The sequence below is a fragment of the Pongo pygmaeus genome, chromosome 8, assembly GCF_028885625.2.
Source record: "Pongo pygmaeus isolate AG05252 chromosome 8, NHGRI_mPonPyg2-v2.0_pri, whole genome shotgun sequence".
Classification (NCBI taxonomy): domain Eukaryota; kingdom Metazoa; phylum Chordata; class Mammalia; order Primates; family Hominidae; genus Pongo; species Pongo pygmaeus.
The window spans coordinates 2,169,086-2,241,174 of record NC_072381.2 but is presented as its reverse complement, the minus strand read 5'-3'; the positions used below and the strand labels follow the sequence as shown (position 1 = coordinate 2,241,174).

The following is a 72,089-nucleotide window of genomic DNA, read 5'->3' as shown; positions in this document are numbered from 1 at the left end:
ATTGAATTGCCCTGGACTCAAGTTTAGAATATCTCTTCTCTTTCTGTATTGATCACATTAGTATGTACAGACTCTTCTGAAATATTGCATTCATTACCAAAAAGACTTATCATACTTCATTTATTTCAACTTTGTCTTATTCATTTGTTGCAAATTCTACAGTAAAATAATTTCATGAGTCTGAGATTGGCCTGGACCCTATTAGAATTACTCTTAGAATTACACAGAACTTTGTTACAATATATACCCATTTTTTGATAAACTGAATATATTTTGATACAATAAGAGATATATTGGCATTATCACATAAGAGAGACAAGAAGTTAAGGAAAGCTAATTGTGGCTAATGTTTGCACATTGAATATAAATGTATCCTATACATTTGAGTTATATAAATAAAAATAAGTTTGAATAAAAGGGAAATTTGTAAGTTAAAATTTTATATGTAACACGGAAGACATAAGTTATAAACCATAATTGTCTATTATACATTCAATGAGAATAGATGTAATGATAAATAGTGTTTTATATGTAATCAACATTAATGTAAGCCAACTTAATTTGTAGGCTAGACAAATTAAAAGCCTTTAGAAGCCATTGGAAAACGTATGCTTGCTTAAATAAAATCATTCTGTGGTATTTATAAGGCAACAATGTCAATGCCAGCATGTCTTGTTCCAATGTTGAAACAAGAAAAAGGCTGGACAAATGTTACAAACTGATGATTTTCCTAAGGTTTTTTTTTTTTTTTTTTTTTCAATGTGCATGGAAATAACAGAGTGAGCAGATAGCGGTCTGGAGGAAATTGCTCAACTTCATCAGACAGGGAAGCAGTAACAGGAGAGTCCATAATGGAGGGGCACCAAGGGTGTCCACCCAACCCCAGAGGCAAGTGCATCCCGGACTGGGGCTCCTGCACAGCGTGCAGCTGCTTAAAGAAGATGCTGGAGGCAGGACCAGTGAATGGGCTACTTCAGGCACTGATGGACATCTCTGCCTTCTCTCCTCTGCCTGACAGTCAGCACTGTCCTCACTTTCTGAGACATTTCGGCGGTGAACAAAACACCATGGGCAAGCATTCCTTCTTGTATCCTGTTTCCCAAGTGCGCCTACAATAATGAGACAACTGGCGAAACATCTGTAAAATGGCAATGCACGGAAACAGACGTTGAACATATGCACACATACGGCCAGGAGGCTCCTTAGGAATGCAGCAATCACAGACTAAAGATCCATGCTTTAGAAGCCACCGTTTGTTTAAAATAGGATTCCTTTGTTTTATACTTACTGTCCAATGAAAAACATGATATTGTCTTTCTTGTCAGTGTTCTTTTAAACAGTTAGGTCATGTTCTTCCTCCTAATTGAAACATCTTTTTATTATGCTTGTTGGTGACTTATGGAGAATACTTCACAGAAGCTGGTTTTAGAAAAGCAGCTCTAATTTATAATGGGTGCAGAATATAACTGCAGGTAAAGTGTCTTCTCTAACGACTGTTACCCTTGTTCCGAGCCAACATTTTACCATCTTATTATCTGTGAGCTCAGAAAGAACTTGTTTAATATTTCATGTAAGCAACCGGCTCCTGGGAGAAAGGGAAAGTCTCGTGTGTGTGTTTACATATGTGTATGTGTGTGCATATAACATTTTAAGTTAATAAACTCGAGGATTAGAAAGTCTTTTAATGCGTGGTGACACCATGTCCTCAGAAAGAAAAACCCTGAAGAAATTTTGATGAACAAATCCACTTCATGATGACTTCTTATCATACTTTGATTCCTTCAATAAAATTTTGACGATATATATGTAGACAAAATAAGATTATTAAAAATTTCAGGAAAAAGCAATGAATATAATTAAATGGTATAAAATTCCTATGCTTTTAGTTTAGTAATTATTATATCAGATACACATTTAAAATTGTCTGCTTTTTCAAATGTTTTATAAATCTATTGAGATGATGATGTATGTTTCTACTTAACTTACTGCTAATATTATTTATAAGATTCTAGTGTGAAGCCATCTTCATTTTTCATATTCAGGTATCATTTTAATATACTGCAAGATAGACTAATAATTTAATTAAGCATTTGTCTTCATTTCATAGAGAGATGTCTACTTTTCTTCAGCAAATATCATACCTTTTGCTGGGTTAGCATCAGAGTTATGCAGTATCTCTAACAAAAACTATGTATGTATATATAACTACATATACCATATACACATATCATACACACACAGACACACACACATGCCTATATATCCCATTTTTTATGCTCGAGAAAAAAACTTAAATATCTTGCTTACATAATCAGTTTCATGAAAGTGCTGAGAGCATTTGGAATTTATGCTTGGGAAGGGGTTGTTGAAGTCAGCGATTTTCAATAATTTTTATACTTGTTATTGGAGTATATATTTTTAAGTCTAATTTGAACATTAAATTGCCACTCTCTCATCTGCATTAATTTATATTTGTGTAATCTCTGTAAACATCAGGAATTCCCTTTCAAAAACCCAACAGTCTGTGTTTATCTTCTCTAACTTTTTGTTCCATGTATATATTTATATGTGTGTATTATGTTGGCATGTGTTTTTTATTTTAAAACTTTGATAAATATGTTATTATTATCCTAACACCAGGCTTGCAGAGTCCTTCCTTTCTTCATTGACTGATTTTTCTGTTTTTTTTACTACTTTAATTACTGTATTTTAATAGGATGTTTTCATATTTAGTATTTCAAATCCCTTTTATTATTCTTTTTCAACATTTTCTGGACTAATTTTGTACATATTCTTTCTCTCTAATATTAGAGTTTGCTTACTAAGTTCCATTACAAATAACGTAGCTGAATTTTTATATTCTAGATTTTCTAGAGGGGTTATTTAAAATACCTTTATAACGTTAAGTATTTTCAATCAGGAAGATGATCTGTCTTTTCATTTATGCAGCTCTTGCTTGGCATCTTTATTTTCTCCCCCAGATTTTAAGTTTTATGGAACTAGGGAATGAAGACCATGTCCTTACTGCCTGGGCACACCATCGGTGTTGGTTGAACAAACAGAAAGAAGTGTCATGTAGAGAAGGTAGCAGTGACCACATATAACTGAGGAGGAAGCACACACTCCACTCCTTTGAGTAATTTTGCCAAGATCTCAGGCTGGTCATTGGCTGAGTTGAGATAACACACTTGTCTCTGGATCCCCAATTAGTGCTCACTACCTCTGTAAATGCACAGCAAGCGCGAGCTTGTGAGAAATAATAGGATAGAAGACTTCGCATCATCAACTAAGACCTTCCCAACATCGAATGTTTTCCATCACGTTTTACAAAGCCCGACTCGTCCTTCAATTGATTTGATACACTGCCACTGCAAGGGCTGATAAATAACAATCTAGTAAACCTCCGCCCAAAATGCATGTAATACTTTTGAGCAAAGGCACAGCCCCTGGGGTTATAGAACGTTACCAGCTCAACCCTGACCCAGACTGAGGACACTCATTCCCTCCTCATGGCTTTCAGGAGAAAGTTCTAGAGGCAGAGGGCAGCCCGAGAGTGAGGCAGGTGGGTGGGCTAGTTCCGATTTTTTGACTTTGCTGCACAAAAGAATTTGAGAGCGAGTCCAAGATAAGAAGAGGCACAGAAATGTATTGTAAAGTGAAAGCCCACTCTGAGAGGCAGAACGGGCTGCTCAGAGAGAGAGGCAGCCCCTGGTGCCTCGAGGGGAATTCCTTTCATGGGAACTGCACATCCATCTTCATAAAATACTGGTGAGGTCCAGGAGGCAAAGGTGGACGTGTGGTTGGCACATGTGCTCAGTGTCTGCCAGCTCCAACATGCACATGTGTCATTAGTGTAGAAAATCTCCACTTAGAGGTGTGTTTTTTACTATTAATATGAGGAAAAAGTAGTGACTTATTCCTCCATAAGCTTTTTCCACTGTAAACTAAACCTTAAGCCCAGCTGCACATGCAGGACCCCAGAGAGGGCCCGACCACACCCAAGGCAGGAGTTTGTAGCTAACAGCTTCTTGGGCTTTTGGTACTGATTGTTGGGAGATTGGGGAGGGGATTCCATCAGAAATAAGGGATCTTTGTTCTCTTTCACGGGTTGTCCCAGGTGACAGGAACTTGTAACCACCTGGTGGTCTGCTGGTATCCTGGAGGACTGCTCATCTTGCAAAACAGCCGGGTGCTCATTCACGAGGGTGCAAGGGACGCATGGTCCACTAGGACAGGAGCCTCAGGACTTCCACAGGGAACAAGTCAGTATGCCCTCCCTGCTTCAGGAGCGGAGGGTGTGGTTGGATCCCCGTTGTAACCTCCTGCTGTCTCTGCCTTTAATCTATACTGGGCTGCAGCCACAGTGATAGGAAAGACGTAACACAAGGCTGTTTACCCCGAGCTATCGTGCAACCGGTAGAGAAGACGGCGCCTTTCTGCAACAAGGCACCACATGCGCACGTCATCACAGCAGGGCCCCCAGATCACGTAGCGTGTTTGCATTCCTAAATGCCTACGCTAATTGGAAACTCAACACACTGATACCTTAGGTATTACCACTCAAGTTTTATCTGCAGGAAGTGCGGTAATACTGACTCATAAGTTACTCATCATCATACTAAAATTGACAAAAAGTAAGACAATGTGTTAGCAGTGTTTCTTTGCAGAATATCTAGCTTCACAAAAAAAGATAAGCTGAATCATTTGACATAGCAATTAGTAGCTTATGGCATACACTCTATATATAATGTACATGTATAATTTTAAATGTACTTTTAAATGTTTTATCACAGAAATATTTGAACATCATTAAAAAAATCATAAATGAAAATTTCTGTCTTCCACCCCCTCTGAAGCATTCTTATCCCCATTTCTGTGCCCCCAAAGATAACTACTAAAATCATTTAATTATTTCTGATATTAAATCACCATGTCCCTAAGTAATAGCTTTATGCTGCTTAATATGAGAAATTATAACTAATATCCCCATGTACTGAGGACTCAGCTACTCCCCATTTTCCCCAGTTCCTCTCCAATATATAGAAATGTTACTCTTTTTAGTATTTTCCTCATTCATTATTAAGACCACATGTTATTTCTTCTTCCATTATCTATAGGTACTATCTACTGATTTTTATTTTGTGATATTAATGCTTTTTATTACTAGGCGAGCTTATAAAACTATCACCAGTTAATATCACAGAGTGTTGCTCAACTTCATATATGTATAAAAGCCCTATTATAGAAATTTAACAGGAAATAACAGTGTCTTAACAGATGGGAATTAACAGAATACTTTTAATCAGGGTGGGTTTTCAGATTTTGCCATATCCAAATCACCAACAAAAATGTCTGATATTTTTTGAAGCTTCCTTGCAAAACAATCGTGGTTCAGTCATTATTATTATGGTGAAACATCTTTAGCCAGCACTCTCTATCAGAACAATAAATGGGATTTAAATGGAGAGCTGTTCCCAAAGATTCCTATTTTCTGTCTCTATTTCCGTGTTTCTGAACAGTTACACTGAACAGTTCTTTGTATATTAAAAACTAGGCTATCAAAATATAATGCCAATTTAAGATACAACAATTATTTACATTACTGTTACTGGGAGGAAAAAAATGATGTAGTAAATTAATCTTTGTGCAGCAAAGTACTCCTTAAAATAGGTTTTCAGTGTGGATGGTAATGAACTATTGCTATCTCTATGGAACAGACATCTTGAAATAACTATGTCCAAAGTTGTTTAAAATCCGTTCCTGAAAATTTCAGTTTCAGCAAGGCAAGGAAGACTGATTTCTCACTTATAACACCAAACAGCACAAGCCTGTGATTTAGTTTTTTTCCCCAATCCTTTGCTCAATGTAGGGAGCTCCTGAATCAGCTGTGACTTTTACATGCTTTGCTGTGACCTTCCACTGATAATCATAATAATGTTTGGCTGTCAAATACCCATCAGCTTCATAAAGTCAGCAGCCTTCAGATTCATCTCATAGCATTAATTTTACAAGTTAAAAAGACAAGCAAGACAGACGTGATGGCTTTCAGCATTATTTGCTCCCCTAAAAATATTTCCTATGAACAATAAACAAACAAATCTCCAATTTGGTGAAGCTATAAACTTTCAGGCTTCATAAAAATTAATTTAAATGGATGTGGCAGTGAGTTTGGGCTTGTAAAGATTAGGGAGATGTCTGTTGCTGTAATTGCCTGTGCGGTGCCTCTGTCACTCAGGAGTGCCCAGGCTGCAGTAACAGCGCTCATCAGAATCTAATTCTCAGATCAAATTCCCGTCTTCAATATATCCTTTAATAAGGCTTCCACTCTCCATCTTTTAGCCTTAATTATTGCTCCCTGTCTCCCTTGACAACCAAATTAGAAGGTACAGCTACAACTCCATAATGGCAATTGTCATAATAACACTTCAAAAATCACAAGCTACTCCGCGGCAAATCCAGGCTCACCTTGTCAAGGTTGGGTGTCTTCTGATAACTAGATTTTCTATGGATAGCTTCAGCACTGGAAGATAAGAAATACAATTATATAATCTTTTATTGATTTTTTTTTCTTTTGCTCCCCCTTAGTATTACGGGCAGTTTTTAGAGTGTTAAAGCTGGAAGTGGAAAATTTACAAAGATTCACTGAAGCGGAATGTTTTAACTCTTTATTGAATAGTTATTTTTGTTGAAAACTAAAGCCATGATAGTGAGCACAGCGAAAGACTTTTGGTTTTGACTCTGGGCTGCCTGGGTGCATGTACTGACTTTAGCTGTTGTGTGAGTTTGTGAAGGTCGCATGATCTGATGCATGAGCCATCGTGTCTTTATTTGTGAATGTGGGTAAAGCAAACTATCATAGCAAAAACAGACCGACTCTACTTTTAATGTGTTATTTTCGACCATGGTTATAAACTTTTCCTTATGCTGTTCCTGAAATGACTTTGTCTTCAAGAGATATATCTACAGACTCCTTGTCTTTCCTAGTGGCATGAACTTCCCACTTTAGTTTTTATTTTCTTCGTAAGCAAAGGATAGACCTCTGGTGGTTAAAACTTGGAACTTTTTTTAACCACCTGACTTGTCTTTTTATTGCTCTATGGCTCTTCCCTGACCAGCACCATCTTCCATGGGCTCCCATATTTGAGGAGGTGGTTAGTGGTGATGGCTTTTGCTGGTGGGCGGTGATGGCTTTTGCTGATAGGTGTTACTGGCTGATGGCTGTTGCTGGTGGTAGTGGTTGATGGCTGTAGCTGGTCATGGGTGGTGATGGCTGTTGCTGTTGGGTGGTGATGGTTGTTGCTGCTGGTAGTGGTGATGGCTGTTGCTGCTGGTAGTGGTGATGGCTGTTGCTGGTGGTGGGTGGTGATGGCTGTTGCTGGTGGTGGGTGGTGATGGCTGTTGCTTGTGGTGGGTGGTGATGGTTCTTTACAGTTAGTGGGGATGTTTACAGTTGTTGGCAAGGCTCTTATGAGCCATTTCACAGAGTAGCCTTGACTAAAACCACATCCTCTCTCTTACTACTCAGCTCTGTTTTTATTTTTTCTCCATCATTTTCTCCTTAATGTCTTCTCCCTCACTTGTCCTGTCCATAGACTCTCAGTTTTGTAAAAAGGACATCTGGGCTTCTGTAAATTCAGAATCATGTGACTGCCATCTTGCATAATTTATAGAAAGCCTTCCAGCCTCAATGAGTGATGTCTGAGGAAAAACATCTGAAGCATTTCTCAGATTTTTAAAATTTTGTATGACGTTTGGTGATCTATGTAATATCACATATTCACATCATTGCAGTCATGGCTGGGCTTGACTGAATTTTTCATTTATTGTGCAGATATTGATCATCAGAAAGGCAGAGTTAGAAAGAGAGCTTCTGAGACTGTAAAGGGTGTTCTGGAGTCACTTTTTCAGAGAGCTAATGAAGGGGTGAGCATAATCCAATGGAAATGGAATTATTTATCCAGGAAAGATGCATGAGGAGGGGAATGGAATTTACTTCGGCACTAAGATAACAGATACAAACCAAATGGCTCTGTCAAATATTATCAGGGTGGGCCACAGTAGGGATCGTATGAGCAAAAGTCTTTTAAATAGCTCACCTGACACAGCAGTCAATTTGGAATAAAAAATAGCAATGTAATTGTGGATTGTGGCTGGAAAAGTCAAGGACAGTGGAAGCAAATATGTAAGTCAGTGTTTTTGTAGATAAGGAGAGCCTACAAGAAGGCAAGAACTCTAAACCTGGAAGCCTTTAATTACTCAGATACCAGTATTGATTGGGATAGCAACTGCTGGAAATGAGGGCCAGAGATCAGCTTGTAAAAGAAGGGCAGGGCTGTTTTCTTAAGCAGTTTATTGAACTATCTACATGGTCTCAGGCGATCCTAGCTTTAATCCTACCAAATAGGAGGAGCCTCGGGGGAGCGAAGATGCGATGAGACCTTGACTGATGAGTGGCTTCTCCTAGACAGAGATGATTTATGGTGAGAAAACACAAACAACAGCAGGGTGAAGAAATGTCAAAGAAGATTAAAAGTTAAAGGAGAGCTCGCAAGTCACTGATTGGGAAACAATTCGAAAGTGATGGGGGCGTTTAAAAATAGCCCTGTGATGACTTGAGACCTTACAAACATAGCTCCATGATAAGTGAAGAAAACGCACTGAGTGAATACTGAGAATATAGACCATATACTGGAGACGCTTATACAGCAGCCATTTTATCTCCCTGGCCACTTATGAATTATATTCTATTTTCCACATGATTTAGAGATGAATTTGCCAATGTCCAGGAGGAATAGGAAATTTCCTTTAAGTCATAGTTAATAGCCAAGACAGGCCAGCCTTATGTTGATTAATAAAATACAAACTGCCACCATGTTAAAAAAGCTGATTTCGTAGGAAGACCTGTAAGGCCATTTTAGATATTGATATATATTTGTTATTGGATAGTTTAAGCGGCCATGGTTCAAACAAAGATTCGTTTTTATCTAGGTAATTCAAACTCTAGGATTTGCATTTTCCACAAGGTCTGTGTGTTTGAGAATCAGATTGTCATAGTACATGATAGAAAACGTGAAATCAGAACCCAGAGGTACTGATGTGAACCTAAGCCTCTCTAGATTGTGGCTGAATGGGTTTGGGAAGCTGCTTAACCACCTGTGCTTCAGTTTCCTCACCTGTAATATGGACAATAACAAGGGTTCTCTATGGCACTTTGATGAGGAATTACTAAGTTAATATTTATAAAGGGCTTAGGAGACTGCTTGGAATATGTGAAGTAGGATGTAATAAATCTTTAATTATAACAATGACTAGCCACGTGATTGCTATTTTCAAGGCTTCAAAAATGGCTTAGTGTCCAGGATGAATGTTTAATTTGCACTTACCCATTTGAAAGCAGACACAGAATTTCTTTTTTTCAGGTAATTGAAAGGATGAATAATGGACCAGAATTAGGAGTCCAGAGATCTGGGGACCAGTCCAAATTTGGCAATACATTTCTTGCATCAACACTGGCAAATTTTCTTTCATTTTGAGCCCAAGTTACATCAAAGGTTTTTTTGATGCTCAAATAAGATAACCTATATACTCATTTATTTATTCAACAATATTTATTGCAAGGCACATGTACCAAGTATGTTCTTAAGAGCTACTGTGAATATCTATACATCTATCTACCTACTCACCTATGTATCTACTAAATTAACTATATATACGAAAAAGAAAAAATATTTTGTATCTGTGCATTAAGTATTCAAAAGGTATGAAATCTCTATGAAATTTAAACCGTGAACTAAAATAATTATGAAATTGTCAATATAAACTTATAGGTGTAACAAATAACTCCTCAGCATCTGCGAATACACCCACTGATAAAATACAAGCATGTATCACTTACACCCAAATTTAATAGTTTATTTTGATTCAAACAAGGGAGGATTTTCTATAACTAGAGTGCTTGTGTAATATTCTGGAATGAGGTACATCTCTGGTTTTCCAAACATCTTTATCGACCCTGGATGTTAGAGGAGGCCCAGGCTGCTGAGGGTCTATTAGAAGGTTGTTCTGATCATTACATAGCCCTTCCAGGCCATGTGCCCAGAGATTTACAGTCCCCTGATCCGGGATGGGGGTCGAGGTCTCCATTTGAAGGAAATCTGGACGTGACTCTGCTAGGATGTGAATGGGGCTAAAGCTCTGGTGACCTTTTCTGACAACAGCTGCATCCAAGGGTCTGGGAGACCAGGCACACACACATGGTCAAATGTCTTTGTGAACTCTGCAAACGTAGGATGTTTCTGTTCTTACTAAAGACCTTCCTTTGGCCATGACTTTCCCACCATCACACTTCCTTTTGTAATGGGCATGGCTGTTTGGGAGAATTCGTTATGGGAAACTGACTTGGTAATACATTTATTTTGAGTGAGACGTCTGTCTGTGACTTATCTGGGGTCACTTCTGAGTTCAGTTTGGTGAAGCCATTTCCTGCTGTCTATAGGGATAGTTTCTGCCTATAGGGATAGTTCTGGCCTGTTCCTCTCTAGGTTGATTCACAGCACCAGGACCCTGGCAGCACCCACGTATTACCGGTGGCAGAGACCTGAGTTACCAGCTCAAATCCCAATGGGTTCGTAGCAACTTCAGCCCTTGCCTCCTCAGAAAAAAGAATTTGACTAATTTGACTGAGGGGCATAAAGCAGGAAAAGAGACGGAGGCAAGTTCTAGGGCAGGAATAGAAGTCTACTTAAAGAGGGCTTATAACAGGAAAGAACGAAAGGTGCCCTTGGAAGAGACCCGAGTGGGCACATGAAGGTTAAAGAGAGAAGGTCAAGTGTCCGGTTTAACCGTGAGCCTAAGATTTTGATAGACTCACCCCTTTCCCGTGATTCTTCCCTCAGGGTGCACTGTCCGCATGCGCAGAGCCCTCCTTGCCCTGGGAAATGCGCATGCGCAGTGTGCTTAGGGACTGACACACAGGTCCCCTGAGGCTTTCTTCCCGTTTCCGGTGCTGTGTACCCTCAAGATCCTACATCGCCATTTTCGTCTCTTAGTACGCATCCACAGAAAGTTTCTTCTCCCTGGGGCCCGCATTCAATGAACATTTTGATGTTAACAGGTGTGGACCATTAGGAAAGGGCGCCTCCCCGGCACTGCTGGATTATCACCCTCAGAGAGGCAATGCAATTATTGCTGAACCATCACCCGATGTTTCTCGTGGGTGGGGGAGAGCCGTCTCCTGCCCCACTCAGCCAGTCCAGCCACCTGTCACACACGTGCGGAGCTCAGTGGCTTTCTGTGCTGGGGCACAGGCAAGACAACACGTAGAGGATGCAGAGGAAACGGGGTTAGAAATGTGCAGAGCCAGGACAGGTCTGTGGAAAACACACTCAAACCTCATGGGTCTACACTGGACATTTGGTGGAGGGGTTTTTTCTTGTTTCTTTTTTTATTTTTTTTCAAAGTTGATAGTAGTCCTGGATTATTTGCAGGACATGACCAATATCACGTCTATATTATATGGAAAACAATTTATTTGTACCTATTACTAACAAACTTTAATAAGTGTGTTAGAAAAGTGGGCATGAACTTTCTACTACCCGTGTAGAAAGTGACGTTACAAATCAAAAAGAGATGAAACAGTATGAGCCAAAAATATAGGAAAGATGTGTTAGTGAGATATTTCAGACAATTGATACAAATACTATAATATTTTATGGATTTTATAATTTTGTGATATTCAGTATGATTTCATTTCTAACACTAAATACCTACCTTCCTAATTTATATTCACAATTTTGTTCTTTTTTCCTAAAGAAAATCTTCTCTAATTTATAATGTTCAGTCACTATAAAAACTAAATCCACCCCTGAAGAAAATCCAGATTATTTTAAAGCACGTTATGCATGACTATTTGAAAAACATGCTACAGAAGAGGGGTCAGCAAACTATGGCCTGCAGAACAAAGCTAGCCCACTGCCTACATTTATAAAAAAAGTTTGATTGGAATACAGCTGTGCCCATTCATTTTCATATGGTCTATGACCGCTACAGAGTTGAACCAGTGTGTACCTTACAGTCTCAAAGCCTAAGCTATTTACTCTTTTGCCCTTCACAGAAAAAAAAAAACAAACAAACCAATGACACTGCTACTTGGTCTGGGTCAATATCTACATATGGTCCTTCAGATCTGTAAGGTTGCAGTTTGAGAGTCTGCTGTTAATGTTTTAAAATAACACATGTTTTATGTTAACTGTGCCTCATTATATGATAATAAATATCTAGAAAAACAGGAAAAAATACAGAAGCTCATAATTAGAGCAAATAAGTCACTCTTCCTACTAAAATAAAATGTTGCTGTTTTTTCTCCATACACTGATTTCCTGAGATTCCTGCAATCTTTAATGTAGTTAATTTGTCTCATGGCTAGTTATTGTATAAAAATTAGTTCTTCTGATTTCTAATTCATACAGACTTACTTTCTCATTTGATAAAAATATTTTTATAGATTGAAATTCACTTTGTATTTTTAAAATTAAAAGCATTGAGTTAATCATAAATATTTATCTAACAAATGTATTTCTTAGATGTATCTATCATGATAAAATCTCAGAGACCTCACCCAAGGATCTGCTTCTCTTTACACAAGACTGTTTTCCTTTCTGTGATATCAACACATAATAAAGCGTATACATGTTGAATTTTAAATACTTAATTTTAATAGTTTAAATGTTCCCAACTTTTACATTTTCCACCCAAATTCCTTAAGAGTTTGTTTAGGTAAAGTATTTCTAAATGAAAGAGTATACCTTTAAACAGAGGAGGCACTTTGCAAACATATGACACATTTGGCGTGGTCTGAGAACATACATACCGTTGCCCTAAAAGTAATTTTTCTTTGTTTTTGCCCTTGAAAATGGAGGAAAAAAATACATCCAAAATGTGTTTCTAATTGCTGTGTGGCTTAACTTTTGTTTTCCGCATCAAATTTTTTTTGCATAAAGGGTCTTTCCTCTCTGACAGAGACAGCTTTTATACTTGATTGATGTTATAGTGAAGTTGTCATTAGAACTGAAAAATTAGCCCTGCCGTGAAAGGTAAAGAAGCACAGATGAGAGGGCAAAATATTTTTCTGCATCACTTTGAGGTCTGGTGAAATGAAAAGCAGTATTTTCACAGAAGCCATCCTCTCCCAGTCATAGAACAAAGGATACCTTTGCTGATGGACAAGCCAAGCTTCACTTTGGATTTCACTCCTAGGACTGTGTGAGGACGATGGCTTCGCAAAGCTCTGATCACAACCAACTCTGTGTGGCATGAAGCTCTTAGCATGATAACATCTCTAATATCATCAGGGAATTCACAGAAGGGGAGTGTAGCCTCAAAAGGAAAACAGTTCTGTGTAAACAGAAGCAGATCCTTGGGCGAAATTTCTGTTCTGAGCTGCAATCACAAGTTTTTCTCCTGAAGTTGGGGCCACAAACCTCCAACTCTTATCTCAGTGAATCCACAACAAAATAATTTCCTTACTTCAGGCATGAGATAAAAATACATCACATTCTAGGATAGTGTGGAAACTCAATGAAGATCAAAGATATGTCCTTTCTCCAACAATACTTTAAATTCTCACAATATCTTTGGGATTTTATTTTCTTTTGAGATCTGATTCCAAGAATACTATTTGGCATTTACATTAAGAATGCACATTTAATAAATAATGTGATAATGAATATAAGGGTGGGTCTGTATACACATACGATTAAAAAGGATTATGCTAGGTCTCAACGAAGGAGGAAAAAGGACGGTACAAGGTTAAGAATTCACTAAGAAACAGGGTGTTTGGAGATTTCTGAAAAGTTTTACTTGAAGTGGTATTAAGAATATTTCATGTAAAAGTAAGTTATGTCTATCAGCCCTTTCGTTACAGGATCTCGTGCAAGAAAGAATTCAGGGAGAGTCCGTAAAGTGAAAACAAGTTTATTAAGAAGGTAAAGGAATAAAAGAATGGCTACTCCATGGAGCAGCCCCAAGGGCTGCTGGTTGCCCATTTTTATGGTTATTTCTTGATGATATGCTAAACAAGGAGTGGATTATTCCTGCCTCCTCTCTTTAGACCGTGTAGGGTAACTTCCTGATGTTACCATAGCATTTGTAAATTATCATGGGGCTAATGAGAGTGTAACAGTGAAGACAACCAGACATCACTCTTGTTGCCATCTTGGTTTGGGTGGGTTAGAGCTGGCTTCTTTACTGCAACCGGTTTTATCAGCAAAGGTCTTTGTGATCTGTATCCTGTGCTGACCTCCTGTCTTATCCTGTGACTTAGAATGCCTTAACCATCTGGGAATGCAGCCCAGTAGGTCTCAGCCTTATTTTACACAGTCCCTATTCAAGATGGAGTTGCTCTGGTTCACATGCCTCTGACAGTTTTATGGCAGAAAACCGTATCTATGAATCAACCTAGGAAGTCTCACTCAAAATGCTATTGCTAAAAGAAAGAATATAACCAGACCATTATGTGAAGCAGAAGGATTTCCAGCTCTGTGTGGTCGTGCAAGTAAGTAAAGTGTGTTCCTTGCACCTCGTGTGGAAGTCTGATTGTTGGCCAGCTCTGAGCTACTACTGTTCTCTTCCTTCACACCCAGTTTGAAGTATATTTTCCTTGACTCTTCAAAGTAGATGTCATGTCACTTTTTAAATATTCATTTCCCCAGATGAATTCCCATGATGTAGTCATCATCTCATCCTACCACATCTTCCCTTTCCTATAACTGAGATAAAAGAAAACAAAATGAAAAATTCATAGGAAAACCAAAGTGTCCTGTGTTTATCCTTTGAAAATATTGATGATGATTAGGTGGAAATAAATTAGAGCACAGCATATATGAAGTGTCAGTAAGTCAATTACAGGTGTTGGGGGAAGATCTTAAAAAACGGCATGTTGAAATGTAAATGGAGTTGGTTTTTTTTTTTTGATAAATGGCACATAAATGTTTGACAATGATCATATAAATAATGAGAAAACATTGAGAGAATAGCTTCAGATAGTGTTACAAAATTATAAAAACCATGATCCATAAAGAAATTTACGAGAAATAAACTGCCACATTAATGGTGGTTGAAATATTAACTTTTTTTTCCCATACGTTTGTAGATGTGATTTTTTCTACATTTTATTGACCCCAAATGCTCTATTTTTCTTATCTTAAACAGCAGCCAGCCGGGCACGGTGGCTCATGCCCGTAATCCCAGCACTTTGGGAGGCCAAGGTAGGTGGATCACCTGAGGTCAGGAGTTCAAGACCAGCCTGACCAACATGGTGAAACCTCATCTCTACTAAAAATATTTAAAAATTAGCTAAGCATGGTGGCACACGACTGAAATCCCAGCTACTTGGGACGCTGAGGCAGGAGAATCACTTGATCCCAGGAGGCAGAGGTTGCAGTGAGCCGAGATCGTGCCATTGCATTCCAGCCTGAGCAAAAAGAGCGAAACTATGTCTCAAAAAAAAAAAAAAAAAAAGCAAAGAAAGAAAAAAAAATCAAGTAGTCTTGGACCCTGAAGCAAGTAAAATATTGATTAGCCATTGCCAAAGTTTCAGTGTTACTAACTTGTTGTATATTTGCACTGAAAGCCCTATTGTGCTCCAAGGAGCACTGTATTTTATACCGTTTGATAGAATGCAGAACATATTTGTTTGCTTCTGCAATATATAATAGGGAAAGTTGACCAGAGACAAAATCTAATGTTATTTTTTTCAGTATACATTAGCTATTGTTGATTACTTTACTCATCATTAGTTAAGTGCCAAATCTGCCTGCATTTATGCTACAAGAAGAGATATAAATCTTTTATAACACGGATGACACTGAAAATTAGGCTAATGGCAACAAAAGCTGACATTTATTGAGTGCTTGTTGTGTGTCAGACACAATTCCAAGTGCTTTTTCCTGTTCGAATCCATTTAAAAGTACATACCAACAACTTCATGAGGTACAGACTGCAAAGCAAAAATAAAATTGTTAGTCCCCCGATGGACAGAACGGCCCCGCCCTCTTGGCCTAAGGAATTGCAAAGAGACCTGAAAACGAGTTTAGGCCATGACAGGAAGGGAGAGGCAGACATGCCTCATTACACCCTGCTCCCTCTGAAATTCAGGCACAACTGACCAGCATTCACGTTAAAACAGAGATCTGGAGATTGACAAAGCAGGCTCTTTGTAGCAGTAAGACACCAAATCCCAACCTGACTCTGGTATAGCATCACATGACACATCGCAGACCCTAAAGCAAATCCAAGTATTTTACCTCAAAATATATTTATTTGGCAATTTTGGAAAGGCCTGCAAAGCCATCTCTTGTGGGGGAAATTTGCAGTCTGTAAAAAGCGCAAGTAAAAGTGTAAGTGTAAAAAGGATGCCGGTCCCTCACTAGGTCGTTTCCAGAGACACCTTCTAAGGTCCAATAAGAGACATTTTTTTTTTAAATTTTATTATTATTATACTTTAAGTTTTAGAGTACATGTGCAAAACGTGCAGGTTAGTTACATATGTATACATGTGCCATGTTGGTGTGCTGCACCCATTAACTCCTCATTTAGCATTAGGTATATCTCCTAATGCTGTCCCTCCCCTCTCCCCCCACCCCACAACAGTCCCCGGTGTGTGATGTTCCCCTTCCTGTGTCCATGTGTTCTCATTGTTCAATTGCCACCTATGAGTGAGAACATGCGGTGTTTGTTTACCGTCTATTCTCTCTGAAGCCTGTTACCTGGAGGCTTCATCTACATGACAAGAGCCTGGGCTTCCACCACCCCCACCCCCTTATCTTAACTCAAGCATTTCTTTATGCTGACTTTAACTCTCTAAGCAGGGCTTAACTCTTTCAACCAATTGCCCATCAGAAAATCTTTGAATCTGCCTAGAACCTGGAAGATCCCTGCTTTGAGATGTCCTGCCTTTCCAGGCTGAGCCAATGTGTGTCTTATGTGTATTGATCTATGTCTTTGCCTGTAACGCCTGTCCGCTAAAATGTGTAAAACCAATCTATAACCCAACCACCCGGGGCACACATTCTTCGGACCTCCTGAAGCTGTGTCCCAGGCCATGTTTCTCTAATCTGACTCAGAATAAACCTCTTCAAATATTTTACAGAGTTTGGCTTTTTTTGTGAACAGGGCTATTTTTATTCCAGTTTATAAGTAAGGAATTCAAAGCAGGAATTATATATCAGATGTTGCCTTACAAAAATGTCAGTACCATGTGAATCTTCATCTTTCTAGACCAGCCTGGGCAACATGGTGAAATCCCATCTCTATTAAAAAATACACAAATCAGCTGCTTGGTGGTGTGCACCTGCAGTTCCAGCTACTTGGGACGCTAAGGTGGGAGAATGACCTGAGCCTGGGAGGTCCCAAGCCTGGGGAGGTCGAGGCTGCATTGAGCCGAGATTGCACCACTGCACTCCACCTTGGGTCATAGCCAGACCCTGTCTCAAAAATAAAGAGATAGACACATTGACAGACAGATAGATAGATAGATAGATAGATAGATGATAGATAGATAGATAGATAGATAGATAAACAGAATAAAACCCAATGCATTATAACAAATAAACACAGCACCACACAAGTCAGGAAACTCAACATGCTAGCACTCCACTCTAGAACCTCTTCGAGGGCTCACTCCCCGTCTCTTCTCTCCTGACTTTTATGAAAATTACTGACTTACTTTTCCTTGTAATATTACACTCTCACATTTGTTCCTTAACACTGGAGTTTCATTTTTTCCTATTTACTTTTCTTTTATAAAGGCAGAATTCTAGGTGTTCTTTATTTTTGTGAGAATCACCTATTTTGTTGTGTGATGATATTTTATTTGTTGTGATTGCTGTACTGCACTGAATGAATGTACCACAATATATTTATCTGTAACCACTGTTGAGGTAATTTTTCCAGTTTATGGCTTCAATAAAAAATACTGTCTTAAGCATTTTTATACAGGTATCTTCAGGCATATGTGAACATATTTCTGTTGGGAAATGGATTTGAAAATAGTATTTATGAGTCTTAGAACATGAATTTATTCACATTTAGTAAATTATGCAAATTTGTTTTCAGGAGTACTTGAAAATGTTTCACATTGCATATTTTCTGCATTCAAAGCCATTGCCAGTTACATATTTTGTAAAAAAAATTTTTTTTAAGTTGGAGTTTCACTCTTGTTGCCCAGGCTGGAGTGCAATGGCATGATCTCAGCTCACTGAAACTTCTGCCTCCCGGATTCAAGCGATTCTTCTGCCTCAGCCTCCTGATAGCTGGGATTGCAGGCTCCTGCCACCACTCCCAGCTAATTTTTTGTATTTGTAGTAGAGATGGGGTTTCATCATGTTGGTCAGCCTGGTCTCAAACTCCTGACCCCAGGTGATCCACCTGCCTCAGCCTCCCAAAGTGCTGGGATTACAGGCATGAGCCAGCGCGCCTGGCCTGTAAATATATTTTACCCACTATGATGTGCCTTTTTATTCTATCCATTTGTCCTTTGGTAAGTAAAAGTTCTTAATTATAGCATTGTTAAATTTATCAGGATTTTCACTTACAGTTAATGCTTTTAAGTCCTATTCAAGGTGACTTTTTTTATCAAAAATGAAAATATTTTAGAATCGAAAAGATATATTTATCCTATCTTTCTTACTTACATCTATAATACTTCCTATATTTATATGATGTGAAGTAGGAAGCTATGTTTTAGGGATTTAAGTATGTGTGTGTGTGTGTGTGTGTGTGTGTGTGTGTGTGTGTATATATACAAAATACATAAATAATGCAAATATATATATTTTTTACTATGACTATACAATTAACCAAGTTCTGCTTATTGAAAAGGCCATACTTTTTTCATTGACTTCAGTGACAGTTTTGTTTTAAATCTATGGTTTTTATGAATGGGTATGATTTTGGGTTTTCCATTCAATTTTATTGTAGTATTTCTCTATCATTGTAGAAACACCATATTATCTTTTCTTTTTTTGTCTTAAACCGGGGGGGATACTTCCTCCATTTTGTTTATTTTGTTTTATTTTTCTTTACTGGTATCTTTTATAACTGAACTTATTCATACTCTTTGGAAGCCATTCCTTCAGCTATAAAATATTCACTTCCTTGAAGAAAGGAAAATATTTTTTATTATTTTTCAGAAAATGACAAAAAGAGCCCTTTATTCATCTGTTCATGATGACCCAAAAACATGGAACGCTTCACAAATTTGCACGTCATCCTTGCGTTGGGGCCATGCTAATCTTCTCTATATCGAAACGCCATATTATCTTAATTGCTATAACTATAAAAATCTTGGTATCCAGTAAAACAAATTATTCCACAATTTGCTCCTTCTTTAAAATTTGTCTATTTCTGACCTTTTCATCCTAGTGGAGATTTTAGCGTTTTCTTATCAAATTGTACAGGGTAATCTACTGAGATTTGCATTAGAGTTGCAAGTAATCTATTTGGGGAGGATAATATTTTTACATTTTCATTGCTTTGATTTTCATATGAGGGCAATACTGGTCTCATATGACAAGATCAGTAGTATTCTGTATTTTAATTTTGGAAAGAGTTTTCTAAATTTGGAATTACTTAATATTTTGTAAACTATGTTTAATTACAGTTTGGGGGAATTTCTTCATTGGAATGTTTTTAAATAAAGTTTAAATTGCACTGTGATTTTTAGGCCTTTCGGATTTTCTATTTCTCAGTCACCTTTGCTGATTTTCTATTTTTTCTGGGTACTTGAACATTTCATTTAAATTCAAAATAATTAGCTTAGAGACAATCAAGATTATCTTCTTCTTTTATTGTTTATTCTGTCTGCCTTTATTTCGTAGTAAGTTTTGAAATAAGAACTTAGAAGTTCTCCAAAATTATTATTTTTTAAGTTTTCTTTGTTTTTTTTTTTTTTTTTTTTTTTTTGCTTTTTGGGGTACCTCAATTTTCCATATGAATTTTAGGATCATTTTGTTACTTAATGCAAAAACAAAGGTAGGTTTCGATAGTAATTGTATTGAATCTGTAGATCATCTTGGAGCATATTGTCATCTAAACAATATAGAAATTCCAATCAATGAGCATAGACTAGATTCCATTCAATTGGGTCTTTAATTTATGTCAGTGATGCTTTGTAGCCTTCACTGTACACATATTCACTTCTTTCGTTAAATTTATTTTAAAATGTTTCATTTTGGATGCTATTTTAAATAAAGTTACAATGGATTTTTTATACTGATCTTGTAGGCTGCAATCCTGCTGGTTGTATTTATTAACTTTAAAGATTGTTTTTTTGTGGATTCATTACGATGTTTTATAAATTAGATTGTCCTTGCAAATAGACATGGATTTACTTCTTTACTTTCAATCTAGATGCTTTACTTGACTACTTGCCCTTGCTAGAAATCAAGTAGAATTTGAGTATACATTGTAAGACAGGGCATTTCTGTCTTATCGTTGACCCCCAAGGGAAAGCTTTCAGTCTCTCATGACTAAGAATAGCATTAGATATGGGTATTTTGAGATACCCTTTATCAGTTTGAGGGGCTCTATTCTATTCTTAGTTGTTGAGTATTTTCATCATAAATGGGTGTTGGATTTTAACAGATATTTTTTCTGTGTCTATTGAGATGATATGTAATTTTGGGCTTTTGTTTTCTTGATAAAATACATTACTTCAATTGATTTTCTAGCAGGAAACCAACCTTGCAGTTTTGGGGAAAGTCTCACTTGGTCATTTTCTTAGACTGTTTGCTGATACTATAACAGAATACCATAGACTGGGTTATTTATAGAGAATAGAGATTTATTTGGCTTCTGGAGGCTGTGAAGTCCAACAGCATGGCACCAGCATCTGCCCAGACATCTGGTGAGGGCCTTCTTGTTGCCTAGTTACGTGGTGGAAGGTGGAAAGGCAGAAGCAAGACATGGGACAAAAAGAACAATAGGGGGCTGCTTTTATTACAAACCCACTCTCACAATCACTAACCCATGGCTGTGATAATGGCATTAAGTCATTCATGAGGACTTGGCTCTCATGACCTAATCACCTCTTAAAGACCATAGATATCAACACTGCTGCATTGGGGATTAAGTCTTCAACACAAAGCTTTTAAGGAAACTTAAAAGTTGAAACCATAGCTGTCATGCTATATAGTCTTTTCAATATGCTGCCGAATTCTATTTACCAGTGTTTTATTGAGATTATTTTAGTCTCTCTTCATAAGGCTCCTTTCCCTTAAATTTATTTTTATTATTTTCCATAAAAATATATGTTATCTTTTCTACCCCATCAATGCAGTCTTATAATTATTACTTTATCTCATTGTTTTCAAATCAAATAAGAGAGATAATGTCATTAACAAAAAATACATTTATATTGTCTTTTTTACTTAACTATGCAATTCCTTTCATCAGTGCCCTTTGTTTCTTGATGTAGATTTGAGTTACTGTCTAGGGTCATTTTATTTCTGCCTGAAGAGCTACCTTCACTATTACTTGCAAGACTAATAAAATGACTAATTATTTACATTTTGTTTTGTTTTTGTTTTTGCTTTTATCTTGCAATGTATTTTCTCCATTTGTGAAAACAATTGTGCTGCACAGATAATTATTGGTTAATGGCCTCTTTCTTTCTTTCTTTCTTTCTTTCTTTCTTTCCTTCTGTGCTTTTAATACATCATCCTACTGACTTCTGGACACCATAGTTTCTGAAGATAAATAAATTGTAATCTCATTGAGGCTTCCTTGTATGCAATGAGTTGCTTCTCTCTTGCCGTTTTCAATACATTTTCTCTGTCTTTGGCTTTTTACAAGTTTTTATGGCATGCCATGGTGTGCATTTCTTTACAACTCTGCCTCAGCCCTCACTTCGTGTTTGTGCAGAGCCTTCAGGTTCAGCAGAAGTGAGTGTGTATGTGCTTCTCTGTCCTGCCCTGAACATCGCACAGCCCTGGCCATGTGCAGAGACCCAAGCTTGTGCTTTGGCTTATGGATGCCCAGGAGCCAATGCAGCTTCTGAAAGCTCCCAGGAATACCTTCTTCCCCAGATTTCACTTTCAAGGTTTTGACTTAGCTTATTTTTGTTTCAAGTGTTCTCCCAATCTCAGGCAGCTATGTTATTGAACAGTTACTTCTGTTTGTTTGTGTTTTTGACAAACACCCTCTGAGAAAAGGCTGTTCACCCTGGGCAATGTCTGCACCAGGTGAACAGAAGACAAGCTTTACAAATGAGACTTTCTACAGCAAGTCCGGACAGGTCAGATGATGACCGTCATCTGAGATTGGGACTTTGAAAAAGGCCAAGTTCCATTCTAAGCCTTTGACTGGCTGCTTTGCTGCTAGTTGTGATCACAGCATTTGATTTTCAAGGCTGTCATGGAGCTGGCAGAGGGTGATGTGAATAGAGCAAGTAAAAATATCACAAAGCTCATTCTTCTACCCAGAGTTAGCTGGTTTTCTTCCATATAAGTGCTTCCAGATGAGTATAAGCCTTTGGTTATGTTCTGGAGTTTTAATAAAGTTTATTTTGGTAATTTTGGGGAAATGTTCTCTTTGTTTTTATGGAAAGAAGTGTTTTTAGAAGTCCTTGCTCCACTTTTCCTAATGATCTCTAATCTAACTTTAAATCAAACACCAAAGTCTAAATCTCGAGTGTAGCTTTTTGTTTGTTTTTTGTTTTGTTTTTGTTTGTTTGCATCTTCCGATCTAGTTTGCTTTTGATACTTTCCAATTTTCCATTGAGATTCTACATTTTACCTTTTATCTCATTGAATATGTGATTAAAATTAAAGCAGGCACTTTCCAATACTAATCAAAAGTTACTTTACATCTATAGCAGAAGGCTGCATACCATTTATATAAAATCAAAGATACAAAAACCAAACAGTAGAATGTGCAGGGATATATTCTGTGATAAAGCTAAAGAATAACAAAGAGAAAAAAAAAAACCACAACAAAATCCAAGATCGTGCTATCTTCTCCAGTTAAGACGAGAGGATAGGATTTGAAAAGGAGCACGTGGGTAGTTTAGTGATATAACAAATATTTTATTTCTTAATTTGTATGATGAGTTCATGAATACATCTTCCATCATTATGCTTCATAACTTACATATAGTTTATATTACCATACATAATCATTGCATATTATACATTTGCAAACCAAATCCTATGTATCAATAATAAAACTGTAAGTAATTCCATTATCTTTTACCATCTGAACATAAAAACTAATTAGAAAGAAATAGCTTACCAAAAGTAGCATGATTTAGAGTATAAAAAGAAGATAAAAAGTGTTGACAACTGTATATTCATTAAAACATAAAGCCCTGGAATATTAGTTTTGATATAAATGATCTGAAAGGTCAAGATGCTAATAAATGCTCTCATTATAAACAGAAAGTCTGCAATGTGAACTAATCAAGGCTTCTCAGATGATGACAGGGATTGAAACTTTGACACAAATATGTTTTGACAGTAGTCAAGGAATTCAGAATAAGAGTCTATGATTTAATCAACTAATTCTAGAAGAGGATCCACAACCAGAAATAGTTTCACATAAGGAGGTACAGAGGTACAAAGAAGATGGACAGTAAAAATAAGACAAATGAAAATGACAAGCACTTTCCAAGATATCTGAGCTTGCTTTGGGTAAGAAAAGATGTCTGAAGTCAATAACAACTTAGGATAGCCCTGCAGAGGTTCAGACGATTCTCAATGCTTATGTAGAATGTTTTATCTTATAATTCTGCAGCCCATGGTATAAGCATCACAGCTGGAAGGCATAATAGGATTTTATCAGTTTACAGATGTGAAGCACAAAACTCAAAATGCTCACCGAAGAACACTATTATCTCACTCAGTCATATTTCAAATGGCAAAACTATGATTTCAGCGTTCATGCTAACTACTATCATATTCAGGTTACAACCAATACTTAGCATAAAAATTGAAGGACTCTAGTACAACCTAAGGTTTTCAATTCTAACAGAAAAATACAATATTTATTCTACATATATATACATATATACTTTGCTTATAACTACTTAAACATACTTATCTTTTATAGTATTTTAGTCTTCAGTTTTCCAAGGGAATGATGGTAGGTACACTTACCAACTTATGTAAAAGAATATTACCACATATTACACATATATTCAAATGCATTGATATTTATAGGTAGAGGTAAGCACACATAATTCATACCTATCTGTGTTAATTAAGATACGTGCATACACAAAATTCCATTAATTAAATATCTATTGAGCACATACAGCAGAGATAAAATAATATTACATCTTAATTTAACCTTCATACGTTGAATGAGCAAGTTACTATTTTTATTAAGTAAAGACACTTTGGAGTTCAGAAAGTGGAAATAGATTGAATGTGTCTAATAGATCCTTCTTCCACATCCTCAGTACCATGGCAAAGGCATTTAAAAATAAATATGCAAACCCACAAAGAGCTGACCATCAGGGGAGCAGAAAGCCATTAAACAATATTGTAATCTGGAAAGAAAACAGTTGACTAGAAATTCATCTAGCAGATCCAAACAGGCACTGCAAGCTCATGGTGAGGAAAGATGGAAAACAATGTGATTTAAATGCCGATCCTCAAGCCTGGGCACGTTGGCTCATACCTGTAATCCAGGGACTTTGGGAGGCCAAGGTGGGTGGATTGCTTGAGCCCAGGAATTCAAGACCAGCGTAGGCAACATGGCGAGACCCCGTCTCTATAAAAATTACAAAAAAAATAGCTGGGTGTGGTGATGCATGCCTTTGGTCCCAGCTACTTAGGAAGCTGAAGTGGGAGCATCACTTGAGCCTGAGAGGTCAGGCTGCAGTAAGCCATGCACCACTGCACTCCAGCTGGGGTGACAGAGTGAGACTCTGTCTCAGAAAACAAAACAAAACAAAAAATACATAAATAAATAAATGCAGATTCTCAAAAGGTGCAGGGACCCCCAGTGCTGTTGGAATTAGGGATGAAAAATAGGACTGCATCGAAGAGGTAGACTGTGAGGGTTAATTATGTGTCAACTTGGCTGGGCCACAGGATGCCCAGATATTTGGTCAAACGGTCATTATGCTGGAGGTGCCAGGGTGGGTGTTTTTAGACGCAGTTAACATTTAAGTTGGCGGACTGAGTAAAGCATGTTGGCCTCCCTGATGCAGGTGGGCCTCATCTAACCAGCTGAATACCTAAATATGAATAAAGGGCTGACATCTCTGCAATTAAGGGAGAACTCTTAACTGATGGCCTTTAAACTGGGACATCAGCATTTTTCAGCCTTTGACTTGAACTGAAATACTGGATCTTATGTCTTGAGTTTGCCAGACTTTGGACTAGAACAAAACCATCAGCTCTCCTGGTCTTTGGGACTTCAGACTCAGACTGGATCTAAATCATTGGCTCTCCTGGGTCTTCAGGTTGCTGACTGCAGATGACATGGTCTCCTCCATGGTCATGAGAGCCAATCCCTTATTACATATACACACTCACACGCATGCCCGCACAGACACATCATATGGCTTCTGCTTCTCTGGAGAACCCTGACTAGGACAAGGACTTGGACTCTTCCTGTGAAGCCGTTCAGCCCCCAGATTGTTTTCGCCATCTCCAGGCATCCAGTGGCTGCACCTGTTCTGTTTCACTCCAATATGCTCAGGTTGACTCGGTGAGAGGGAGTCACGGAGGTTCTCAGACAGGGAGAAGCCACTGCGGCTGAGGGCACGGCTGCCATTTTGCAAATGAGAAGCAGACCAACCTCTGCACAACAGATGCTGGCTGCTAGTGGTCTTTCCAGAGCTAGTCCCAGAGCACAGTTAGATGAATTCCTACTTTTCAGACAAAGATGAGATGACACTTTTATGAAAACTCTCAACTGCCAAAGAGAAAAAAATAAAGACATGACATTGTGTCCTCCACAGCAAACAATCCATCTCATGACCAAGCTCAAGGTTCAGAAAACCAATCTCTGGCTCAGAACTTCCAAATAGCAGCTTATTTCATCTTTTTTATTTATAAATAAAGAATTATGGATGTCCTGATGCCTGAGGAAAGTCTATGATGTGAAATAGAAAGTTTATACAAATCAGAAAACCAGTAAACAGCTTAAAGGAGGAAGAAAAAAAGCCAGGAGCCAGGTATGGTGTGTGCCTGTGGTCCCATCTATTCGGGAGGCTGAGGAGGGAGAATTGCATGAGTCCAGGAGGTCGAGGCTGCGGTGATCCATGATCATGCCACTGCACTTCAGCCTGGACAACTAGAGAGAGAGAGAGAGAATGTCAAGCATATTATCGTAAGATTCTCAGAAAGACAAGAGAAGTTACTGTACACATGAGGTAAGAATAGTGTGTGACTCATAAGGACATGCTTCTGAGAATTACAGGGAACCTCAATTAAAAACTTGGAAGACACAGGCCAGGCGCAGTGGCTCACGCCTGTAATCCCAGCTGTGATTGGGAGGCCAAGGCGGGCGGATCACGAGGTCAGGAGATTGAGACCATCCTGGCTAACACGGTGAAACCCCGTCTCCACTAAAAATACAAAAATTAGCTGGGCATGATGGCGGGCGCCTGTAGTCCCAGCTACTCGGGAGGCTGAGGCAGGAGAATGGCATGAACCTGGGAGGCGGAGCTTGCAGTGAGCCAAGATAGCGCCACTGCACTCCAGCCTGGGCGACAGAGTGAGACTCCGTCTCAAAAAAAGAAAAAAACTTGGAAGACATAGTTAGGAAATTCTCCCAGAAGACAGCAAAAACACAGGAACACAGGGATAGGGAACAAGGACTAATCCTAAAAGTCTTACTACAGTAATAACAGGAGTCTCAGACAGAAAAAAAATAAGAGAGAAGATGGGAAGGAGGGATTCAATTAAGTAGTCCAAAAAGAAGTTCTTACCTCAGGAAGTAGGAATTAGAATACCTTTAGATTCCTCAAAAACAACACTAGAGATTAGAAAACACTGAAGAAATGATTTCATAACACTGAAGAAAAATTATTTCTAAGTTAGAATTCAGACAAACTCCTAGTCAAATGAGAAGATGCAGTGAAGACACTACCATTATTAATGAATTAAAAATAAAAAATCCCCATACGTCTATTACCAGAATCTACCTGAGGATGTCCTTCACAGAAATGAAGGCATAAATCATGAAAAATGTATATATATAAGGTACCGGGAAAACAGAAGATTCTCACAGGAAGGAGAAGAGAAGAAGCCCAAGATGGTGATGCAGGGGATTTGAAAATGGCTACCATAGGCAACATGCAGTGGGCGACCCGTCCAAACTGGAATAAGTACGGAAATTGTTGGCCATGAACAGTGCAGAAGCCTGTATCCTAACTGTGCTTCCTCCCAAGACAACTGAGAGTCATGATGAAAACAAATAGGATCATTATTTCAATCTCAGAATTCTTCTGTTGGACTGTGCCTATGAATTTCAGTGCTTACCATGAAACTTGGGGTTATTTCTGAACCAACTCTGTGGCAAAAACATTCTGATCTCTGTAGAGTATAGAAGAAAACAAAGGGATGTTAAGATAAAATAAACTATCTTATAGATATATAAGTCTATATATGCATACAATATTTATGACAGGATAGGATAATCTGTTAGCATTAATTGTATTACAAAGGAAAATTAGATGACTGAAGAAATACTTTATAAAATAGATTTATATTTTCACTGTTTTATCTTATTTCTTTTGAATTTTTCACCATGTACACATTTTATTTAAATTTAATAAAAAACAAATTAATGAAAAATGAAAATACCATTTGAACCAGCAATTTGACTTCTAAGCATTTGTCTTATATATTTACACATATATCAATCATCTACATGGAAATATTTTTATATAAGAATTTTCATTGCAACATTGTGCTAGAAAAATATTGGAAATAAAACAAACGCAGACAATCAAGAGACTAATAAAGAGATAAATAGATAATAGAGAGATGAGATAAACGAATGGATGAATAGATGGATGGTTAGATTAATGTATGGATGTATTGACGGATGGATAGATAGATGACTGATAGAGATAGGTAGATAGATGATAGATAGGTGTAGGCAGGCAGACAGCTACAACATTCTTCGGTGGCAAAAATATGAAGAAAAAAGTTATTAACACAGAACTTTTTTTTCTTTTTCTTTCTTCTTTTTCTTTTTTCTTTATTTTTTGAGATAGAGTCTCACTCTGTCACCCAGGCTGGAGTGCAGTGGCATGATCGCGGCTCACTGCAACCTCCACCTCTCATGTTCAAGCGATTCTCCTGCCTCAGCCTCCCGAGTAGCTGGGATTACAGGTGCCCTCTACCCTGCCTGACATCAGGTGACCCTCCCCCACACCTCAGCATCCCAAAATGATGAGATTACAGGACTGAGCTACTGTGCCTAGGAACATAGAACATTTTCTGATGTGCATTGTTAAATGAACCAAAAACAAAGTTAAAGTATAATATGCTACCATTTGTGTAAAGACACAAGAAAAATACTAACTTTTCATGTTTTGTTAGACGTGCATAAAATACAAAGCATGTGGAAGAATATGAGGTAATTAAAAACATCAATTTTATCTGGAGAAGAGACTTTCTGGCAGGGGGACATGTGTTCTCACGAGGATTTTCAGTGCATATTTATTTGTATCTTTTATATTTTGAACATGTGGATATATAACTCATTCAAACATTAATGCTTCATTAGAAAAGGTCAAGGAAAATACTGGATGTGGGAAGCAAATGAGAAACCATATGAAGATAGGTGACTCAAGAAAGAACAGATCATATAGAGAATTTTTCAAGATAGCTTTATAAAAGGAAGTGTTGCAGCACTATTTAAGGCAATCTTGATGGATAAATGTTGTTCTGGAAGAATATAGATGAAAATTGTTTGAAATACTTGTTCCCCGGTGTCATAAAGAAATAACACTTGAACATAAATTTAACTTCCTCAGCAAGCCCATTTTTAAACTTTCTGCAGAAAGGGAACACTCACCCTCAGTTTTGCCACGAGAGTATACTGAACAAAGGAGACAGGGTCATTTATAACCTGACGTATCCACCCTACTGCTGTGTCGGGTTTCCATTGGCTGGAACGGGACCTCACATTCTATATTTGTCCCGATTGGCTAGCAACTTAGAACTTGTTAAAAGAGGCAAAGGCAGAGGAGAGCAAAGGAAGGAGGAAGTAACTGGAGGAATGCTGAGAAAGGTAAAAACACCTTCAAATAAGGAAAAGGAACAGGCTATGACCTAATGCTTGCTTGAACCAGTATAAGCATGCCAGGGCAAATATTTAGGCTAAATTTTGGAAACTAAGGACATAAAGTACATTGATTTCTTTATTACAGCTAGCAGATATTTAAGAATGTCAGCACGGGTGTTTGAATAAATTTTGCTTCTAAGAGAAGTTACTATTTATTCCTAATTAGATGGGGAGGAAAGTCTTTGAAGAGGAACCTCTACTTTACTTTTTACAAAATGAAAGGGAGAAAGTGCTCAGGATTAAAACTCTCAGGCAGAGAAAAAAACCTGAATAAATACATGGATATAGAGAACCTATGGACCATGTACCAGGAGGATTGGGGCATGGGAAATATGTAAGGATGTCATTAAAATAAGGCTGATATTCCTGTTGCAAAGATGGTGTTGAGTGCAGGAATGGCACAGTGTCAGAACAGCACTCACTGTACAGAAGAATGATCTATATACATAAATGAAAATCTTTTAGACTAAAGGGGAGACTAATTACCATTTTAGAAATTTAATTGTTTGCAAATCATTCACCATTTTGTGTAGTATTTTGAGATACTGTTGATTTTACATAAAGTATAGCTGGAATATTATGGACATCCTTTTTCTTGGTTAATTCGTTTCTATTATGTTTATTTTACCTTACATTTTTTTATCATAAAATTATGGTTAATTAGAGTTGGTTGACTTTCTGCATGAATTGTCACTTGTGTACATGTTTGTGTGTATGAGATAAAAATTAAAAAACACTATTAAATTTGTGGTCAAGCCTTTGGGAGTTGGTGGCAGAAACCGTGTGCACAAAGTGCTCATCTTCTGCTCCCAGGCATCTTCCAATTCTCTTGGTCATTGTTTTAAAATGTACAATTAGTCATGGCCTGTGGGCAATGGGAAAAGTTCACCAAATTTCATAAACAATATTTTTAATAATCAAAAGTCTTTTGAAAATGTTAGAAATCCAGTTAATATCCACAGTGTTGAATCCATGGAAAATCATATCTACAATCAAAACAATGTGTTAAGCAGAGTGAACATATTTATTAATGATATGAAATAAGCAGTGTATTTTATCTCTTCCAGAGTGCTTTCTAAGACAATCCCCAACTGAGCAACATTTAATGTGTTGATTATCAGCTATGTTGCAAGGTGCTGGGCTATGGAATACATACATACATACATACATACATATGAAGTATCTCCTACCTTTAAGGAGGGCAGTATAGTAAGAAAGATATATTTATAGACAATTAATGATAATGTATTTTGAAGTATTGTATTACAGATATGCACAAAATTATTAGGATCTGCTATTTACGCTAAAACTTACGAAAGTTTTGGACTCTTTTGAAATGTGCAGAAGGGCACACTCACAAGCCAAGACCAAAGTAAAAATCTAGAAATGATTTGAGGATGTTCATACCCACTCCCTCCTGTATTTTCATATCTATTTATTTGACATCATATTAAAAAATGTTCCTGAATTTCAGCATTTCAGTGTGCAGCATCATCATGCAAGCTCTGTAAGAGGAGAGTAAAATCAATACTCCTACTTGTAAATGAAAGAGAAGAAAACAAAAACAAGCAAATTCCTTCTAAGATGTGAGGAACATGAGTAAACAGAGAAATCACCTAAGGAGAAAACAGCGAGCAGATTTGAAACTGTGGCCACCAACGACCCGAGGGAGCGCAAAACCCAGCCCACTTGCCAGGGAGGCTGGCAGAACCCATACCCAGTCGGTGCCCTGGTCGGTTACATTCTGCTGTATGTTATTCCTGCATTTAGCTCATTCTATCACAAAGCCTAAGCTCTCAATGCCCGCAAAATGAGCCAGCAACAGGATTATTCTCATAGAAAATGGACCATTGACGGCTCAGTCGTTAAAACCAATTCAGACGAATCATGTCTTCTTCCAAGTGCACAACTATCCCTAATTTGTAACTAATAAATATTTGTGAAATAACTTATTACTGAAAATTAGGTTTTAGTAATTTGTAGTTATCAAAATAAATTCAGTTTGAACAAATGGAATAGCAGACCATAAAAATTCATAGGATGTAAGAAAGAAAATAGTAAGAAAGGCGGATTTGTCATAAATATTATAAGTTTCGTGATGGTTCTATGCTTATAATTCTGAAAATATGTAAGCAAACATCTTCAAGATCAGTGAAAAAAAACATGCCCTTTTAGATATATTAGAGAACAATTCAAGGAGAAAAAGAATCACCAATTCAATGGTGAATTTGAATGGTGAATATTGTCACCATTCAAAAAACAGGGTATCATTAATATACAACCATGATCCTATTAATATCTACTAATGGTGGGAAAACATGATTGGAAATGGAAACAAAAAATGCAATATGAGATTAGTGGGAAATTTGTGTTTTACCATAGGAAAAAAAAAGGTGAACGCAAACTATGTCGTCCTTTCGGAATGTACACTTCTCCTGCTTACGACCAATTAGTGAATAAGGTCCACAGGGATTATGTGAATCCTGGGCAGGTCCTGAGCTACTCAGCATTGAACAGCATTCGAGGCCACTGCAGTGGAGCCACTCTCATCAGTAACAGATGTATTCTTCCTGGGTGTTCATGCTAATACCGAGCAAGGGGGAATCTTCTCAGCATGTGGTTTTTCTGCCCTTTCCTGGCCGTTGTCAGATTTGTACTTATGTAGCAGCCAGGAGTACATTATTGTTTCCAAGGAAAGGAAATGGCACATCTCTATGACACTGCAAGGTCTGACCCACTGCTTTAATTAGCATTTTTACAGAAAATAATCTGAAATGACAGCCAGTCTTTCCTACTTCTTTCTGCATTTCAGTTTTGAAGCAGCGTTCAAAATCAGTTGTGGATCAAGTCAGGATGAACTCTGAAACAATACTTTAAATACCCCTGGATGATTTTGAAGGTATTTGTAAGTGAGAATAATTCATTCTGTTTTAAAGCATATAATTAAGTTTCCCCAAATGCAACATGTGAGTTAAAAGAATCATACCCTATTTTAAAAAAAAGGTTGATGGCATCCAGCCAGAAACTACCTGCTCATAATTTGCTGAAATCTACATAGCTCATCATTTCACGTTGTAAACTCCATTGCACATAGAACACATAGCTAAGACAGAGGAGCCTGCTAAATGCTCATATTTGCCATTAGGCTGGTCCTGGTCTTTAAATGTGGCACACCCATTCCACAGAAGAGAAGGTCAAACTGCTTTGAATTTGAGAGACTCAAGCCTTTATTTCCATCAGACTTCCAGAAAAACAGTGACCTGAAATGGCAGAGGAGTTCCTCAATCCTTGTAGACAAAATATGAACAACCAGGCTTCTCTCCCTTCCAGTGGAATGTAAATGGAAAAAAGCAAACCACAGCCGCCTACATTTAGGAGAAGCTTTTATTTATCTCATTATCAAGATCCTTTTAATTTGCTAAGAGTTTCTTATGGCAAACAAATACCTCTTACACCCCACTTCCGAGAATGCAGGAACAGATGAAAGGAAAGTGTAATGGTTTTGATCTCATTAGGACATCGGCATTAGTGGGGCAGCAATTATAAAAGTAATTGACTCTGCTTCACCCGGCGTCAGGAGGGAGTCATTCTGAAGACCTATCGTGCTCCGAGGTTGGGCTGTCATCCTTCATCTTCTGCTGTGTGCCCATGTGTTAGGTTTTCATCCCTCAAAGGCATTCAGTCTTTCTCTGGGACTCAAAGTGCAGCATAAGAAATATCTTGGAGTGTTGGTTACTACTGCCTGGGATTGACTGTTCAGATACAGCTCCATCAGGGAAACCAAATATGTTGCTGCCACCCTGACATTTTTGTGTTTTTCTACCTGATCATCTGTATAGGACAAGGGAATTTCTTCTCTGTGGTGACCTGTTATGAATTAATGATCCCAGCATACCCAGTAAAGTTTTTAGTGGGTTAATTCATAAGACATGGTCTGACTCAGGTTTGTTTATACAAAAATGTGCTCTGTCCACACCAACATGGCACATGTATACATGTGTAACAAACCTGAACATTGTACACATGTGCCCTAGAACTTAAAGTATATTAAAAAAACAACTAGTTTTTGGGCACTATGCTCTCTACCTGGGGTTGTACCCCAACTCTCAGCATCACACAATATACCCATGTAACAACCTGCACATGTACCCTCTGAGTCTAAAATAAAAGTTGAAATTATTTTAAAAAAGTGCTCTGTCTACTATGAATTTATATGACCCATGTTTTTCAGTACCTTTAATTTTAGAATAGTTTTAAATTCATAGAAAATGTTTAAGATACCCCAGAGGGTTCCCATGCACTCTGTATCCAGTTTGTGTTATCGATAATGTGTTATTAGGGTATATTTGCCACTAGGGAACAAATATGGATGTGTTCATCTTTACTAAAGCTCATATTGTATTCTTGTTTCCTCATTTTTGTCCCCCATGTCACCTCTCTGTCTCAGGATCCCATGAAGGACACTGGGTGACTTTGAGCTGTCATGTCTCCAAGGCTGTTCTTGGCTATCACAGATTCTCAGACTTTCCCTGCTTTCAATGACGTTGACAGTTTCGAGGGAGACTGGTCAGGTGCTTGGTGGATTGTCACTCAAATGGAGCTTTTCTGATGTCTTTCTCATAATTAGGCGGGAGCTAAAGACATTTGGGAGGAAGACCACAGAGGCAAAGCGCTGTTCTCATCACGGCACATCAAGGGCACACCAAGGCGACTTGGCGTTGTTGGGGTTGATCTTGATCCCAGCCTCGGGTTGTGTTTGTCACGTTTCTCCACTTAAAGTTGTTCTTTTTGTTTCTCTTTCTCCTTGTCCACCTTTTTGCTCTTTAAAAGAAAGTCAATGTGAGAATCTCACACTTCAGGAATGGAGAGTTGTCGTCTGCCTCCTTGAGGGTGAAATATCTTTGGGAACTACTTAGAATTCTTTTGTATGGGAGATCTATTTTTCAATCAATAAATAGAGACCTATAAAATGATCTTGTTTATTTATTTATATGGTCAATCATTTATCTAGATCACTGTGGACTTGTGAATACTGATGTTAGACTTTGGGTTATATTCCAATGCTATTTTATTTATTTTGTTGTTCAAATTTTCCAGATTTGACCACTGAGAGCTTTTATGACTGGGGCCCGTGTCCCTTTGATATAATCTCATTGTTGTTTTGTATCTGGGAATTTTTTTGTTTTGTTTTGGGGGGTGCACACTACTTTTTGGCACTACAAGGTGCTCCAGGCTCATGTGGTTTGTTCCCTGCCCCAGTCCTAGGGTCAGCCACTTCTCTAAAGATCCTGGTTTCTTTTATTGGAGGACAGTATTCAAATCCATGATTATGGCTGGGCGCAGTGGCTCACGCCTATAATCCCAGCACTTTGGGAGGCCAAGGCAGGTGGATCACTTGAGGCCAGGAGTTCGAGATCAGCCTGGCCAACATGGCAAGACCCTGTCTCTACTAAAAATACAAAAATTAGCCTGGTGTGGTGGTGCATATCTGTGGGCCGAGCTACTTGGAAGATGGAGGCTGCAGTAAGCCAAGATTGCACCCCTGCACTCCATCCTAAGCAACAGAGTGAGACCCTGTCTCGAAAAAAGAAAGAAAAAGAGAAATGTGTTTAAAAAAATTCATGATCAGGGTTCCAGTTGTGCTCCTTGTTACTGGAGCATTCTCAGCCTGCAGAACAAGAAAATGTATGTGTATGTTCTAATCCATGTACCTATAAATACCTCCAAATATTTTATATGTATCCATTTGTATCTATATTAAAGAAAATATGAGATTCCTGCTGTCCCCACTCCAATCCATTGCCCTATGAACTATGGTCGTGCCTTTGTCTGTGAGCTCCCACTCTTCAGCTGGAAACCTGCTCCCATCACCCGCCATCGATTCATTAATTACTTCCCTCCCACACGCAAGCAATGTGGTTTTAGCATGTTGGCTGGCACCCCTGTGGGAAACCACTTTATCAATCAGAGCACAGTGCTTGTGTGCAGTTCCCTTTGCCTTCAATCTTCAGAATCCACTCATTTTCAATGTCTTTAGGTCGGCACCTCTGTCCCCTTGCAGTGAGGTTGTTTGTAATGTATATTTGTAGAAGGTTTTGTCCCCATCTACATTCTGTCAAGGGTTTTCTCAACCTCATACATCATTTGCTTTTAATTTTTACTCAATAAGTTTCATTCTTTGTGCCATAAGTTTCTGCAGGCTCTGAGAAGGGCATAGCATCACAAATCCATGATCCATGATCACAGTAATGTGCAGAAGAATATCACAGCCTACAATTCTAAAACTCTATTTTCTATGCGATATGAATGATTGTTGTAAATTAATTCTTTTTGGAGAGGGGGGGCCCCTTAGCCAAATTTAGTGATTTGAAAATCTCTAACTTTCACTGTGATTCAGAAAGTTTGATTTGATAAAATGCTTTTATTTTAGTCTGATGTTTTTGCTACAGGGGACCAAATAAATGCAATGAATCCTTGGAATCGACTCAAAGGCCCCAAAGGGTCAAATGACAAAGAACTGATCTCCTACAACGTCTCTGAGAACAAGCTCTAAGTGGCTCATTCCAGACAAGGAGTACTTGTATGTAAGTGGAGACGTCATCGTAGGGCAGCAGGAAGTTTCACATATCCCTAGAACCTAGGAAGCTGTGACATGACATTTACTCTTCATCATTTTGGTTTGTTTTTATATAGAACTAGTATCAGGAGACCTCCCTTTATTTAACACTACTAAAAAATATAACATATGATAGGCATAATTACTGGGATTTTAGAGTGCATTCTAATTTAATTTTTTATAGCTTTTTTTTTTTTTTTTTGAGACAGGGTCTCACTCTGTCTCCCGGGCTAGAGTGCAGTGGTACAGTCATGGCTCACTGCAACTTCAACTTCCTGGGCTTAAGGCATCCTTCTGCCTTAGCTTCCCAGGTAGCTAGGACTACAGGTGTGTGCCACTACCCCTAGCTAATTTTTTTGTTATTTTTGTACAGAGATGGCATCTCACTTTGTCGCCCATGCTGGTCTTGAACTCCTGTCCTCTAGCAATTCCCCTGCTTCAGCCTTCTAAAGTGCTGGGATTACAGGCACAATCCACCATGCTGGGCTCCCCTTATAATGTCTGAGCAAAGTTTTCATTTATAGCAAGAGAACAGACCTCCACCTACATATGTAACTGTAGGATATTTAAAAGTACGTTGTATTACGTGATGGGGAGGCCAAGTTGTAAATCAGGCCCATGTGGAGAAAACCCCACAGCAGCATTTATAGGCAACAACTTCCATAGACAACTCCAATGACTGGGAGACCCAGTGTGTGTGCATGAAGCCACTTCAGAAGGAAAAGGTGAGGTGGAAACATTGCGTCTCTAAGCATGCGAGTAGCAAAGACTCGGCCTCCAAGGCTTTCAGACAAACAGAATTCCAGGAATAGATATAGAGAGATCACTTGCTTTTAGAAAAGAGCTCCTGAGAGCATTCCTGTTATTGTGGCCCGAATCTGCCCCCTGGAATCTGCTCCATGACTGGGACAGGCATCACATGAAAAGCAGCCTTTGGAGCTCTGGCCATCAGCTGCTCGCTGCTCGGACACTCCAGAGTGTAGACAGCATCAATGCACCTTCCTCTTGGGTTCTGAGGCTGACACTCCAGAGTGTAGACAGCATCAGTGTACCTTTGTCTTGGCTCTGAGGCTGACATTGCAGAGTGTAGACAGCATCAATGTGCCTTCCTCTTGGGATCTGAGGCTGTGCCTGATTGCTGGATCTGAAAAATTCTGCTCAGGTTGTCAGATGCCTCTGTGTCTAAGAGGTGGCTTTCACATTATTTGAATTAATTTAGATCTCCTGCAGCCAAGACCTTCAGGATTTCTAGTCTGCCATGTAGAGGGATAGCCAGATCTCTTCTATTTTTTCTATCAAAAACATCTTAGTTTTGTGCTTAACAGTCATATTTGGTTATGTTTTTCTTAGTTCAGCCATTTACTTTAATACAGTCTTGCTTGTTTTCCCCCAATAATTTTAGTTCCTCTTGCATGCTATTTTCTGTTTTAAATGTGTTTTATAATATTTTCTGATAATTCAGTTATCTGAACTACAGGGCTGCCCTTGTTTCTGCTGATCTTGATTTCTTTTTTTAGTCTTGGTGGCTGGCTTCCTGGAGTCAGAAGCTTAAGTGGCCTGGAGAGATCCATTGTCCTGGGGAGAATATGAATTGACTTCCATGATGTGAGCCTAGGGGCATCGTAGACCCAGAATCAACCTCATATCTCTACTTGAGCTTTTCTGAACCAAAAACATCAGTAAAAGTTTGACTTTGAAACCGTTGGGACAGTTTTCGGGGGCCTTTTGTTTGTTTATTTGAAGTTGTTGAGAAAAAAAACATTATTACATGCAGAACCCAGAGATGTTTCTGTTCTGTCTGGGCGGAACAGGCCCACTGGCCTTTTCCCGAGGAGGTTTTCATTGTGACCTTGGCTGTATTTTGGGTCTCACTTTCATTCCACATTTACACCACCTCAGTGTCTTTTCCTGTGTGCTCTTTCTGTAGACTGAAAGCCAGAACTCTAAGATACGAAAGGCAGCCAATGCCCCGAGGTGGCAAAGTGTCAGAAAAATTGTATTCTGTCTTTGCTTCCTGTGAGATTCTTGCCCTTGGGAACTTCCCTGTTCTGTCCAAATTGAGGATTGTACTTGAAGGACTTTAAAAAATCTTTTATCCGACACTTTGGGGTGTTTCATAGTAGGAACACTTTCAGAGTGTTATTTTTGGTTGCATTGTTTTTGAACATCATCGATTTTATTTTCAAATGAACACCTTAGATTATTGCCCATGAACTCTTTGACAGATGATAAAGGAGGAGACAGAGAAGGGTTAAGTGGGCTGCTCCAGCTTCTGCATTGATTAGTTTTCAACTCTAAACTCCTTTTCAAAGCTCTCGGCCTCTGCTGCCAGTTTCATCTCTGCCACATCACAGTGTGTACTCAACATACCAAGTCCAGGTGGGCGCAAAAGTGGACGACCCTCGTCTTCTCTAGGGAGGCCCAAAGGCTGAGAGGTACACTTTGACCATAGCTATTGCAGTCTCAGTGTATCTTTCCGTGGATTATGCATGGATTTCAAGATACAAGAAGAGCGAGTTTCCAGTGGAGAAGCCAGGCAGACAATGGCATGATCAGATATCTGAAGTCCACATCACCAGGGTGGGGGCCTCCAGCCATGAACACCCCCTGAGCAGGAGACTAAGGGGTTCACCCCACGACAGCAGACTTTCTGCCAAAAATATCCGATTGTAAAGCAACACCAGACAAACCCAAATGGAGGGATGTCTTATAAATTCACACATGCTCTCCAAACGGGTCACAGCCCAGAAAGAGAAGGAGGAGAGGAGGCAGGACCACACCAGCCTGAGCCAGAGAGCACCACAAACCAGGAAAACTTTCCATAAAGTGTGGTACGGGGACCATGGGTGGGGTGTGATAAGGAGCTGTGATTCACATAATAATATTCAATCGAAGTTAACATGCTTTATTTTGATGATGCTTTGGGTTATAAAAGAGAGTATCTTTTATTTTATTAATGGAATAAAGAGGAAACATGCCTCCAACTTAACATCAAATAACTCAGACAAAAAATCATGTGTATATATATATATATATATATATATATATATAATCAAATATATCAGTCACATGTGTGTGTGTGTTTGTGTGTGTGTGCGTGCACCTGTGTGTGTATGATCAGAGTGGAGAGATATAGATGGATAAATAGATAGATAGATAGATAGATAGAGCAGAGATGGAGAGAGAACAAGTGAGGAAAAATATAAAAATTGATGGATTTGGGTAAAATACATGCTCTAGTTCCTTTTGGTATTCTCAGGCTTTCCGTCTATGTTTGAAACCCTAAAAATGTGAATAAAAGTTAATAACAAATTATATGAGAGGAAAACAAATTGAGCACACAACCAGTGTGTCAAGCTCTGGGACTTTCATCCCCAAAATGGCCCCATTTCCTAATTTGCACAAAAGCTTTTGGAGCCCAGGGATTGCTCTGTGCTCTGCTCTGAGGCTCGTGGAATTAATCCATTCATTAAATAAATGATCATGAGCTCTTCTAACATGCCAGGCCTTTTTCTAAGCTCTCGGCATAGAACAGTGAATAGCATTGACAAGGTTCCTGCTTCTATTGGAGTTTACATTCCAGCAGACAGTGACAGAAATCAGTCACACAGAGGAATATTTATAGAGTTTCTAACGGTAATGATTTCTTAAAAGAAAAATATACTGTGGCAAGGAGATAGACAATTGGTGCAAAAAATTCAATTTTTGTGTGTGTAATGGATAAGGAACACACACTGATAAAATCATGGTAAAAATACAGATTGTGAGCAAAATATGAAGACTTGTGGGGCAAGAGTATCTCAGGCAGAGGAAAGACAGAGAGAGTAAGCATGCTTGCTTTGTGTTAAGGTGAAGGAAGGAAGGAAGGAAGGAATGAAGGAAGGAAGGAAGGAAGGGGAAAGGGAGGGGAGGGGAGGGAGGAAGGAAAGGAAGGAAGGAAAGGAAAGAAGGAAAGAAAAGAAGGAAGGAAAGGAAGGAAGGAAGGGAGGATTGAAGGAAGGAGGAAGGTAAGGGAGGGAGGGAGGGAAGGAAGGAAGGAACGGAGGGAAGGAGGGAGGAAGGAAGGAAAGAAGGAAGGGAGGGAGGGAAGGGGAGGAACAGAGGAAGGAAAACAGGAAGGAAAGGAGGAAGGGAGGGAGGGAGGGATGGAGAAAGGAAGGAAGGAGAGAAGAAGAGAGAAAAGGAGGATTGAAGGAAGGAGGAAGCAAAGGGAGGGAGGGAAGGAAGGAGGGAAGGAAGGAAGGAAAGAAAGAAAGGGGAGTGGGAAGAAAAGCAGAGGGCAGGGACTGCGGGAACCTCGTGTGAATCACCCAGGGCAGAGGACTCCATCCTTTTCTCTGTATTTGCATCTCCCAGGAGCTTTTAAAAATATCAGTGTCCAGGTGCCATGACTCGGGGTTCTGATTGAATTCATTCGTGCTTGGTAATTAGCATCTATATTTTTCACAGGCTTCCCTAGACTGATTCTAATTTGTGACTGGGGTGAGATTCATGAATCACTGCCGCTTAGGCTGTAGTATTTCATTTTTATTCTGCGTGTGATGGGAACCTCCAGATTTGGAGCTGAGGAATGACATAGTCTGACTTGCATTTAAAAGCACCCTAGAGAGAACTGACTGGGGAATAAGGTTAGAGGTTAGGACAGTGTGGCAGTCAGAGAGGCTGGGTGCTGGTTTGAACTGGGTGGTTCCTGTAGCAGTCATGAGAATGGATAGGGACCTGGATGCCTTCTTACCACAGAGTCGCTCTGCTATGGACTCGGTGGACCGGAGGCTTTTCTTCCCGCCAAGTCTGTGTGTTGAATCCTAATACCCGATGTGATGGCATTTTGGAGATGGGGCCTTTGGGAGGTAATGAGGATTATATGAGGTTGTGATTGCAGAAAACTCAAGGGATTGGTGCCTTCATGAAAAGATGCCTCAGGGAGTTCTCTCCCCCATTCTGCCATGTGAGGGACACAGGGAGAAGGTGCCATCCATGAACCAAGAAGCCAGCCCTGCATGGATCCTGAATCTGCCTGCATCTTGATCTTGGACCTCCAGACTCCAGAGCTGTGAACAACAGGCACCTGCTGTTGCAGCTTCCTGTCTGCAATACTCGGTTCTAGCATCTCAACAGACCAAGACACGCTCCAATTTGCCAATGTTTAAAGCAGGGTATGTGAGAAAAAGGACATGAACCTCTGCCATTCTCTGAACAACAACGTTTTTGCCATTTCCTAAGACACAGGAGAGCAAGGGAGAAGAAAGTTGGTGCCTGGGATCAATACTTTAGTTTTGGACATAGTAAATTTGAGAGATCCAAGTCAGAAGTCAACTAGCCCAGGGAAATGAAGAAAACTGAGCCCATTAGTCTAGAAAATTAATATTTACACATGATTCATTCGAAGAACTAAGAAGGCTCATGCTGACTCTTACTTCTCCTGAAATTGCATTTTCACTCATAGAATAAAGGCAGTTAATGAAATAAGACATATTATTAATTTCTTCAACTTTTTTGTAATTTGTAATATATGTGATGCATCATAAACTTTCATTTCAGTATGAAAATGTGTTTCTGTATTATTTTCTTTGAATAGCAACAAAACGACAGAAAACAAGTCGCTAAGATAATTATTTGGGAATTTTATTTAAAGACTATCTTTTGAAGAAGTGGAGATCTGACTCATAAGTTGTTTTCTATACAGCATTGCATTAAAGCCTCAGGACTGCCTTAAAAAGACAGATTTGGAACTTGCTGACCTCTGGCAAGCCCTCTGCAATCCGTACCATGCTCAATTCTTTCACCGAATTCTAGCACCCGAGGTGCCCCTGTTGGAGCAGAAGGTCTGGGGTAATTGCTGACCAATGACAGCCAGGGCGCGGTTGAAGCAGCTATTTGCAGGTTCCACAAGGACCCTGCTTTATGGCATCTGTAGTCTCTGCCCATCCATTTCCAAGACCAGCTTCACCACAGTCTAAAAGCAGAGTTTTGATGAAATTGTATTAACCAAAACCCAAAGTGAATTCAATTTTAATGTCCTTTTTTCAGAATAAATATTCTGACATATTCTTCAGTAGCAAAAGTTGCAGTTTTAAAACAAAGAAACAGGAAAACCACCAGTGTGTTCTGAGTAAGGACAGCTTTGACCCAACTTATCTCATCAGAAAGGTAGACATCAGTGACTCAGCAGTCTCGTCAGACTGTCACTCAAATTCACTGGCACTCCTGCCATTTTGCCCAATACTGAGGGTTCCACATGGTTCATGTCACCTCATGAACTAACAACAATTTAATACTGAAGAATATGAGGAAATAATGTTCACATAATATCAAATTATAGCCACAGGTTCAAGTATTCACTGAAATGTCTTAATCTGTTCCTAAGACTTGGGTTAATTCCAGTTTATTAGTGGTTTGTTTATTCCATCATCTGTTAGCTCCCTGCAGCATTTTTTAGAAGGTACCAAATAAGAAAAATGTGGATGAAGATGGAGAAAGCATACAAAACTTTTACACACTGGTTTGAAGGTAATACTATATATTTTGTTTATTGGTAAACACCTTAATCTAGTTCACTAGCCACTAATGGTCTGCAGAAATAGATTGGTGCAAAAGTCATTGTGGTTTTGGCCATTCTTTTTTTTTTTTTTTGACACAGAGTCTCACTCTGTCACCTAGGCTGGAGTGCAGTGGCATGATCTCAGCTCACTGCAAGCTCTGCCTCCTGGGTTCACACCATTCTCCTGCCTCAGCCTCCCAAGCAGCTGGGACTACAGGCGCCCGCCACCACGCCCAGCTAATTTTTTTTTTTTTTGTATTTTTAATAGAGATGGGGTTTCACTGTGTTAGCCAAGATGGTCTCGATCTCCTGACCTCGTGATCCTCCCGCCTCAGCCTCCCAAAGTGCCGGGATGACAGGCGTGAGACACCACGCCCAGCCGGCCATTACTTTTAATGACAAAAACTGCAATGACTTTTGCAACAATCTAATACATTAGAAATAGCCATTTCTGAAAGGTAAACATGTAGGTTTCACGGAACAGACACTCTGTGGCATGTGGCATTAGGTAGCATGTGCTTTACTTACCAGCTTCTCTTAACAAGCGGGTGAGGTGACCCGGTACAGGCATCTGCAGACTGGCTTCAGGACTAGGCAAAACACCTAATGTCTTGAAGCCTCAGTTTCTAGATCCTTACCTGCAAAATGAAAAAGAAGCATAGTATGGGAATCACAGATTTTGTATGAATTACATGGGGAAGCATGAAATGCTTAGCAAAATATCTAATGTAAGGTAAGTTTCCAGTATATTTTAATGTACTCATAAATCATCTCACAAAAATTGATATGCATGTTACCTTTACAAGTATGAAATAGTGGCTTAGGGAAGCAAATTGAGTTATTTAAAGTCCAACATGTAGAAGATGACACCTAAAATCCAATCGAGGTCTATGCACCTGCACAGCCTCTGTTCTCTACACCATACCTCAGTGGTTCTCATGAGCATCCAAGGATTCCACCCAAGAATGTTTGAAATAGCCTGCACGTTCCAATGGTAATCTGGTATATAGTTTCTTTCATAAAAAGAAAGAATATTTACTTTTGCTTTGATATTTTTTGCTAAAAAAATGTTTTCCCTGTAGTTTTAATTATAAGTTAATATATGTGAGAGAATAATTTAACATCAAAAAATTCAAACATTTCAGTGCTGCAGGCAGTACTTCTTAAGATACTCTCTGAATATTTTGATAATATTGGAAGCAAATATACCACACTCGAATTGATTTTTAAGCATTGGAAATTGCCCCATATAGCAGCCTGTTGCAGAACACAGGTGCAAATACCTGGATAGTCGGTGGTCTGCACCCAGTGTCAGAGCACCCTGGTCAACTGCACTCTTGGATGTGAAGTATATACAGATGCCAGTCTGCCAGATCTGCAGCTGTCTGCCTGGCCAAGCTGCAACCACCTTCATCCTTGCAAGTCTGGCATTTCCTAGTGTTTTTAAAGCAATTATTACTGCCCTTGACAAATATAGGATCTGCTGGCCAAGGAACTTCATTTCTAAAACTCACACTTTCATTTCACACCTTCATTTCTAAAACTCACACTCAAACTCAACCAGCATAACCTTGAAGGCACTAGGTTGTGTTTTGGAATCCCAAAATAAAGACATTAACTTGGCAGAAACAGAGAGACACATTTGTGGCGAGGGGTGCTAGAATCAAGCAAGCTAACTCTGACTTCTGGGTTCCTTGCAACCAAAAAGGGATTTCAAAAAAGCCTTCTCTTATAACTCCATGTTCAAAATTGTCCTTGAAAATCAAGGCAACAGCACCAAGACTTCAACCTATTCCGTTTTAACACCTAAAATGCAATTATTGCCCATTGTGCTATTTTCAAGCAGGTGATAAAATATCTGGATACTCAACATGTTCACAAACCCCAAACTGATTATCCTGCTACATTTTTTTCCAAATAATATACAGCAGGCATAAATTTCATGTTGAAAATTTCATTTAGCAGCACTTCCACATATTTTACTAATTTATGTTGACTTAGAAGAACATGTGATAGTCGTGATCCTTGGCGACCTTGGTATACCACTGTTTCATCACCGAGTTAAAATATTTGTAATAATTTAAAAAACATTTCAGAAGCAATGTTCTAAGATACATTTTAATCTTTGTTACACTTTACTCTCTTTTTTTTTTTTTTTGGAGACAGAGTCTTGCTCTGTTGCCCAAGTTGGAGTGCAGTAACATGATTTTGGCTCACTGCAACCTGCACCTCCCAGGTTCAAGGGCTTTTCCTGCCTCAGCCTCCCGAGGAGCTGGGCTTACAGGTATGTGCCACCACACTCGGCTAATTTCAATATTTTTAGTAGAGACGGGGTTTCCCCATGTTGGCCAGGCTGGTCTAGACCCCCTGACCTCAAGTGATACACCCACCCCGGCCTCCCAAAGTGCTGGGATTACAAGAGTCAGCCACTGTGCCCGGCTGCATTTTACTTTTGATTTTGCTGCAAAAGATAGTGAAACTTTGAGATTTTTAATCTAAGCAGTTGGCCTACAAATGTAGAGCTACATCCTTCAAATGCCTGAAAAGACAGTGTTTTTTTGTTTCCTTTTCATCAGTTCAGCTGTTATAATGTCTGTGTTTACTATTAACATTTCTGTTTTAAAAGCCAGATCTGGAGGATTTTCATGACTAATTTAGATCTGTCACTGAATCCTACATGGAATAGTTGTGCAATCCTTGCTGAGCTACTACTGGCAGCTGTCTTTGGAACAATGTACAAATGGAAACTGCTTAAAACAATAGCCTGAAGCAATTACGTGCCAATAACCGCTCAGAGACTACCACACCTGCTTTCCATCCATCCTTATTAACAAGCCTAATTCAAAATCAGAATTGATAGGAAGTAAACTAACCATTACCAGCTGGTACATGCAGATGTCTAAACAAATGTCATTGAGGTGGGAAACCTGGATTTATTATAACCTGTAAATATGTGCGTTGCAAGTTCAGAACCTTTTTTGCTCCATCATGTTGGAGCCAAGATGATTTTATGTTTAACGTGCAGGAGTACTTTCTTCTGGAGTGAGAGAAGGAACATTTATAAAGCAAACTGATCTGTGCAAATCAAGGCTTTTCCTATTTCAGGAACCTTTTTGTATTCCTGATCCAGTCTCTAGAGATAAACAATTTTTAGCATCCTATCTTTGATAGGGGTTCAGGAACAGACCAATTTAGTGTGTAAGAACAGCGTTAATGACACTCATGCTCTTCCCAGCTGTGAGGAATGGCGCTCATTATCTGCAGAAATAATGGCATATGTGAGTATTAAGGCTGTGTTAAAAATACTCACAAACATATCTATCATTCACGTTTCAATATTTTCTCAACTGAGAACAGCCTTCAAAGAGAGACAGAAGGGCATGCTATCAAATAGTCCTCCTTTGCAGCTCACGACTGGGTTTTCGCCAGGGCAAGCCGTTGTGCATTTCTTGAAGTCAGGTGCTCTGCTCGGCAGAAGGTGTGCTGAATAACGTTACAGGCTCTGTTCCCGGGAGATATGGAAGGTGAGAAACATGGAGAGGAAAGGGCAGAGGATCGAATGAGAGCGCATGGGTCAACCACAAACCTTTCCATTCTTTACAAATTGGAAATCTTTTAAAAAATACTTTTAATATGTTAGACATTTTTTATGAGAGGAGTCATTTTGTTCTTATTCCATATGGTTTCAGAAGTGAAGGATCACCAATGTTAGAAACTATGTGTGCATTGTGTGGGTGCACCTGCAACTGCATAGTTTTTATTCAGTGTAGAACATGACACAAAATCTTGCTCCAAAAGTCTTTAAACCATCAGAATGATGATACCAGATCATGGTGATTATATAGATAGCCTACTATAATTAGTGAATTCTTTAAATGTATATTTTACAGGAAAAGTGAAAACACAAAACAACAGTATTTAGAAGTGAAGAAAGTTATTGACCAAAATGCTCATGGGGGAAAAAACCCAGAAATGTTAACAATGCAAGGACTAAGAGAAGCTGAGAATATTGCTTTTCTTCCTGATGGCTTATGTTTGAGGAACTGCCTCTTCTGGGAAGCTTTCCCTGGTTGCCTCATTTAAGAGCAAATTTCTCCCTCCTCACCATCACTATTTCTCTTTCTCTGTTTAATTTCCTCCCTCATCCTCATCACTTTCTGAAGCCAGATAAGTGTTTCTTCTGTTTACAGCTGGTTGATGATGAGTCTTTCCCACTAGAAGATAAACAACATGATCCAAAAAAATCCCCTTTCTAACACTACATCCCTAAAGGCTAAAGGAAAGCTTGAAAACAGCCATTCAGCAAAATTAGGAATAAAAACCAATACAACCCCCAAATGCTTCTACAAACTCATTGCTATCAATCAATGGATCTTGTTCTGTACATATTAACAAACAAAAAAAGAGCAGAATCTTTTTTCCTGCTATGATACATTTTTCACTTTTTAAATGCTGTAAATCTCATGCCAATTAGTTTTAGTGCATGTCGTTGATCAAGGGTTAAATTGAAACTGTGGCTTCTCCAGGGTTTTCTGCTATTTTTTGGAGAAAAGCAATTTCAACATTCTGATGAGGGCTTTGCCGTGCGAATTTGAGAACCTTTTAGCAACATTGATTACGCTTTTTGCTTAAATCTGGACATGCAATTATTATCATTTCAACCATTTCAACAGAGAGAATTATCACGTTGTCAAATCCATTATTTTTATAAACTATGAGTAATTGGTAATTAGTATACCATAACAAAAATTATTGACATATAATTTTTCAAAAATCTCAAATATTGCTAAATTGTACTGTAGCTAAACAGAAAAGCGTTTAGTTCCATACATTTCACAGTAATACCATTTGACTAAATCATTTAGAACTCTTTAAAACTGAGATCAGTAAGGACATCAGTAACAAATGGTGAAAAGTACTACAAATATTAAGTTGATTTTGATGTTATTATTTGATATGATTTGGCTGTGTCCCCACCCAAATCTCATCTTGAATTGTAGCTCCCACAATTCCCACATGTCATGGGGGGGACCTGGTGGGAGGTAATTGAATCATGGGGGTGGGTCTTTCCTGTGCCATTCTCGTGATCATGAATAAGTCTCATGAGATCTGATGGTTTTATAAAGGGAAGTTCACCTGCACAGGCTCTCTTGCCTGCAACCATGTAAGACTTCCCTTGCTCTTCCACCATGATTGTGAGGCCTCCCCAGCCCTGTGGAACTGTCGGTCAATTAAACCTCTTTCCTTTGTAAATTACCCACTCTCTGGTATTTCTTTATTAGTGGTGTGAGAACAGACTAATACCATTAAATCCCTTAAAGTGATTCACCTACCTTTTTATAGTAATAAAAATGATGATGACCACGATGACAATAAAATAACTAACACCACATGTGTCAGGGTCTCTTCCAAGCACTACCTGTTGCTGTGTACTTTTTGACACAAAGTTGGCTGTGTACATGTGTTGAGGTGTGCTTGTGGGTGCAATTGGTTTGTGATTATTGGTCAAGATCAAATCTGTGAGTCATTTGTTCTAGGGTACCTGACTTAATAGGGTCTTCCAAGGCACAGTGTTGTAGAATATTCTTTAATATTTTCCTCTACAGTGTTTATGGTATTCACTAATGACCCTGAAATTTAATTTGAACATTGTATTTAGCGAGGTCTCCCATTCTTGCCTAAATGGAGACCCACAATCTTTTCTGAACAACCCATCTTGTCCCCAGCTGATTAGAATCACCACCTTATTAAGTCTCATTTCCATTTATATGCCAAGGTTGTATCACTAGCCTCCTCTGCAAATATGACCAAAAAATATAAATAAGCAGAAAGATGGGGGTGGTAAGGATAAAAGGTCGGAAGACAAGAAACAGAGGGGAAAAAGGGAATGGAAAAGAGGAGGTGAAGGATGTAAATTTAATGGGAGTTTATTCTCAGCCAGAATGTTTTCCAAGGGAAACAGAATTTCAAATAGTTAGGAGTCTTCCTCCATTCTAATTGAGATCAGCAATTGAATAAGATTATTTTTCCCTGATTAGATATATGACATATGGCTCTAATAGGGAAAATCTTAGATTTATAGTCAGAATATCCTAGTTCAAAATTTGGACTTGCTCATTTGCAGAGCTTTAGTGAGAATCAGGTGATGTACAGCATGAGGCCATTTCTATATGTGCATTAGCAGAAATTGTATATTTTACTTTTAAAGGTGATCAAATATATTGATATCATTGTCCTTTAAAAAGTAGCTAAATACTAATATATATGTATTTGAATATATCTGAAAACCACTAATGAGTCAAACATATCTATTTTAAATTCTGTATGACTGGGACTCATGACTCTTGCTAAGGCACTAAGACTGCTCCATTGGGGGCTATATTATTAATTTGAAGCAAAATTAAACCAAACTCTGCACAAAAGAGAGAAAGTGCCACATTAGACTCCCTTCCTGGCACAGTTGAGCAGGTACTTAAAAGCTTCAGGATTTGTGAGAGATTAACCACTAAGAGCTATCATCACTCAGTAATGAACAATAAATGTTAAAAACAGAAAACTTAATCCAAAATGTGGGTTCAAATTTACATTTAAACTCATTCTAGAATGTAAAATAATCCTATCCTATAACTGATGTATATTATTCTGTCTAAATTATTTATATTTTGCTCACAAACCATCCATATTCATAAATATCATGTTTGGATTGATTTATTTTTGTCTTTATACAGCCTGTTCGTCAAGCTCCCAGGCTTTTAATTAATCTGGATTTGGGGTATAAATTCTTTGTGCCTTGATTAATACCAAACAGGCTTTATTTAATTAAAGAGACAGACTGGTGAAAGACATTTTAATCAAAAATTTCATATGCATACAGTACATCTGTATTTAATACTCGGAAAGGGGAAAAAAACCCCTGATTTATTGTATTTATTTTTTAAATGTTTGAATAAAGCAATAGTTCTATTTCCTGTGATGAAACCCTTTATGTTCCTCCTTCATCTTAAAGCTGTCACCGCGCGGAACATAAAGAACAGGCCAAGAGCAGTGCAGGCATCGACGACTTTCTCCATTCAGAGCCTCCGCGCATCCCAAATAAATAAACACATCAAAACATGCAAATACTTCCTTAAGTTTTCTTAGTTCCGATCGCCCTGTTTAGGCCTCTTGCGGGTGTTATTTTTCACAAAATGTCAGTGAGGAAGTGAAACTCAATCCTAAAATTTAAGGGGCTCATCATGGTTTTGAATGCGTGATTTTATGCTGTTGAAAATCGGCAGCCTGTTAAAATCAGTATTTCATTCATAGACATCTTGATGAAAAGATTTTCTGTAATTGCACTGAAATCCAATCGTTGTTTTAGAGCATGATTTAAATAACATTTTCTTCATCAAGATACTGTGTAAAGACACAGGGCTCATTGCATATAAGTCTGGAGGGCTGGTTGGCTGAGCGTAGTACTGGGACCAGCAGCTCAGAACACGTTAGAAACGCAGATTCGTGAGCTCTATGCCAGACCTGCACACTCAGAAACTCCAGGGAGGAGACCCAGCACTCTGTGTTTTAACAAAGCTTCCGGATGATTCTAACGCATACCAGCACAGAGGCTTAACACACAAAAAAGCCCTAACAGGTGTTTTCTTGAAATGCTTCTCCAACCATAACCGATGGGTGGAAACAAGGCTTGTATTCAAGAAACAGAAGATGAGAACCACCGATTTCACAAGGACTGAGCTGTTTCCGAGGACAGGAGGGCAGACTGGGGGCTGCAGGGGTGAAAGCATAACGCAGATGGAATGCATCCTCAACCCCTATTTCCCGGGGGGGACGCCGCGGGCCTCCGTTCAGTTTCATTTTGAAGGACAGGTGCAGCACCTAAAGCTCACCCAGTCTATTCATCTCAGCATTCAGGAGACTCCAGTAATTCTGGAACGTGTCCTCAGAAGAACAAATTGTGCTACACGCACACGGGTGGCCCGCGGGGCTGGGCAGGGCACAGAGGCAGAGGCAAACTGTTCCAAGGCACCCCTGGATCTCACGGCATCCCTGAAGTCTGCTGCTGTGAGATCTGATGGCGGGGGCAGCAGGGTCATGGGATCTGAGAGGGGTTGTAAGTCATCAGGGGGGTCTTCTTGCCCACAGCTCAGAAACTTAATATTCGTATACTTAAAAGCAGTGAGTTCAACAACAGCAGTAACATGTGTTCAAAGCAGTTTAGTGGAAGAAAGCTACTGGCACTTTTTCTTCTTTTTTTTTTTTTTTCAGTAGGCCCCATTAAAGGATACTTAGATTTGGGAATGACAGCATTTCCCAACGTGGCTGCATTAGTCGGTGTTTCTCCAACCCAACGGAAGGAATTGCATAACAGAGAAATGCCCTGGCTTCTTTTAAAGAGACTTTGAATCACATCAACTCAGAGCAGCTATAGTAGCTGCAGAGAAACTGAGAACTCAACATGAAATTTAAAGGAATTAGAATTCCAATCTACAGATTTAAGGAGCGCTGAGAACTACAAAGGCATGTTATGTCTGTAACTAGAACTGGAAACTATAAGGTATCAAAGCAGTGCCACAGCACTTGGTAACCCTAGACCTAAGGTTGAAATTACAATGCTGATGTTAAAACATATTGTCAGTAATTTGCATAGTGGTACAGTTTAGAGTTTTAAAGCATGAGATTCTTGTCATAAGATATGCTCAGTTTTTTTTTTTTAATACTGTTTCAGGTAAATATACACAAGTAAGTTGGTTGTATCAGTCACTCTCCTGTTTCTCAGCACATTGGGTTGAGTATGATATTGACCTTCATGAAGTGTGGACACAGGAAGAGGACACTGCAGATATACCGCCCTTGCTGAATACAAGGAACGCGTTACCTGCAACAAACCATTGTGTTTTAATGGAAAAGCTTCTTGCCAGGCGCAGTGGCTCGCTTCTGTAATCCCAGCACTTTGGGAGGTCGAAATGGGAGGGTCATTTGAGCCCTGGAGGTCAAGGCTTCAGTGAGCCATGATGGCACCATTACACTTCAGCCCTGGGTGACAGAGCAGGACCCTGTCTCAAATAAAATCGAAAAACAAACAAACAAAAGAACAAACTTTCTAAAAGGCACACTCATTACGTTAAGAAAGTAAAGGCGTGGTTTGGGAAAATGGCTTTCAGCCAGCTACTATCCACGCTTCTCCTCCTGTAAGTCTTTTCTGATGAGTTCATTGGGTATGTGTGTTTATATTTTGATTAGCACATCTTCTTTTATTTAATTTTGCATGATATTTGAATACTTACCTCTCTGGTAAAGTTAATTCATCCATCCAAAAGATGCAATTATTTCCAAAATCAAAATGATGAGGGAATGTCATCATTCAAAGGGAAACAGGTCTCTGACTGTATCTGTCCGCAGTTCTAATATTTATCAAGCACTGGAAAGGATGGAACAGTTATGTGCAATTCTAAAATACAGAGTTTTGTGTAAAATGTATCTTTCTTTGTGAACTCTATGTATTTAAAGAATATAGGTGTTTCATCCAGAGTAATATCAATATGATATCAAAAGAAAAGGGAATACATTTTTGCCATTTATGCAGATTTTACACGTGAAATAACAGGACCCAAAACATTGATGAAATAACAGTACCCAAAAATGTAAAATAACATGACACAAAACGTTAATGAAATCTCGTCTTCTGTGCAAAAGTGGAAAGAAATATACGTCTGTATATTTTAAATTCCCGGAGACATTACATGCTCTATGTGTGTCCTCATTTGTTACCCCCCAAAAATGACCTCGGACTCCCAACAGGCCTGGCCGGGGACCCTGACTTTCCAGGCCCTCATTCTGACCTTACGAGGCTGTGTCCCTCCACATGAAGGAAGGTGGTTTCTGGGAGCTGGAGCCTGGAACTTTCCTGTCCAAATGACAGGCAGGGTGTTTTTAACGTCATGCGGATTGATTCTATCTGACCTTGCCGCGTTATTCTTCGTTCTCACAATCATTTCTGTAGGATCTGGGCTAGACTCAGCAGCACTCACACCAACAAGCACGGGTCTGCAGAGCCTGCAGCCAGAGTCAAAAGCCACACAGAAATGGCTGGCCCTGGGCTCCGGTGCGGATCAACGGGCTCGCGGGGAGCCCTGGGAGAGGGTCTGTGCAGTTTTCACTGTGAAAACGCTGCTAGTACACACACAATCCTGAAAGGAATGGGGAAAAGAGGAGATTGTACAGCTACAGGCAAGAGCTGTGCTGTTTCAGAGATCTCCCAGCGGACGTCCGGGCATGCACGGCTCTGGTCCAAACAAAGAGGCTTAACTTGCTGTTTAACCAAAAGGATTGAGTCTGTTGTTAGGTCAAGCAGTGACCAGGGATGGAACAGCCCAGAAATTGTTGTCCGAACAGCTTACAGGCACAGCCGGCCACACGTGGCTTCCTCCACAAAACCGATTCGGGCAGAGCAGGCTACAGGAGACGGCAGCAGGAGCTATGTGTGTTGAAGGGGGTTTTCTCACAACCTGCACGGATCCGTGTCCAGCACCTCCGAGGCCTGGGACGTCTCATTCCCATCACGGTGTGGACTCAACTCAAGGTGTCCACGGGAAAACAGCTTCTAAAATCTTCCCCGCTGTATTCAATGTCTCCCATAAATACCCTCGGCCTTTGCCTTCCATTCTTTTTATGTTTTGCAAAAACAGTCATATTTCTGGATTTAAAAAAATTTTTAAATTGTATTTTACTTTTTATTTATTTATAATGGGTACATAATAATCGTACACATTTATGGGTTACAAGTTAATGTCTTGACACATGTGTAAGCTGTGTAACGATCAAATCAGCCTGTCTTCTTAAACCTTTATCATTTCTTTGTGATGACAACATTCAAAAACCTCTTTTCCAGTTATTTTGAAATATAAAATACGCTATTGTTAACCAGTCACCCTGCTGTGCACTAGAACACCAGGACTTGTTCCTCCTCCTTCTGTCTAATGGGAACTTTGTCCTCTTTGACCAATTTCTCCCTATTCTCTCCTCTCCTCAATCCTCCTCATCCCCTGAAACCATTATTCTACTTTTTACTTGTACGAGATCAACTTTTTAGACTCCACATACAAGCAAGAGCATGCAGTATTGGTCTTTCTATTCCTGGCTTATTTCACTTAAGGTTCTCTAGTTTCACCCCAGAAACTATGGCTGCAAACAATAGGATTTCTTTCTTTTTATAGCCAAATAATCATATTCCATGGTGCATACATGCCACATGTTATTTATCCGTGCATCCACTGATGGACACTGAAATCCATTCCACACTTTGGCTGTTGTGAATAGTACTGCAAAAAACAAGGGGGTGCGAAGGCTCTTTGACACAGGGATTTTTTTTTCCTTTGGGTAGGTACATAGTAGTTAGATTGCTGGATCGAATGATAGTTCTATTTTTTTTTATTTTTGGGAACCTCCGTACTGTTTTCCAAAATGGGTGTAATAACTCACATTCCCACCAGCAGTGTGTAAGGGTTCCCTTTTATCCACATCCTTGCCAACACTTGTCTTTTGATTTCTATTTATTGAGACAGAGTCTCACTCTGTCGCCAAGGCTGGAGTGCAGTGGCACAATCTTGGCTCACTGCAACCTCCGCCTCCTGTGTTCAAGTGATTCTTCTGCCTCAGCCACCCCAGTAGCTGGGATTATAGGCACATGCCACCACACCTGGCTATTTCTTTTTTTACATTTTTGGTACAGACAGGGTTTCACCATATTGGCCAGGCTGGTCTCGAACTCCTGACCTCAAGTGATCTGCCCACTTCGGCCTCCCAAAGTGCTGGGATTATAGGTGCAAGTCACCTCACCTGGCCTGATTTCTTGATAGTAGCTCTTTTGACTAGAGTGAGATGATACCTCATGGTGGTTTTGGTTTGCATTTCCCTGAATGTTAATGACATTGAGCATTTTCCGTATATCTGATGGCTGTCTGTATGTTTTGTCTTCTTTTGAGAAATATCGGTGCAGGTCTTTTGTCTATTTTTAAATCAGATTATTTTGCTGCTGTTGAGTTGTTTGAGTTGTTTTCATATTTTAGATATTAACGCTTTTTCAGATGTAGAGTTTGCATACCTTCTCTGTAGGTTCTCTCTTTGTTGTGTTTGTTTATTGTTTCCACAAAAAATTATTAGAATCAATAAATCAATTCAGTAAAGTTGTGGAATACAAATCAGCATACAAAAATCAGTGGCATTTCTATATGTCAATAGAAAATCATCTGAAAAAGAAATCAAGAAAGCAATTTCTTTTATGATAGCCAGAGAAAATAACGAGGCAACATAGGGAGATCCTGTCTTTACAAAAAACAAAACAAACAAAAAAAAACAGAGGGAGAAAGAATCAGAACTCAGAACCTTTTGCAACAAGTTTTCATGTAAAAGCAGAGAAATGAGGCTACAGCTAAAGAAACACATGGGATCTGTAGAGGCATTTGCTCCCTAGGGTGCGTGTGCCTGTGTGTTCCTGTGTGTGTGTGTAAGCTGGAAGAATTGCAGGCTATGTTCTGATGGGGATTGTCCAGTAGAGAGAGAAAAGTGATGAGAAGAGGTACATGTCCTTGCATTAACAGTATTTGAGATGACCTAGAGCATGAATGGGGGGGTTGGCCTTAGACAAGAACACATGTGTTCAGTTTGAGCACAGATGGAAATCTGAGTGCACAGATGCAGTTGGTGCCTGCGGAAGTTCACGAAATTATATTCTACTGCTTCTGTTTTCTAAAGGAAAATGTTGGAGATTATTAGCCAAAATTGAGGAAGGAGGACATGTTGGAAGTTCGAAAAAGACGGAAAAAGCATAACACTGGACTCTACTTACTGCTGGCAGTCATGTGTAGAGGGGACCCTCTATATTGTGTGGATTTTCTTCCAGCCATGAGCAAATACAAGCACAGAGGAGGTGGAGAGTTAGATTTAAATTAGGGGTGGGGTCAGGTGTTCCAAAAGTGCGAGAGCTGAGATGCAAATGGATTAAAGTGCAAATGGCTGAACCTGATGGCGAGTGGTAGGATCTCAGCCAGGTGAGGGGCATGGCGCAGCCGAGAAAGTCTGACCCATGCAGAGAAATCCTGAGATGTGCACAAGGGGATACAGGCAGCTGCTGACCTCTATCCCTTCAGTTCACCACTAAACGCTCATGGATGACTCCCGAATGCTCATGTGAGAGCAGAGGAAAGGAAGAGACAAAAAGGCAGACGACAGCTTGGGAGCATGGACCCCTGGAATCAAATGCATCTATTCCTACTTAGACCTGTACATGAGAGCCATGCCTTTAAAAAATAAATAACTCTGCATGTGAAAATGATAGCATCTCTTGGTGGACCCTGGTACCAATGCTACATTTCCAATGCCCCGGCAGAAAACATAAATGTCACCAAAAAGCATAGGGCCAATTTGTGGTGTAATCTGTGAAGATGGAATGCACATATTTGGTGAAATATCAGTGAAACCTGCAAAAGCTCTGTCCACAGCACAAACAGCCAGGGAGGCAGGGCAGCTCCATTCTCTGAGCCTGGTGCCCAGAACCTCTGGCACGAACACAAACTGTTGAACAACTGAAATGACAAGATGTAAATCTCAGTGGCTGGCTCTGGCCTGCTTTCCCTCCAGGTGAACTGGGAGCCTGACATCACCCAGGGCAGAGCGCAGAGGGACGGCAGGAGGAGGGCCCGGGAGGAATCCGTGGCTGCATCTTCCTGTTTCTGGGGTCTGGCCATGTCCTTGCTCTTGCTTCCACTGGAAGACCAAGCCTCTCCATGATAAAGGCTGTTTTTGCTGCAAGGAAATGAAATTGTTCTTCTGTCACTTGTAATCACAGGAATCCTAAAAATATAGCCCATTAGTCAAGCAAACAGAAAAATAGATGTCCAAATACTCAGCCAAGAATGATCATTTGAGAAATCTAAGCTCTCTTAAATCAGAACAGAGAGCTGACTCATTAAAATGAGGAAGCACTTTTTAAAAATTCACACCTAAACATTACATTTGAAGGATGTTTTGTCTTAAAATACCTAAGTACATAATCAATTGCCAATTAAAAAATTAATTTTTATAAACACATTATCCATTAATTATTTCCTGGTATAGCAAAATGTTCCAATAAGACCTAAAGAAATTCAGCTCTCTTGCATTGGCAAGGAGACTTCTACAGTGGGTCTGTGCTTTGGTTGGGCTGCATGGAAGAGCTGAGGGAACTTGGGAGACTCCCCTGCTGTGTCTGTTGGCGTTGCTAAAAGAAGGGCGTGATTTCACAGGTGGGAGAAGCACAGGCCATCCTGGGGAACTTGCGACTCCCAGACATGGTCCCCGTGTCCTGCTCAGTTGCACAGGGCAGATGGCCTCAGGTTTAATAACCAGGCGTTGCGTTTCCAGCGGAACCCAGAGGAGTGTTCAGTGAGATTCTTCGAGCCTTCCTGTCAGGAAGCCTAGCCAGGCTGGGTAACCAGTTAACCAGGTGTAAATATGAACTAAACATCCCCAAACAGTGAAACATCCTAGGCTGCTTCCAGGGAAGTTTTGAACTATCAACACCACCTTGTAATTCCATAGCTAGCCCCTCTCATCCTTACCTTGGCTGGGGCGTGGAAGCAGAATGCTGGCTTTGCTTGGAGACAGTGCAGGTTTACCTGGCCCAGCTCTGAGAGGTGGTCTGGTCACCTACAATCTGCAACTTCCTCCTGGCCCAGCTCTGAGAGGTGGGCTGGTCATTACAATCTGTGACTTCCTCCTTCCCTCTAAGTGAGCACCAGTGAGGAAATGTTGACCTTGACCATACCTCCTTGCAAAATTCCGATGGGGGGCAGTGGTTTACCAGCTGCAAGATGAGGGGGCAATTTCTCAAAAATTGATATGTTTAGCTGACATATGTTTCAGGCCATTCCTGTGTTGTTATAAAGAAATACCTGAGACTGTGTAATGTATAAAGAAAAAAAGGTTTAATTGGCTCTGGGTTCTGAAGGCTGAACAGGCATGGTACTGGCACCTGCTCAGCTTACAATCATGGCAGGAGGAGATGCAGGGGCAGGTACGTCACATGAGGAGAGTGGGAGCACGAGAAAGAGTGGGGGAGGTGCCACATTCTGTTAAACAACCAGATCTCCTGTGAACTGTGTGAGAACTCATCACCAAGGGCATGGCCCAAGCCATTCATGAGGGATCCACCGCATGATCCAAACACCTCCACCAGGCCCCACCTCCAACACTGGGGATCACACTTCAACATGAGATTTGGGAGCCATGCACATCCAAACTGTATCAATATACTTGCACCTATCTTCATTGCTCATTGCAAATAAATATTGAACATATGGATTTACGGGATTCAGCTGGCTGGAGATCAGAGTTTAGATACTCTCAGAGACACTATCTGAGTGACTAACAAAGTAAAAAGCTGTGATCCCCCCAGAACCAAACACCTCTTTTTTCTAAATTCTAACTCACACATGCCAGATTCTCCCAAACCAAGCACATCCCAGTGTAGTGAAAGCACCCTCGGGAGGCATCACTGGAAAGTCCAAGGCCCTTCCAGAAAGGGGGGCTCTCTTTGTGCCGATGTTTTGCTCCTGTGCTTCAGCTCATCAATAAACTTGGTGCAGGCAGAGATTTGTACCTAAGAAAGACTGTTGAATGTCCCAGTCTTCCAAGGTCCTTCACCTGTCTCATCAAAGTAAGATTTTTGGCAATGCTATTATTTAAAATACTTTAACAGATTGAAGATTAAAGACGCTATACCTCTCCCAACTCTTTAGGTGTGATATATTAGGTATATTACCTTCCTGCAGATGATATTATTTGTAAGGCTATGTTTATAGGGAATGTAAATTTGTTACATGCAGAAGTTATAAAAAGTCAGTGGGGTGTTTACTAGATGCATTCCCAAGTATGAATTCAGAAGATGCATATTTTTTTCACACTCTTCGCTGATATAGCATGCCTTAGTTGCCTTTCCTAGAATAAATGTTATGTTCTGTAAGTAGCATGTAGGTGGGTCAGAGGTGACTCGTCTCAGTGTCTGTGGAAGTTGTAGAGGTGGAAGGTGAAAATGCTAGTTAATGTTCTTTGTGAAAGCAACTGACTTGAAAATGTTCTTTTTCTCCTTTTATCTTTTTCTTAAGCTTCCTTCTTCTCCAGACAATTTTCTTTTATATCACCGTTTTTAGTAATTATGACTGTTGGAAAGGCATAAAACACCATGCATACACTTTAACACTATTTAAATGATATTTCTACTTTTGCATCATAGAGCCACCCTGCACAAATGAAGGCATAAATTCAAGGGGCCCCTTTGGTGTTTATTGATGCCGATGGTATGTCACTTGCAGGTTGCCCTTTTGAGTTTGGCTTACAAAATTGAAGAAGACAAAAATCCCCAAATCAAGGTAGTTAGCAGTCTATCAGGACAGAGAAAAATAAACAATTGTCTACAATTAAGAGGCAAGCGTTTGAAGGCAAAGAAATTCAACAAAAGCTAAGAGAGGACAAAGCAGGATTCACAAACCACCTGTGCAGAGTGAGAGAAAGCATCTCGGAGGGGCAGAAAGCTGAGGGGTGTGAGCCACGATGTTGAAAGTTCAGCCAGTGGAAAATGGTGAAGGTGAATCTTAAAACATGGAACCCTATCCATGGAGCCAGCCGTCCTTGTCTTCAACAAGACAACTTCCAAATAAGAAAAGAGTTTTTTCCTAGGTGAACGGTGTACGTTCCATCAAGGATGAGGGCTTCAAAACAGTTCCCATGACCCTCATCCTCAGGAAACATTAGGTAGAGAAATAGGATGGTAAAAATTAAGGTGTGTAGTGACTTAAACTAGGGACAAGAAGAACACAGAGAAAGGTCTTAGGAGTGCGTGTATGGGCACCTGCCTGAGTACATGTTGCTGAAGTGTATTTCTGGTGGATTTTAAATAAAAAGTCAACGTCAAATCAATATTTATGGGTGCGGCTGTTTGACAGGAAATTATTCATTCTAGGAAAAAATACACATAGAATTTTATCTTTGAGAAAAAAAAGAGCAGCAGACACTTTGGGGTGTTTGTTTTTGAGATAATTTTGTTTTTCTAAAGGGTTTGACTACAAAAGAGATTAATCTATTTACAAGGGGTGCTAACTCAGGTAGTTGACAATTCTGAGACTTAGTGAAATAGCAAAATATGGTACTGCCCAGGGTGTGGAGGATGCTTAGGGATTAACGGAGCTTCTCAAGTAAGGATCTAGTTCTGATTATGATAGGAACAGGGTCAGGGTGGGGGGATATTGATTGGCCAGTTACCAGATATGGCTGCACAAATTATATGGAAGCTTCTAAGTGCAAGGTTTAGAACAGAAACATTATAAGGCAAATCACTGGGGAAATTTATCTGGGTTTAAAGTTTAGTAAGATGCTGAAGAAGAGAAAGAGAAAGATGGATCTGAAATCATACAGTCAAACCATAATTTATAGGTTTTAAAAGTAAACGATCTGAATAGGAACTAATAACGATGATTATTACTACTATTGCATCTACAGCCATGGTTATTCACTATTAGATTCAGTTTTGGTTTCCCAATGTTTTCTCCAATATTCTATAGTTTCCATTCTCCTTCATTCAATTTAATAGCAAATACTTTTTAGAAACTCACTTCTATCAAGTCACTTCAACAATTTCAATGTATTTTCAAAAATACATGTTTCTTTTACTATATTTTATCAATTTGCATTGTATTTAAAGTAGATAACTACAGACATATTTCTGCAAATTACCTTCCTTAAATAAGAGAGAACCGAAGCTCACAAAATGCTTGCTCTCTTTATTTTTATTTTTATTTTTTGAGACAGGGTGATATGGTTTGGCTCTATGTCCCCACCCAAATCTCATGTTGAAATGTAATCCCTAGGAAATTATGGGAGTGGCCTGGTGGGAGGTGATTGAATCATGGGGGCAGACTTCTGCTTGCTGTTCTCTTGATAGAGTTCTCAAAGATCTGGTTGTTTGAAAGTACGTAACATTTCCCCCTTAGCTCTCTCTCCTGCTTTGACATGTGAAGATGTGCTTGTTTCCCCTTCTCTTTCCACCATGATTGTAAGTTTCCTGAGGCCTCCCTGCCATGCTTCCTGTACAGCCTGTGGAACTGTGAGTCAATTAAGCCTCTTTTCTTCATGAATTACCCAGTATCAGGTAGTTCTTTATAGCATTTGAGAACGGACTAACGCAAGAGTCCTGCTCTATCTCTCAGGCTGTAGTGCAGTGGTGCAATCTTGGCTCACTACAACCTTCACCACCCAGGCTCACACAATCCTCCCACCTCAACCTCCAGAGTAGCTGGGACCACAAGTGTGCACTGCCACACCCAGCTGATTTTTGTATTTTTGTAGACACAGGGTTTCACCTTGTTGCCCAGACTGATCTTAAACTCCTGAGCTCAAGGAATCAGCCCACATTAGCCTCCCAAAGTGCTGGGAGTATAAGCATGAGCCACCACAGTGGCCTCTTTTTCATTAGATTGGTGCAAAAGTAATTGCATCAAAAACCGCAATTTCTTTTGCACCAGCCCAATAATCCTAATTCTCCCCAAGTTCATTCTTATGCCAAAGGAGAGAGTTACCTTTCAGTTTTGTGTAACATATGTAGTTTCCATCCGAAACTTACAGTATTCCCTCACACAAAGTGAATAATAGCTTGCCTATGAAAGACTGCCAAGCCATATTTGCTAAAATGAATTTCTAACAATGAATACTTATTCCAAAGGTGTAAGACACATTATTTCTAGTGTTTAGCTAAGGAAAGTCCCTTGTGTCTGTGGGCATACACTTTCATGGACTCTTCCCCTAACATACCTCCACAAGCACCCAACAGAGGTGTGAGTTTGGGCAAAGTGATCATTGAACTTACTGTCCAAAGTGTGTACTGTTGAGTGTAAAAGATCAACAAACAAAATTATATTTTAAAAATACATGGACAAATATATTTTTCTGTTTATATTGGTGGATATATGGAAACCTACTTTTACAAATGAAATTCTTTCTAAAATATATTATTGTACAATGAATGTATATGAAACTTCTTTAGTTTAATTAAATAAATACTAAAATGAGAAACAAAAACACATTTTTCCGGCTAAGTATCCACATGCTTGAATTACTTTCTTGGTTACATCTGTCTCTAATAGTGTCATGATAACAGTCTGAATAATTTATTTTTTTAATATAGCCTTGTTATTTTTATGTTTTCATAAAATTGCCTGTAGTCATCTTTTAAATGTCATATGAAGCTGTTTATACCATCAGTTTAGCCCTCTCTGTAGAAGATAATTTTAACTGAGAAAATATTCTCAAAATGCTAAGAGGGCTAAAAGAAATACTCTCAATCCTAAATTATTTTTATTGAAAATACTTAAAGTATCAGCAAAACTTTTTGAAAAGTATCTGCTTTTGCATTTTGTTATATTACCTTCCATTAATAAACTATTTTAACAAGGGAAAACTAGTCAAATAGTGTATTCCATTTGTGATTATATTGAAAGGCTCATATGATTTAGCCATTGAGAACTAACAGGACTTCCCAATATTATTCCATTCCAGGAAAGGATATACAACTAAATATATTCATTTATTTAATTAAAAGTAGTAGTTCTGACTAAAGATTTTTCCGATGACTGAGGGATCACAAAATTGAATTGTAAACTTAAATATTATACACATTTGAGCTTTCATTATTTGAGTCCATATTTTGCTTTTATCTGTATAAACTACAATACTTTCCTTTTTGCAAACTTTGATTTTAGTATTGCAATTAGTTAAAAGCTTCCAACTGAAGTATTTTGGAGTTAATTCATTGAATACTTCGATTAAACAATTTTAATTATTTTGACCAAAATGCAGCAAAAGTTGGAATGCTTGTTTCTAAATAATAATTAATAGTAATTATGATAATAAGACAAACAATGCCACATAGGAAACTTAGAAAGCGATAGCATTTCCTCACACATATTTCCCACACTGCCTTCCACCTGTAGGTCATACACACCATCTTAGTCCATTTTGTGTTGCTATAAATAATTATCTGAGGTTTAGTAATTTATATTTTTTAAAAAAAGAGGTTTATTTGGCTCACAGTTCTGCAGGCTGTAGATGGAGCATGATGCCAGCATCTGCTAGGCTTCTGGTGAGGACTTCTGTGCTGAGTCAAGACATAGCAAAAATGTTTGAAGAGGAAGTGGGCACATGCAGAGTGACCAAACAGCAGGAGTACCCTCTCTTTACAACAACCCATTCTCATGAGAACTAACATGTTCCCCTCAGGACTACTCCAACTTCAGGAGAGCAAGAACTTCCTACCAGGACAACAGCCCCAAGCCATTCATGAGGAATTTGTGCCTATGATCCAGACATCTCCTGGAACAAATTGCAACTTGATATCTGATGAAACAGATATCAAGTTGGGAAAAAATCACAACTTGATATCTGATGAAAACAAATAAGCAATAGCAACACCTAACTTATAATTTCTCAGGCCCCCTGATGCTGTCCACTCCTGCATTGACCTGAAACATTTGAGTATGGCTCAAGTGTCCAGCACAGGTATGGGCAAGAGGCACTTCCCCAGGCCCCAGTAGCTAGGCTGCTTACGTGAGAGCCACTGTGTTCTATCAGCAAACATCCTGCTCACTCTGCTTAAAGGGTGGTGCTGTTTCTGCTGTACCAGCAAATGACATAGACAAGAGAACGTGGTCATGAATGCCTGCACTGGATTTATCATGTGCCAAGTGATGTCTCCACTGGGTCGAGCTGCTATAGCAAAATTCCACAGACTGCCTGGCAGAAACAACAAACACTGATTTCTCACCATTCCAGAGTCTGGGAAACCCAAAATCAAAGTGCCAGCAGATTGAGTTCTTAGTGAGGGCCTTCTTTCTGGTTCACAGAAGATGCATTCTTGCCGTCTCTTCACGTGGTAGAGAGAGAGCGCTGGTGTCTTCTTTTTACAAGAAAATCCCACCATCATGACCTCATCCACAGCTACCTGCCAGAGGCCTCGACCATTCCACCTCCTAAAACCGTTCCAAGGGAGATTAGGGCTTCAACATATGAATCTGGGGGCACAAGCATTCAGTCCATAACAAGTGAAAATGCTTCTTTGCATATGGATGTCAGTGATAGATTTGGGAAGAGCATGGAGGAGGTGCTCTAAACCCATTCTGATTATCCTAATGCAACTACCAGTATCCAAAGTAGTTAAAGTTGAAATACCTGTGAAATATGTTAGACTGAGTGGCATGCCAGGGCAACCAGGGTAACATGGGCAGATACCAAGTAGACCAGGGCATTTGGATGCCCTAGATAAAGCTTTCTTATTTGGGGCTTGCCCAACTGAGATAGGGAAGGGATTTCTGTCCTGAATTAAACAGGCATAGTGACAGCTTTGACTATGGTTTCATCCTCAGTGTAGGAGGTAGAGTTCAGAGTCATAGAGTTAAAACAAATGGAAATAATGCCAACAGAGTTTGGTTGAAATGATTCTATAGAAAATACATGGGGTGCCTCACAGGTACAAGGCTAGCATGATTGCCTAGTAACATAAAAATCTAAACTCATTACATGAATTAAAAACAAATGCAAAGCTAATATCACAAACATTACTGAGCATGAAATGAAATGGCCAAGCCAATCCACTTCACATACACACTTCATTGAAGATTTGCAAAGAAACAATGAAATGAAGCTTAGTCAGTTTCATTGCTTCCTAAGTTTCATGGAGCTTTTTTTTTTTTTCAATTCTGAAAGTTTAATTTTAAAGCACAATAATATGTTAAACTATTGATTAAATTTGCAATGCACTCCTGGTTCCTCAGATTATAATAATTTACATTCATTTAGATTATATTTTCTAATTTTCTTAACAACAAAAAGCAATTTTTACAAGGATATCTCGTGATGATATTTTATGAAGAATCTTGCTAGGACTTCAATGAGGACAGAATTTATCAAAACCTACAAAACTAATTTTTATTAGTAATAGAAATCAATATGAAACTTTTAAATCTATACAATATGATCATTTTGGTATCTGAAGCAAAATATTTTAAGTCGCTGTTTGTGCAAAGAGATTCATCAACGGAGCCCCAGATAGGCAAAGAAGGTAGATGTTGGCCCCAGTCTTTGCTAAGCTTGTCCTCTGTCCATCAGGGCCCCCAAGTTCTTGTCTCCTTCCAATACATCTACACAGAAGTCTGGACTTCCATATCCAACTACAAATTTGCTATTTCAACTTGAACTTGAACAGAACTTTCAGAATCAGCATGCTCCAGAATGTGTTCCTGGCCTCCCCAGATCTCTTCCACTGAGTCTTTCACATCTCAATTCTCAAACGTTTCACCATCTACTTGAGCATCCTTTCCTCCCAGACAAAAAGCCCCTCCCTCCCTCCCTTCCTTCCTTTCTTCCTTCCTTCCTTCCTTTTCTCTCTTTCTCTCTTTCTTTCTTTTTCTTTCTTTCCTTTTCTTTCTCTTTTCTCTGTTTCTCTTTCTCTTTCTTCCTTTCTCTATTTCTCTTTTCCTTTCCTTCCTTCCTTCCTTTTTCTTTCTCTCTTTTCTCTATTTTTCTTTTACTTTTTATCTCACATTTATCTTTCAAAAAACTCTTCTGGGCCAATCTTACATGTACTGTCAGAACCCAAAGCCACCATGCCCATCTCTTGGGTGGCTACCTAAGGCTCGTCTCAAGTTTCCTAGCAACCACCTCTCCCCGGGAAGTCTGTCTTATCAAGACAGAAGCCTGAGGGATCAGACCATGACTTTCCTCTGCTCAGGGTCCTTCATGCTCTCTGCTGTCCTCCCAGGGACCTCCAGCCTCCCTCTGGCCTTCTTTCCTATATCTCTCCAATGTGCTCGCCTGCTGCTGTCTTTCCAGCCTCCTCGCTATGCCTTCAGCAAACCAAAGAATTCCCCCCACTGGAGGTCTCTGCATAGCTGTGTCCTGGTCCTGGAGACTCAGTTCGCAGGGGCCACCTGACCAAGCCCCATGCCTCCTTAGGCTTCCCTCAAGTCTCCACTTTGAAAAGGGCTGCGCTAAGCACCCTATTTAATACAGAATATGCCCCTTCTCTCAGCCCCACATCTGCAATCCTGCATGTTCACTCTGCTTTAGTTTTTAAAATCACTCTAACTAGTCTCTGATGTGCTTTATAAGTGACTTATTTATCATGTTTAGTATTCACTGTGTGTCTCCTCTGCAATAATGGAGCATCCAGGAAAGCTCAGGGTTTTGTTGTAATTTTCTGAAAGTTTCCAAATGCTTAAGACAAGGTTGAGCACATTGGAGGTGCAGAAAAACTATGTATTTCAGAAGAGGGTTGAATAAATTAATGAATAAATTGATTTGTCACAAATTACCTGTGTGACTATAGACAGATCACTTTCTTTCTTCCATAGAAAACAATAAACAATAAGTATAACTAACTCAAAATACACAAGCATAACACATAAAATAACAATAGTATAAATTATTTCAAAAACATTAAGTAAAATTCAATAATGTTAAAGGTTATGTCTTTAAGTTAATGCCATCCTCACTTCTAATACTGTCATCCACTTACAAGTTGTGTTAATTGAAGTTGAGAAACATCAGGGAGAGACCATAAGGAAAACTTCTGGTGGGATTAGGGCTTTATGAGGCATCTTGGCTAAGCTACATGGAAGGACCAAACTTAACTGTAACAACTGTACCAGCGATCTCAGAATTCTACAATGCCTCTAAATCCTGAACCAGCAAATACCCACAACTGTGGTCACTTCTACCAACAATCTACCATTTTATGTTTTTTTTTTTCTCAGTCTATTCTTGCTGTAATAATAGACTATCATGTACTGGGTGGCTTATAAACAACAGACATTTATTTCTTGCCATCTGGAGGCTGAAAAGTGCAAAATCAAGGCAGATTTGGTGTCTGGTGAGGGCCTGCTCCCAAAGGTTCATAGACAGTGCCTTCTGGCTGTGTCTTCACGCAGTGGAAGGGGAGAAGGAGCTCTCTGGGGTCCCTCCTGTGGGGGCACTGATTCTATTCATGGGGGCTCCTGTGAGCTGTGTCTACACATGGTGGAAGGGGAGAAGGAGCTCTCTGGGGTCCCTCCTCTGGGGCCACTGACCCTATTCGTGGGGGTTCCTGTGAGCTGTGTCCCCACATGGTGGAAGGGGAGAAGGAGTTCTCTGGGGTCCTTCTACAGGGGCACTGATTCTATTCATGGGGCTCTACCCTCCTGACCTCATCACCTCCCAAGGCCCCATTTGGTAACACCATTTGGTAACACCTTGATGATTAGGTCTCAATATATGAGTCTGGGAATGACACAAACATTCAGATCATAGTAACATTCATTCAAGGATGTTTTTAAATAGTTTTTATTTTTTACAGAATTATTGTGAAGATATTGCAGAGTCCTTCAGTACCCTGAACTCAGCTTTCTTTATTACTAACTTATTAATATAATACATTTGCCACAATTAACAAACTAAAATTAATATATGATGATTAAATCCAGTCAATGATTTATTTAGAGTCCCTGTTTATGCTTAGTGGCCTTTTTCAGTTCCACTGTCTTACCTGGGATATCACATTCTCTTTAGAAGTCCTATCTCCCTAGTTTCTCTTGGCTGACATTTTTCCTCAGAATTTCCTTGTTTTGATGACTTTGACAGCTTTATGGAACACTGATCAGGTATTTTGTTGTTATTTCTTGGCCCTTGTAACTGACAGAACTGTGATATATGTATTTATACAAACACATGTGCATACATATATCTAAATAATTTTTATGTAAACATCTTTACCTATATTAAGCTGAGCCAGATCAGCCATACTGATGTCAACATTTATCCATCACCATGTGTGTCCTCCTCGGGAACCACTCACTCTGCAAAGAGAAGCCTAACTCCCACCACCTGCTGCCCATTCATGACATTGTTTAATTCCAATAGGCATATAGAAGTTTCTGGAATAGTGAATCCTTATCCTCCTGGGGAAGAACATTATCAAAGACAGTCGTGCTTATTCATAGCTCCTTTTTCCACTGTTACTACAGAAGCTTCTCCAAAGTTACTTAGGTCAGCACCCATTTCCTCCACTCCTTTAAGTGAGATAATTTTATATATTCCAATAAACTTAGATTTATTTGTCATTTTCTACATTCAAACCTGGTATCCACAACTTCTTCAATGATATATTTTTATTTGCATACATTAAGGTTCACTATTTCTACTGTGAAGTTCTTCGAACTATGTCAAATGCTCAGTGTAACCGTCCTTACACTGTCCTGCAGAACAGATTCAGCCACAGTTCCCTGACCTGCTCTATCTCTTCAACTCTCCTCACCTTCCTGATACCCTGGAAAAAAAATGGATATTTTCTTATTTTTACATTCTTTAACATTTTTTTTCTTCTTTTTGTTGAGATAGGGTTTCATTCTGTCCCCCAGGCTGGAGTGTGGTGTCATGACCTGCAGCCTTGGCCTCCCAGGCTCAAATGATCCTCCTGCCTCAGCCTCCCAAGTGGCTGGGGCCACAAGTGCACACCACTGTGCCTGGCTATTTTTTAATTTTACTTTTTTTTGTAGAGACATGGTTCCATTATGTTGCCCAGGCTGGCCTCAAACTCCTAGGCTCAAGCAATCCTTTCACCTCAGCCTCACAAAGTTCTGGGATTACAGGTGTGAGCCACCATGCCTGGCCTAGATGAATATTTTCTATCATTACTATAGTTATGCCTTTCAGAAATGCATGTCATTGGAAACATCAATATGGACCTTTTAAAAGACTGACTTCTTTCACTAGTACACGTTTATGTTTCATCATCTTCTTTGTGGCTTAACAGCTCATTTCTTTTCACTACTGAACAACCATGTATTTTACAGATGTGACACAGACTGAATACAGCACATCTATTAAATTTCATTTTCTTCAAGTTTTTAGCTACTATAAAATAAGCTGCTGTAAATTTTAGAGTGGGTTTTTGTGAGAGCATTTGAGGACAAATACCTACAAGCACAATTGTTGAATCATATAAGAGTGTTTTTAATCTTGTATGCAACTGCCAAATTTCTTCCAAAGTTGCTGAACTATTTTTCATGGCCATCAGCAATAAATGAGAATTCTTGTTGCTTCATGTCCTGGCCAAGAGTTGGTATTATCAATTTTTTGGATTTTAGCCTCTCTAACAGACATGTACCTTTCTGATAGGTAAGTCATTATTGTTTTCATTCGGCATTTTCTAGTGAAGAAGAATAATAATTAGCATTGATAAGCTTGTTTTTCATTTGTGTATACCTTTACTAAGGTTTCTGTTAGATACCTAAAAAGGTTTTACCTATTTTTAGTTGGATTATTTTCTTACTGTGAAAATTAACATGTTCTTTGTATAATTTGGATACAAGCTCTTTAACATATGTGTTTTGGCAAATATTTCCTCCCAGTCTTTAACTGTTTTTGTTTTGTTTTGGTTTGTTTTTCATTCTCTCAACTGTTTCTTCCACAGGGAAGAAGCTTTCAATTTTAATACAATATGATTTGCCATTTTTTTCTTTCACACATTGAACAATTGATGTTGTATCTAATAATTTATCACCAAATCCACGATCACATAGATTTTCTTCTATATTTTCTTTGAGAACTTTTAGAATTTTGCATTTTATATTTTGGTCTTTGATTCACCTTGAGTTAACTTTTGTGATAGATATAGATTCATTTTTAAACATATAGATCTCCAATAGTTCCAGCACCATTTGTTGAAAATGTTATATCTTTCCTCTATTGAATTGTCTTTGCTCCCTTTGCAAATACAGTTTATATTCATGTGGATCTATTTCTGAGGTCTCTGTTCTGTTTCATGGATATATTTGTCTATTCAGTCAACATTACCTTGCTGTATTGATCATTGTAGCTTCATAATAAATCTCAAAATCCAGTAATGTGAGTCCCCCAACTTTGTTCTTTATTATTACGTTGGCTATTCTACGTCTTTCCCTTTTGCATGTGGACTTGAGAATGTTTCTTGGTATCTACACAGTAGCTTACTGAGATTTGATTGTGATTTCATTGAATGTGTGGATCAAGTTGGAAAGAACTGACATTTTAACAATGTGGAGTCTTCTATCTTATGAATGTGTAACCTCTCTCCATTTATTTATTTAGATCTGGGATTTCTGTCTAGTTTCCTGCATGCACTTCCTGTTCATATTATATTTTGTTAGATTTATACCTATGTTTTTCAGTTATTTTGATGTGATTTCAGATTGTTTTTTTTTAATTTTAAATTTCACTTGTTCATTGTTGGTGTGTTGCATATTCAAAAACCTTATTTATTAATTTCAGATTTTTTTTATTTTTTGAGATTTAAAAAATAGACCTCCACTTTATCTGTGAGCAAAGACAATTCACTTTCTTCCTTTCTTGTTGGTCTACTTTTTATTTTATTTTCATTCTATACAGCACTGGCTGGGACTTGTAGTGCAGTATTGAAGAAGAGTGGTGATAGGCTCCAGCTTTGACATTTTCTTAACCTCAGGAGGAAATCTAGCTTTCCCCCATACATTTTGAAATTGCTGTAGGTTTTATGCGCATGTTCTTTATTAAGTTAAAAAATTTCCATCTTATTTTATCATGAATTGGTGTTGTGTTTTGTCAAATACTTTTTATGATACATGATTTTACTTGTTGAGTCTGTTGATGTACTGAATTTCTGAAATAATTTTCATATGTTGATCCAAACTTACCTACTTGAAATAAAATATCACGTTACTGCTGTATATAATTATTTTTATACATTGTTTAATTTTATCTGGTGTTATTTTGTGGAATGTTTTTTAAATAACTTTAAAAATATTAAATTCGTACAAAGTATGTTCTCTGATCACAATGGAATTAAATTAGATACCAATAACAGAAAAAAATTCAATATTCAAATATGCAAAATTCAAATTCAAATATGCAAAAATTAAACCACACATTTCTAAATAATCAATGGATCAAACAATAAATAGGAAAGGAAATTAGAAAATACCTTGAGATAAATGAAAGTACAACTCACGAACACTTTATTGCATGCAGCAGCACCGTGCTTGGAGAGAAGCTAAGACCTGTCAACAAAACAATAAAACAGTGATTAAAAGATCATCTCAAATTACCCTAGTTTTTCACTTTAAGAAACTAGAAAAAGCAGAGGTAACTAAACTCAAAGCAAGCAAATGAAAGGGAGTAACAGAGGTTAGAGCAAAACTGAAGAAAGCAAGTATAGAAAAACAGTGGGAAAAAACTAATGAACCCAAAAGTTGTTTCTTTGAAAACACTTGGAGAACACCGGGCATGCCTACACTCAGGCAAGCAGAGGTTATGTGGCAGCTCCTCGGGAGCACAACTCCTTGCAGTTTTCAGCTAGAATGGATCACTAGATCTAGAGGCAAGCAAGGCAATCTGAGAAATAGTTTCCATCTGAAAAGAGGCAAAATTGGAGAGAACTACCTATTACCATGGAGCAAGGTGGATCATAGTAGCCAGGAAGGATGGTGCAAGTGTGTGGAGGGGCCCTCTGTCTGCTGCAACAAGGCTTTCGAAATTCATGTCACGGCATCCCATAGTATGTCACCTCCTGCAAATGTTCCTCTTTTGGGTTGGAACAGAACAGCTGAATACAAGTCAGGAAATAGTTTGTTGACTCACCCAAATGCCTACTTTGAGATATTGAAGAAACTGAATTTTCTTGCTAAAAGTAAGCATCAAATAGATCCCTTTCCTTCAATTATGCTAAGAAGTAACAAACTTAATTAATCACCAGTGCTTGCTACTTAATTTTATCTTGTGATCAAACTGATAAAAGTCAACATTTGTCAGGGAGGTGTTTATATGCCAATTATAGTAAATTATTACTAGCCCCTAATTAAGTTGTTTGTTTTGAATAAGCTGGGTTTGGTCTCCAGGCTCTTCTAACAAATGAGCTACATGTTTAAATTATGTAAAACGCAATTGTCACTGCAACGCTTTCTTTTCTTTCTACATGTTTTATACAGACTTTCTTTTCTTTCTAAATGTTTGCATTTGCTAGGATTAGGTTGTAGCTTTTAGTGTGCTTCTCCCAATACAATCTTAGCTCTCATTAATAACTTAAATAATGTAATTTTCAGAAACTTGTGTTTGGGATGTTGTCATATTTTAATTAATAAGATATTGTTATAGGTATTCTCTTAGAGAAAACATATTATTTATTTGCATAATAATCAATTACATTGGTTTCTTAAAATAATGTCATTCTTGGTTATCTTTCCATAGAAGCTTTTATTTAGGAAACTTGTAACTAGGCATTTGGTACTATGATAAGCGTAACCCCCTTTGTTTCATCCATAAAGGCCTGAAGTTATTCTAAACTGTGTCCCACAAATATTAGAATCACAGAGTAGATTAAACAAATTCATTTTGTGTAAAGATACACATTCAATTATATAGCCTACATCAATTGAAATAATATTTAATAATTTATAGTACCATATGTTTTATTTATTTTGGTTTCTAACCTGACGAACTGAAGACTTTGGCTCTTAATTTTATAAGTTGCAAAAATAAAAAATAATAACGTCACCTATCTCATTG

At 38.9% G+C, this 72,089-nt stretch overlaps 1 long non-coding RNA gene and 1 other non-coding gene across 2 annotated transcripts; one reads left to right on the top strand and one right to left on the bottom strand.

The window, feature by feature from the left end:
- Positions 1-19,231: 19,231 nt before the first annotated feature.
- LOC129006971 (U6 spliceosomal RNA) lies at positions 19,232-19,333 on the bottom strand. Its single transcript, XR_008492157.1, has one exon. It is a non-coding gene; the product is annotated as a U6 spliceosomal RNA (small nuclear RNA).
- Positions 19,334-29,169: 9,836 nt separating this feature from the next.
- On the top strand, positions 29,170-49,583 carry LOC129006663 (uncharacterized). Its single transcript, XR_008492047.1, has 5 exons — positions 29,170-29,253; positions 30,782-31,056; positions 32,120-32,206; positions 42,343-42,433; positions 49,471-49,583. It is a non-coding gene; the product is annotated as an uncharacterized LOC129006663 (long non-coding RNA).
- Positions 49,584-72,089: the final 22,506 nt, after the last annotated feature.